A 72,089-nucleotide genomic window follows, 5' to 3' on the forward strand; every position below is an offset into this window, starting at 1 on the left:
CGCTTTCATTAATATGGGGTGTATGGTGGACAAAGTGATCAGCTGGGGATCGACACACGACACTAACAAGAACACTAATCGCTTTAATTGACTTCATACATGTGAATCCGGGGTATGGCCCAAAAATTACACTGCTATCAAAGATCGATACTCTACTATTCCAAAAAGGAAATATGGGTCGAAAGAACAGGGTGCTGAGAAACATATACTGGAGCCCTACGCCACAGCAGCGAATACTTTACCCTTCTGCTGGTCAGGGCGGCATACCACGATGCGTTCGGCGACAGAAGTCATAGACGGCAGCAATTTGTTATTTACGGCACGCGCCCGAAAGATGCAAGTACTCAGTCTCGATTTCGCCTAATTCGAAACGCAGGTACTTCCCTATGAGCCTCTGAAAACCCAGTGGATTCAAGTGTGCATGGGGTCCAGTTTGCTGGTCTGACAAACCAATTTGACTCTATCCCACGACTGTACGTGACGGAATATGTCAAATGTTCAGACAGCCAACTCAAGACAAATAAGTACACCCACGCACCACTCAATATGTGCATGATGCTGGAAGGAGTACCTCTGACGGTTCAAAAGGTGACTGGTACAGGCTCTAAGTGGCACACTAGCAAAGGACACAACTCTCACCGTTTAGGTAGAGACCTGCAGTTCTTTACTAGCGAAGTGCCAGTGCAAGAGTGCCTACTTCTCCTTCTCTCCGTTCTCCTCGCCAGCTCAATGGAAAAAGCCCATTTACGTCTTAGACTATTCCCACTTCAGCACAAGCCAATCACGAGCTCGAGAGACGCATTCGAAGATGGGAGACTGCCCCTTGCTCTGCATACCGAGATTTGACCAATCAGAGACTTTAAAGTTAATTGGGAGAAAAGAAAAAAAAGATTCGGCTTCGCAACCTCTTTCCCACACGTTTGCGCCATGCCTTTTCCTAACAACATGCCCAGAATGGAACCACAGTCCACTATAAAAAGATCGTTATCCCCCCCTGTTGCGTCCATTTCAAAGTTTCCGAAGAAGGGCCATAAACTCGCTAAAAGCCTCGTGTCTTTACAAATATGTTTTGTAACAGAGTCTGGGCGTCTGGGCGCCAGTGACCTGTCCCACGAAAATTCGCAGAAAGCTCATTGTCGTCTCATCAAACTTCCTGCCTAACAAGGCCCCATCCTCTGCTTTATTGCCGGTCAACAATGCGCTGCCCATTGCAGCGGCGACTTCTCGGCGCTAGTCAGCCTACCTGGACGCGACCGACGACCGACCGGCGCCATCCAAACGTGTCTGCACAATGGGACTGCAGAACTCGGCTGTCCAGAAATGTTTTCCCCCAGGTTCCGCAAAAAAAAAAAAAACGCACTCCCCTCGGCCCACCATCGACATATGCTTTTACTGCAGTCGTTAAAATGGGCACCCTATTCCTTTGAATGCAGGTATAATTTACTGCTATTGCTTCACTAGCGCACAGAAGCATGAGCATTAACTACTGACCACCATTTCATCATGATGTATGTAGTCAGATCATAATAAAGATCATCTTCCCTAAGAAAATTAAGCGGCATGACACTGAATCAGAAGTGAGAGTGCCCTCCAATCTCTCAACTTCACGCCCGTGCTGCTTCAAGTGGAGGTGTATAGCTATCTATTGACTATGAAAATCGACTAAATCGACCTCGTGATTAGATTCTATGAATCTATCAGTAATTCGTCACAGTAATAGATTCGACATGGATTGTGCTAATAGGTAATTTATCCACAGATGGTACCGATTCGTAAATTTTTGGGATTTATTGTCTAAAACTTGATTCCTTGAGATACCTACCAGTCGTCCTGTTGAATCCTTCTGAGTAAAGTCCATTGTCTGCTCTGTCGTTTTTATATCTGATTCAAATGTGGTAATGTTTGCACATAACTCAAACCATTCTACTATTGGTTTTATATACGCATTTAAATCGTCAATATGGTATGATCCAGAGGATATTTCTACAACTTTACCACCCCCTAGATGTAGTTTATTGTTCACTTTAGTGACATTAGGAATGCTGTTGCATGTTTCAAGACCAGTTAATGCCATACTCCATTTTCCCTTACTTAATTGGAGGGAAGTAATTTGCTCTTATAATTGAGGATCGTTGTTTTAAGGTTAAGGTGTATAACATCACCTCTAAACCTCAACTGACACACTGATGTAAACGTTGCTTGCTTTTAAGCAGTCATCAAGAGAAATATGATGCACAGAGATATGAATCAAAGCCTTTGTAGCGCTGAAAATTGTAGAATACATGGTTGGTCTAAGTAAATAACATCACATTCTTCTACTGGGAGTAATCGCCATATGAGTGGAAGTAGTACACAATACTCCTGTTTTTCTTAACATATGCAACCCAGTGAGTCCCAAACCATCGTGGAACATCTAGATACACAATGCTGCCTTCTTAACACTTTCACATTGTCTTTAGGAGTGTATCTCTCATAAACACTCCACATAATCTTGGACTGCGGAATTTTTTGAGAAATTTAAGCAGATCTGTATTTGTAGGCGGTGTATCAGGTAGTACAGCTATGAGCTTATTTTTCCTCCTAAACAGTCCAAGCCCTTTTCTGTATGGCTTTAAATAAAGTTCTTTTCCAATAGTGACAGATTCCGTAAGTCTTTGCCCCCTGAAGCTTCTGTTCTGCACTTTGTGCATTCTACATGGTCTGCACTGTGGCTGCAGTGCCTCTGTCCTAAGACCCGAAAGTTAAAAATGGGGTAATTCCGCATGATGCATTGTATATTGATAGAACCCTGTCTGTTTTAACCCGTCTTCCTTTTCTTACTTCTTTCTACTTTTAACCACCAAATATAATGACTGGATACAATTTTTAATCATCCTACAGGTTTCTTCTTCTGGTTCTTAAATTGGCGACAAGCAGCATTCATATCTACCTGAAATTTACCCCAGTACTAAATATAAGTTTGGCAATTATTGCTGTATCAACTGAAAAAGCCACAATTCATTGCACTATGCCGACAGTTCTTCTTCCACATATTTGCTTGGCTTTATCAGCTGAAATTCGATCTGCAATGTGACAGTCTAATACCTTTATTTCCAGTATGTGCTGAATCATGTTCCTTACACTTCAGCTAGGAAAGTACTATGCATCAGTTGCTCTTGCAGCTTTGTTCCAGGTCCACAATAATTGTATCCAGGGATGTGTAATTCAACAGCTAAGCTGCCAAGGATACTGTTTTTATCTTGTATGACGCACATACCAATACATGCGTTTTATACTGCATGCTTGTAGGGTTTCTGCACATTATTAATGGCCACGTTTTTAGAGTCCACCCAGCTGGTTTGAGAGGATCGAAATTCAAGGCATTTAACTAAAGTCTTGCTCCCTCAATGTCTTATGACATGCTCTATGAGAAATTCGTCAGGTTTAAAGTTTCTTCTATGTAGAATTCTTCTGTGTAGAAACAACCAGGAATTTCTTCACATTTATTGTTCTTTAAGATGCAAGTTATTTGGTTTGTTATTTTGGAAATTGTTAATATCTGTGTGGACCAGTTAACAGGTGAGATTTGCTATGGTGCGTGGTGACGTTTGGACAAGGTGAAGCAGTTACAAAGGAGTGTCTTTTCTAAGAGAATTTTTGAAGCAATTTACACATTCAACTGTTTACACTTCTTTAATCTTAAACTCTAAGTTAGTGTAGACAAACTATCAAACAACTAAGAGGCAGAGCTGAAATAGCGTTCCAGCGGAAAATACAGGCTGTCTCATATAAATTTCTGTAACATAATGAATGAAAATTAGTTTTTTGTCTCATTGTCTTTCTTTTACTTGAATAATAATTTAGTTCTTCTATATTTCCATTTGAATTCTTAGATTGTACACTGATAAAACTCTTCCTCATTTTCAGGTAAATTTAGTTTCATGAGCTTCTTTATTTGTACACAGTATACACAGTTTCGAGAGTCCTTGTTGTCCTTGGAAGTTACTGCATTCGCGGTTGCGATGTTCGGGAAAACAGTGTCTGGCACTTGCACTTGTTATGGGGATTGCTAACACAAGGTCACAGGGTATAAAAAGTTTAGTGCATGCGGAGGATACAAACCAGTACTGAGGAAGAGGAGAGAGATTTGAGTTTAATGTCCAATCAACAACAAGGTCATTAGAGATGGTGCAGAAGCTCGGATTTTGGAAGGATGGGGTAGGAAACTGGCCATGCTTTTTTCAAAGGAAACATCCCAGCATTTGCCTGGAGCTATAGTATCCCCTTTTCTTATTGGAAATGACCATTCAGCGTATGTATTAGGATTTGTTAATTGTGATAATTACGAGTATTGGGTGACAGTAGTCGACCAACGATTGCATACCTATTGTAAATCTTTAAGACTCCCTGTGCACATGGAATACCCCATGAATGTTGAGCCGGATTGTGTACATATATGAAGTGCGGTCGATACCGAACTGTGAGGAGAAAGAGTGACAAAAATGATAGTAATCATCACGAGATGGCTAGTGAGTCTCCAATTCAAAGATATCATCTACTCATTTTATTCATCATGGAGTCAGTTTTTACGTGCTACTGATTCTATAGGAAGTTGGATGCTGCGGACGCGCCTGCAGCATGGTCGACGCTGTTTCACACCTGGCTACCAGAGCTGTCCAGCTTCGCTGCTTGGGCCCGTATTGCACATTCCGGAGTTCCTCCGATCATAAATCAGTCTTCATTTACAGATTCTACTGATGCACCTAGAGATTCTGTAGACCAATATAAACTGAATTAAAAACTAAATCTAATATTCATGACAACAGGCAACATAATAAGAGATAATTCAGAGTGATTTAGAAAAATCATGGAAAACTTAAATCTGAATGGCCAGATGTGTATTTGAACCGTTGTCCTCCAGAATGTGAGTCCAGTGTGCTAACCACTGTGTCACCTTGTAAGTAGGCTGTTTAGGTTTTCTTATTGGTAACGCCACGTAGCGCTCTGTATGAAAAATCACTGCCTGTGCTGTGTGCAGTCTGTGGCTAGTTTGCATTGTTGTCTGCCATTGTAGTGTTGGGCAGCTGGATGTTAACAGCGCATAGCGTTGCGCAGTTGGAGGTGAGCCGCCAGCAGTGGTGGATGTGGGGAGAGAGATGGCGGAGTTTTGAAATTTGTAAGACTGGATGTCATGAACTGCTATGTATATTATGACTTTTCAACACTATTAAGGTCCAGTAAATAACCATTTTATAATCTACTTCAAAAAAACGAGGGAGCACAAAAAGATATTTCCCTTCACAGGAATTGCATACATAATTTTTGTCAATGACTGGGTAACTTATTTAGTAGTGTAAGTTAAGGTGATGCATCACCCTAGTGTTAAGATGTGACATAGGTATTAAACATGGCCATTTTTACTGTAATATTTCTTCTGCTTGAGCTTTGTATGTTTAGATATAAGTTATTGCATTTGCTGCTGCTTGCTTTTCCAATTTCCATTTTTTTTTTTTTTTTGTCATTGCTGTTTGTGTTAATTGATCTGTGCTGCTGCATTGCCTCGTCCCTTAGTTTAGCATCTGAGCTCAGTAGATTTAAGTTAGCTTAAGAGGGGGTAGACTATATAAGAGAATGAGTTGCGATGAATTGGAAGAAATGCATTGAGAAGTTATACGAAAAAAGTACAGAAAGCAGGCATAGGTAGGATTTTTTTGGAAATAAATGATGAGGTAAGATAATGGAAAATAAATGATGAGGTAAGAAATATGTGAACATATAATACAGAGAGCATGCTTGGATAGGATTTTTTTGGTGGAAACAAATGTTGAAATAAGACGAAAGATCTATGGAATGAAGTTTTGTGTTGGACTGCAGTACCAAACGTTACATTGAAAACAAACCCTGTCCAGTATTTTTGTGTTATTACACTATGTGAATTTGTGTTTTTCCTGTCTTTGTGTGTTTAGCTGATGTTGTTATGTTGTAGAATTTTTCTAATACTATGTTATTTACTTTGTAAAGATGTTTAAACATTATTTGTTCTGTTTTGTTTTAATGCTCATGTGTGAAGTTGATGTTTCGAAAGTTATTCTGATCTTTTATGTATGTACTCATGTCATAATTCCTGTAACACTGTTGTATATGTTATTTCGATTCTTTTGTAAAGCCTGTATTACTACAAATGTTATCTGTACTATTATGTTTTAATGATGTATTTTGTACCTTTGTAATTGTATTTTCATGTTATAAAATTGTAATTGACACCAGTTCATCATATTATTAGCTTGTAAGTTCCATTTCACTGCACACGTTTCTGTTGGTCATAGTATATGGACAATATGTGAGAAGTAGGGACTGTTAGTGTTTGCACGTGTGTTAATAATTCAGCAAGGGACTGGATAACAGCATTGCTGGTTCTAAGGACAATTCCAAAAACTTTGTGAGTGCACAAGTGGCGGTTATGGACTTGCTATATTATCCTCAAGACTCTTCAATGGTGATTGTGCACCTGCACGGTCACAACAGATGGCTGCTGGCCATCTCTACAAGGACTACAGTGGGTCTGCATCTTTGATGACCCACCAATACCATTATATACCATTATTTCTATAAGGACTGCAGTGGGTCTACACCTCTGGTGGCCCACCAATACCATTATTTCTACAAGGACTGCAGTGGGTCTGCACCTCTGGTGGTCCACCAATACCACAATCTCTACCAGGACTACAGTGGGTCTGCACCTCTGGTGACCCACCAATACCATAATCTCTACCAGGACTACAGTGGGTCTACTCTGTGATGACCTGCCTACCAATATTCTTCAAAACTTCGAATGACTCTGCTGTAGGTTTGCTCTGTTGTGACCCATTACTTGTCTGCATGTCGAGAGTCAGCACTGTCTTTCCGTTGGAAGGACAACACTACTTCTTCAAGACTGCATGGAAATCCACTACTTCTGTGCACATTGTCTTTTACTGCTCAGCCTTTGAGAAAAAAACTTCAATTTTACTGTGATGAATGATCAGAACTATCTTTATGGACTGTGAGAAATTTTTAGCTGTTGACCAACATTGCATCAATAAGTGTGTGCATTTGATATCTTTGTTATTGTAATTATGAAAAATTTTATCAAATCATTATTGGCCACTGCCCAAAACAATTTGTAAAATTTTTTGTGGGGAGCATGGGGGCTATGTAAGTAGGCTGTTTAGGTTTTCTTATTGGTAACGCCACGTAGCGCTCTGTATGAAAAATCACTGGCTGTGCTGTGTGTAGTCTGTGGCTAGTTTGCATTGTTGTCTGCCATTGTAGTGTTGGGCAGCTGGATGTTAACAGCACGTAGCATTGCGCAGTTGGAGCTGAGCCGCCAGCAGTGGTGGATGTGGGGAGAGAGATGGCGGAGTTTTGAAATTTGTAAGACTGGATGTCAATTATGACTATTAAGGTAAATACATTGTTTGTTCTCTATCAAAATCTTTCATTTGCTAACTATGCCTATCAGTAGTTAGTGCCTTCCGTAGTTTGAATCTTTTATTTAGCTGGCAGTAGTGGCGCTCGCTGTATTGCAGTAGTTCGAGTAACGAAGATTTTTGTGAGGTAAGTGATTTGTGAAAGGTATAGGTTAATGTTAGTCAGAGCCATTCCTTTTGTAGAGATTTTTGAAAGTCAGATTGCGTTGCGCTAAAAAAAAAAATATTGTGTGTCAGTTTAAGCAGAGTCATGTATAATTGTTCAAAAGGGGACGTTTCAACCTCGATCAGTCAAAACAGTACTAATCAAGGAACGGAAGAAACTGCTGCGCTTCCATAGAAAAGTATTTCTCCATCGATTATGACACAGTTAATTCGCTTCTGAGGCGACCAAAATCAAAATATTGGCCACAGCTCCCTTTTAGCGAGTTAAAAGAGCCCTCAGAAAAATTTCTTTTATTTTGCTCTGCAATGCATAATAATCGTAGAAACTTGAGTTTTTCAACCTCTGCAAACCGTACCTCCTACTGCTGATTTATAACGTCTTAAATTTTGTAGTATAGACGTCGATAGTAGGTTCTGAAGTCGGGGTCTTCATAACAACGTTGGGCCATTCACAGATTTCTCTACAACTGGGCCAAACTGTATCAAATACCATTTCTTTTCTGGTGAATGTACAATTTAGTTTCTGCTGTCTTAGCCACACAGACTTTACATCCAGGATTTTAGTTTGCAGAATGTCAAGAACAGTATCGGTCATCCCAAATATCCGCAGTACGAACTGAAACTGGAATGCTGAAAATATTACTGAAACCTCGAGCTTCGTGGAATGTATCACTGTACCTTCCGACAGGATTGTCAAAAATGTTGTCAGACAGTTTTAAAAGATCGTAAATATATCCTTTTATTGTTTTGACTAGCCTTACTTCATAGTTGCAGCGCGTGGAGCACAGTTTTAGATTTTATTTTATTTTTTATTTATTTATTTATTTATTTGGCAACCGTGTTCAGCGGAGCAGTTTCCTTTCTGGAATTAGAGAAAAAGGTTGCAAAACTAGTTACTCCCATGAAAAATGTGTTGCATTCCTTTGTAGAGGATATGGATTGGGGAAGCACTAGGTTTAACCTGTGAGCAAGACAGTGTATGAAAATTGCATCAGGATATTTGTCCTTTACTCTCTTACGGATGCCATTCAATTCTCCAGGTAATGCAGCAACACAGTCGTAGTTTGTGCCACTAGTTTTGAACCACATTCACACTTTTCCTGTATAAGGCACACATGATTTTCCAGAACAGTTGGCTATGGTTTGCACTTACATCAACAAAACCAATAAATCTTTTTCGAACTTCACCCTAAGAGACACGTACTTCAGTAACGTAAAGAGCTGAGAGTGCTTCGATATTTCACTGATTTCATCACAACGATTGCAGTGAAGGGTGCACTGTTTATCTCTTTCTTGATTTGTTTCAGCAGAATTATAGCAGCAGAATCTATTAGGTCATTGTCAATGTGACTGGACAGTTCAGAGAATACTGTTGCCATGTGTTGATGGTGGCCCAACGTTTCGTCGTATTTCCTTAGGATCAATTCGAATTCAACATATTTTCCCTGATTTGTGGAATGTTCATTTTCGGCATGAACCCGAAACGGAACTTCTTGCTTATCGAGAAAGATCTCTACATCAATCAAACACTGCATAATTTTTCTGTTTTGTTTTACAGTTTCATTGTGTTTAAGGAAATTTAATACTCGCTGTTGATCCAATTGGGAATCAATTCTTAATGTACCAAAAGCAGCGAAGAAAAAATTTCAGCCCATACGTAGACACTCGAATAATTTTAATAGTATTTGTCATATTAAAATGATTATTTGCAAGACTACTGTGATATAAAATGGTATTGTATACTTAAAACCGTGATACAAAGTAAGAGGGGGCCTGATGACCCTAATCAGATCAGGTTAAATAAATAAATAAAATATATGCGACTGTGCTTGCACATGATGACTTGCAGCTTTTAGTAGATTATTCATGTCATCAGATCCTGAGGAATATTATAAACAGTTTTCATTTTAAAAAAAAGTAAGCATGGATCACAACATAATTTCTATGTCTTTTTACATCTAGATAACCACTTTACTTTATTGTACTGTTTGGTACTGAAATGTCGAGCATACCCTTCTGTCATTGTTTTTGTACTAGGCGATGTAGGAGTGGATCTTCCACGTGCCAGTGTTTTTTCTTCTCTTCAAATGACCGTTTTCCAAAAGCCTCTGTCTGAAGACTACCCAGTATGCACCCACACTTCTTCATGCTCTCTCTGCTCTCTCTACTTGCAGCCATCACCTTCTTTTTTCACAAAGATAATCATTTTCAGTTGCAGACTGAGTCTTGAGCGGTCATTCTCTCACCACTTCTGAGCACCTAAGACTAAATGGAATGAAAGAATTTGCAAATGAGACGTGAATTTCAGGTTTAAATACACATTTATATTGACAGCTAGACTCATGTATTATATACTTACAGGAAATTACGCAATGTTCTTTGGTAATGACAACACACATAAGTAAAAATTATCCACACAGCTACCGATAACTGCGAATGTTGGAACACTCTAGAAAACTTGTTCCCTAACTCGAATACCACTGTGCCCATCTGAGGTGCTGCAGAACAACAAGGCGGCAATACTAATAATACAATAACAAAGTTCTTGAACTAGACTATCAGACTACAGCCGAAATGCTGTGTGTTTTACAAAGTGATTTTTGATATATTGTTACTGCTGTTTGTTTATAATGGTAAGAACAGTTTCAAATGCACTTCAACCATTACACCGTTAACCCTTAGTTAGTTGTGTGGGCTACTAACGTAGCTTCTGTGAAGACTAATGACTACCTTCCCACTCTAGACAGGAACAGACATGTCTCAGATCTAGCAGCTTCCTGTAGAGGGGTGAAATTTAAGCCAGTGTAGGTCTGATCTTCAGTGAGCTCTTTGAAAATGAAATTGCTACAGTCATAATCCACAGATCTAATTGTGTTCCTCTTTGGAATGCACCTGCAGAAGGTTAAAGCACTCAATGGCAAAACAGTATTGCATATAAAACTGTTCTAAAACAAATTTAAAAGTTTCCCTGGGGGCTTAAGTGACATAATTGTTTCTGAGTAAAATTTAAGGGAATGACTCATTCCCTTCATACCATGGAATACCTGCCACTGATGATTTCTCAGTTGCTGTATTTTGAAATACACACCAAATTTTCTACGTTAAATTTCTGCTTGTGTGGATCCAGCATTTTAATGTGATTGTATACTGCGATTAGAAGCTCATTATCATGAATATCAGAATGTTTAATTTTGATAATGTGATGTCAAGAGCAGTTACATTGTGCAATTATTTGTGGAAGAATATCAAGCCAGTGGTATGATCCCCAAAGATTAAACTGAATCCACATATAGTTTGTTATGGTTATTTTCAAATGTTCCACAACATTTGCTTTCAGTGGAAGAATGTCGAGTAGTGGTGTATTCTGTAGTGATCCATTATTATTCTGAAATACTTATTGACAGTTAGGGGCCAGAGAAATACGAAATACAAATCCGTAACCATTAGAATATATTGCAAACTTTTATTAATTCATGAACATTACTTCATATCTATTAGATCTACCTACAATTAATCATCCAAACCATATATAATAACATGCCTAGGTGGGACTGTTTTTTACAATGGTTTATGTTCTCAGACTGGTGTCTCCAAATATAGTCAATAATGCATTTTTATCGAAGCTTCAAAATGACTGATATGATTTCCCTCATGTGAGTGCTACTCCCTGTGGTGGACAATGCTGTGAGCCGCAACTTTTCTATGATTTTGTTAGGGTTGTCATAGTATATGTACTCCAGAGATCGATTGTTCATTATTTTAAGCTGAATGTCAATTCCTTCACTCCTACTATTTACAGGTTCTAATGTGGGCCTAATAATATTGCGTTTATTTAAACTTATGGCTTGACTTTTTCGGGTTCTTACATATTTTACTTTTATCTGTTGTTACTTTTATGTTGTAATTTCATGTACTGACACGTTCCATGACCTCGGAAATTTGCTCCTAAATTTGATACTACGGAGCTTGGTGTGTAAATAAATAAATAATAAATTGGGAACGAGTGGTCGATTCTTCTTCTTCTTCTTCTGGGTTTGAGTGTCATTGCTGAACCAGTCACTTACTACAAAGTCCGTGTGATGAGCTATTTTATCCACAGAGCCATAGTGATGACAACGGAATGTTACAGAAAGAAAGCAACACATATGGTCCTTACAGAAGTGATAGTTGGAATATACACTCCTGGAAATGGAAAAAAGAACACATTGACACCGGTGTGTCAGACCCACCATACTTGCTCCGGACACTGCGAGAGGGCTGTACAAGCAATGATCACACGCATGGCACAGCGGACACACCAGGAACCGCTGTGTTGGCCGTCGAATGGCGCTAGCTGCGCAGCATTTGTGCACCGCCGCCGTCAGTGTCAGCCAGTTTGCCGTGGCATACGGAGCTCCATCGCAGTCTTTAACACTGGTGGCATGCCGCGACAGCGTGGACGTGAACCGTATGTGCAGTTGACGGACTTTGAGCGAGGGCGTATAGTGGGCATGCGGGAGGCCGGGTGGACGTACCGCCGAATTGCTCAACACGTGGGGCGTGAGGTCTCCACAGTACATCGATGTTGTCGCCAGTGGTCGGCGGAAGGTGCACGTGCCCGTCGACCTGGGACCGGACCGCAGCGACGCACGGATGCACGCCAAGACCGTAGGATCCTACGCAGTGCCGTAGGGGACCGCACCGCCACTTCCCAGCAAATTAGGGACACTGTTGCTCATGGGGTATCGGCGAGGACCATTCGCAACCGTCTCCATGAAGCTGGGCTACGGTCCCGCACACCGTTAGGCCGTCTTCCGCTCACGCCCCAACATCGTGCAGCCCGCCTCCAGTGGTGTCGCGACAGGCGTGAATGGAGGGACGAATGGAGACGTGTCGTCTTCAGCGATGAGAGTCGCTTCTGCCTTGGTGCCAATGATGGTCGTATGCGTGTTTGGCGCCGTGCAGGTGAGCGCCACAATCAGGACTGCATACGACCGAGGCACACAGGGCCAACACCTGGCATCATGGTGTGGGGAGCGATCTCCTACACTGGCCGTACACCACTGGTGATCGTCGAGGGGACACTGAATAGTGCACGGTACATCCAAACCGTCATCGAACCCATCGTTCTACCATTCCTAGACCGGCAAGGGAACTTGCTGTTCCAACAGGACAATGCACGTCCGGATGTATCCCGTGCCACCCAACGTGCTCTAGAAGGTGTAAGTCAACTACCCTGGCCAGCAAGATCTCCGGATCTGTCGCCCATTGAGCATGTTTGGGACTGGATGAAGCGTCGTCTCACGCGGTCTGCACGTCCAGCACGAACGCTGGTCCAACTGAGGCGCCAGGTGGAAATGGCATGGCAAGCCGTTCCACAGGGCTACATCCAGCATCTCTACGATCGTCTCCATGGGAGAATAGCAGCCTGCATTGCTGCGAAAGGCGGATATACACTGTACTAGTGCCGACATTGTGCATGCTCTGTTGCCTGTGTCTATGTGCCTGTGGTTCTGTCAGTGTGATCATGTGATGTATCTGACCCCAGGAATGTGTTAATAAAGTTTCCCCTTCCTGGGACAATGAATTCACGGTGTTCTTATTTCAATTTCCAGGAGTGTATTAAAGAGTCATCTCCTCTCGACATACAGCACATTTTGTTTCCCTGATTTCGAAATGACGATTGTTTATTGTCACCATTACTCCTATTTTTTAAATTGTTACATCACAATCTGTTAATTGTCCAACATTATACCCATGGTGGAGGGTATTTGATGCCTCATAACTCTGCCCCCATCATGATATCTTAGTGACTACACCATCAAGCAAATTTAAGAATTGCAGAGAAATACTGTGTAATGATGACCACTTTGCTACGCTGGAGCACTGACTATTCTTCCTGTTAGTACTTGTTAGCGAATAAATGTCGAATAACCAGGTAAAATCGTTTTATTCATAGCAAGAAACAAACCAATGCTTTCCATCACATTAAAGATGTAATGAACTGTATTTTGCTGCACTGACAGCAGCTACAAATTGCAAATATTTGCCAAATTATACACTAAAATGTGCACGATGAACACTACGAGGGATATGCTGTAATTCCAGTTACTACAATAGTGGTTGCATTGTTAATAGGTGTCTGGATACTTTTGATCAGAATATAGGTTGCCCATCGATAAAAATGGGGCAAATCCGCTTGAATAACTGTCAGTCGGCAGGATGAGGAATGATGATTATGTCCCCACTGCAGGCAGAGATTGAAGGCATGACCCATGATTGCTTAATCTTCTGACAACAACATCAGTTAGTGGTGGCAGGAGGTGCACTGTCCAGCCAATGTGTGAGGTGATAGAACAAGTTGCCTACAATGGTGGTCCCCAGCCTAAACAGTGGCTTCTGTTGGTGTTTGATCAGTGGAGCCAATTGAGCTCGACTGGTATTTTGTTTTAGATAGATAAAACATGCCTTTCCTAGTAGCAGCATGGGTGTGGGATATCAGTATAATTTAGTGATGTACATACCTGTCTCTAAAAACGCTCGTACTTGGATTACTTAGCGGTTTCTACAAGTACACTATACTCTTGTATTGGTCTCCTCTAAGACATCCTGAAGGTGATATCATAGTGTGCTTTTTAACACACATAGCTACCAGGTTAGTATATATGTGACTGATGTTAAGTATTAGTTCTATTAGTTCCCAAGGCCATAGTAAGCTGTCAATTGTTTATAAATTGTGAAACTGTAGATATCAATGGAAGAAAATGGTCATATGTTGTAGAAATACCATTTAGATGCTGCAAATGGCAAAAAACGAAATTCCATAATGGGTTAAGGCACATTTTAAGTGTGCATATAGACAGAATGCAAATGAGGAGGGACAGGTGGGGGGAAAATTCATATTATTGGGTAATAAATCGTTATAATTAGGTTATAAATGATGGAGATAAAAGCGACAAAGCATTCATAATGGTGATAAAAGTGATATATATTTAATTACACTAACTGGAGAATTAATTATGACAGATAACTAATTAATCAATAAATAATGGTGACAAAAGTTACAGATAATAAATAATTATAACTGAAATATTTTTACATAAGATAAAGATGCTAGGCCAAGTGGCTACTTCGGGAGAACAATGGACTCCTGCTCTTAGAGAGGGTGTAAGTAGGCTGTTTATGTTTTCACATTTCTAGTATGCTTTGCCAGACTTAGAATCTGTTAACATGCAACAATGTTTGAAGTTAAATATCCAGTCAAGAACCAAGAGAACTTATTTAAACAGAAATTACGAATGCATTGTCATAGTGAACAGACGACACAGTGTTGTATTTGTACATTCTTGCTTGTTAGTTGCACGATTACGTAACGACTATCAGGCTTACATACTTAAGACACATACTGGTACTGCTAATGAGATTTTAATGCAACATTTTGGTTTACTTGAAAATACATTCTGGGTTTAATGTACTTTCTGTGAGATACCAGACGACACAGTGGTTTGTTTAAGTGACAACTACACGGTTTTATCATGACGCTTCTAATGAGTGACAATTTACAATGTTGCTTTTGCAGTGTATCTGTTTTATATCTGCACAGTTTTCTGAATTCTTCTGGGAAGAAAAACATGTTTTAGTAGTAACTTTTGTGGTATAGCAACAATGAGACAGCCTTTTTCGTGGCATAACAATACGTTACAGCACAGTACTTTCTTCATCACGCCAATAAGCATAATAACTACGATATCTATACGCAAAGCATTTCACTTTTGTTTATCATGAGGTAAGTACATTGGCTTCTGCAGAACTTAGCTTTCAGAGGAAAATAACTACGACACTTCCACAGAGATTATCTTACAACAAGATGCACATTTAGCGTTACAGGACACGCATTTCAGTGATTAATTTTGTACTTAAACCATTTATTTTTCAAGATCTTTGAATTACAAAGAAAGTTTTCCATGATACATTTCATTCCATTGCTGTAATCTATAACACCTGAGGGTATAATTACATTAATCCTCAGGGGGGTGCACGCTTACTTTGTGTACCATGTGTGTGGCAACCACAAGGAACCCTAGCTAATATGGTATTTACTTATACAATTTTACACATCAGTACCATATTTCTCTAACACACAAATTACCCAGCTATCTGATCATTTAACTGAGAGATAAACATTTTTTTACTACATCAGTGTCACATGTTTACGCAATACACAGTTGGGTAACTTCACACTTATGAAACTGTATTTTGTCTGTACTTTGTAAACTGTTCATATTTTTTCGGAATCATTGTGATACTATGAGAGCTTTGAATGACGTATTTGGTATGGATTCATGATTTTTAAAGTACGTTTGTGGCAGATGACACTTTTGACATGAGCAGAGAATTTTTTTAATTATTGGAGGAAGCTACTACGATTTTGAGATTTGACTGAGGTGTTATGATGTTATTTTTACGACGACGATGTGCATTATGCTGCTGAGGTATGTTTATGATTGATAGGCTGAGGCTATATGAGTTATTTGATTATGCTTCATATTTATAATGACGAAATATTGACGAGTGTCGATGGATACGTATATGTGTAATAAGGTAAGGAGTAATGAATAGTGATTAGGGACTCTGACTTATGGAAAAAGATGTTGGAAACCAAGAATCATACTTTAGAATTATGAAATGTGTGTACATGTGTGAATCATGTGTGAATGTATCACAATGCCACTGAAATTTTTTTGGACACTGTTATATTCATAGGATTTTGTTTCTACACATTTGCAAAGTAAATTCTCGACCTGTGAAATTTTGTATATATGACTGTCACTGTAGCGGAAACTGCTGTCGTAAATATTTCCGTAAGAAAGTTAAGTGACCACCTGCACGTAATGCGTCACGGGCACCCACCTGGGCGACAGCCGCCCGAAAAAAAGCCATTAGCCATTCAGCGGCACAGGTAAAAAAATAAAAAAACAAAAAGGGGGGGCCATTATACTCGCTATTGACATTTCCTTGTCGAAAGCATACTGTGGAGCTCGTAATTTATGATATTTACTGAAATGCTTATGAATTGATGGGAAATATTCTTACATCTGCAAACCTGATAATGACAAGTGTCTTTCTATGAGAGTTGAGAGCTACTGACTTACGAAATGCCACATAGCTATTAATGATGTTTTTATGCTTTGGTTTGCGTAATTGCTTATTTCATTTGACATCTGTTTTCCAGCTGTGTTGCAGCATTGGTTTCATAAAATAAAATTAAATGCATTTGCTAATGTGAACACTTTCTGTCAACAGATCTATTAAATAATTATTTTATGATCCATATTCTTTAAAAAAGGAGCACTTGGAAAGGAAAGAACAATAAGAAGGAACTAGTAACAGTAACACATAATTTTCTTTTCAAGTACATGGTAATATTTTTTTTACAATAAGTTGTTGTGGTGCACCACTTTAATTACTTAGACATTAAGATGTGATTATACATTTCCCTTATCTGCATTGTTATCTTTACTGTAATATTTTTTCTGCTTGAGCTATGTCATGTTTAGATATAAGCTGCTGTTTGCCAGGCGTAGTGCTACTGAACTTTAATTTATGTTACTCTGCTAAGCCAGATTTATTTTTTTTGTTTGCTGCGCATTGCCTCATATTAGTTGTAATGTTGAATTGCTTGGTAATTTAGATTTACTGTAGCTTGCTTTGCGATTTTCCATTTTTTTATTGCTGTTTATATTTATTGTTTTATGTGCTGCTGCATTGCCTCGTCCCTTAGTTTAGCATCTGAGCTCAGTAGATTTAAGTTAGCTTAAGAGGGGGTAGACTATATAAGAAACTAACTATTATAAATTTATAAGAAATAGGATACTGTACAGTGGAGAAAAACTATTATTGACAGAGGATCTGAACAAAATACAGAAGGCAGGCTTAGATAGGACTTTTTGGGAATAATGATGAACAAAGGGAGATCTCCATGCAAAATACTGCAGTAAAACAAACCCTGTCCTTTCCCTTTTGTGTTATCCCACTATGTGTTTGTGTACCCTTGTGTATTTGTTTTCTTCCTGTCTCTGTGTAGTTTCATAGAATTTTTTCTTCTTTTAATATTAAGCTACATTCACTATGATGAGGAATACTGTTATCCTCGAATATAATTGGCATTAATAATATATTATTTACTTTGTAAAGATGTTAGACATTATTAATTCCGTTCTGTTTAATGCTCATGTGTGAAGTTGATGTTTCAAAAGTTATTGTGATCTTTTATGTATGTACTCATGTCATAATTCCACTGATGTATATGTTAGTTCGATTCTTTTGTAAAGCCTGTACTACAAATGTTATCTGTATTATTATGTTCTTTAATGATGTATTTTGTACCTTTGTTATTGTATTTTTATGTTACCAAATTGTAATTGTTACCAGTTCTTCAAATTAAGTAACATTTCACTGCACACGTTTCTGTTGGTCATAGTACATGGACAATATGTGAGAAGTAGGGACTGATAGTGTTTGCACGTGTGTTAATAATTCAGCAAGGGACTGGATAACAGCATTGCTGGTTCTAAGGACAATTCCAAAAACTTTGTGAGTGCACAAGTGGTGGTTTATGGACTTGCTACATTCTCCGCAAGACTCTTCGATGGTGATTGTGCACCTGCACATTTGCAACAGATGGCTGCTGGCCGTCTCTACCAGGACTACAGTGGGTCTGCATCTTTGATGGCCCACCAATTGCTACAAGGACTGCAGTGGGTCTGCACCTCTGGTGGCCCACCAATACCGTAATCTCTACCAGGACTACAGTGGGTCTGCTCTGTGATGACCTACCTACCACTATTCTTCAAAACGTCGAATGACTCTGCTGTGGGTTTGCTATGTTGTGGCCCATTACCTGTATGCATGTCAAGAGTCAGCACTGTCTTTCTGATGGAAGGACACTACTTCTTCAAGACTGCATGGAAATCCACTACTTCTGTGTGCATTCTCTTTTACTGTTCAGACTTTGAAAAAAAAGAAAAACACTGTAATTTTACTGTGATGAATCAGGACTGTCTTTATAGAGCGTGAGAAAATTTTAGCTTTTGACCAACATTGTATCAATAAGTGTATGCATTTGATTTCTTTGTTATTATAATTACGATTATGAAAAATTTTAACAAAAAATGTATTGGCCACCGCCCAAAAAAAATTTGTAAAATTTTTTGTGGGGAGCATGGGGGCTATGTAAGTAGGCTGTTTATGTTTTCTCTATGTAAGTAGACTGTTTATGTTTTCTTATTGGCAACCTTACGTAGCGCTCCATATGAAAATCACTGGCTGTGCTGTGTGCAGTCTGTGGCTGCTTTGCATTGTTGTAATACTCGCCATTGTAGTGTTAGGCAGCTGGCTGTTAATAGCGCGTAGCGTTGCGCAGTTGGAGGTGAGCCGCCAGCAGTGGTGGATGTGGGGACAGAGATGGCAGAGTTTTGAAATTTGTCATGAACTGCTATATTTATATATGATGATATCAAGGTAAATACATTGTTTGTTCTCTATTAATATCTTTGATTTGCTAACTATCCCTATCAGTAGTTAGTGCCTTCCATAGTTTGAATCTTTTATTTAGCTGGCAGTAGTGGCGCTCGCTGTATTGCAGTAGCTTGAGCAGCGAAGATTTTTGTGAGGTAAGTGATTTGTGAAAGGTATAGTTTAATGTTAGTCAGGGCCATTCTTTTGTAGGGAATTTTGAAAGTCAGATTGCGTTGCGCCAACACAATATTGTGCGTCAGTTTAAGCACAGGCATGTAGAATTGTTCAAAGGGGACGTTTCAAGGGCTTTGACTTGCAACTTTGAAAGAGACAGTTACCTCAGGACACTAGTCCCTACACTTGAATTTTCACCTTGCTGTTAAGGAGAACAATGCGCCGTTTGCTTTGAAACTTACTTTGCCTCACTACTCATGTGATCTTCTAAGTACTTTGGCATCTCCAACAGAATCGCAAGTCACTGGCGAAACCTACAGTTTTTATGTCTTCTCCTTGAGCTTTACCTAACTTTCCTTATTTATCTCTATTTTCCGTTATTGCCTTCAATACACTGAGTGAAGAAGCTGGGAGAAAAGGCTACAACAACCCCGTCTCATTTCCTTCTTAGCTACTTTCATGCCCTTCGAATCTTATACCTGCACTCCCATTACTCTGCAACTTGTGGCCAATTTTAAGTGCCGTTTATTTTATCCCCGCTATCTTCAGTATTTCGAAGACTGAATTGCAGTTAAATTTATCAAAAGCTTCCTATAAATCAACAAATACTATAAATTTACGTTTGCTGTCCTCTTTCTATCGTATAAGACAAGGGTGTCAAACTCGTGAGCTGCAAGCTGCACGCAGCACTTAAACTTATTTGTGTGGCCTGTGCCACCAGTATAACGGTATGTAAATATCACATCATCTTAAACGCGCAGATGCACAAGACCCGATCAGCAGTGAATATTTTGGTGGGCGATTCTTATACGTCAGCCTCAAAGAGTATAAGAGGAGCTTCCACTTGGGTGTTTTGCAGACACCTCTCTTCAGAATGCACTGTTGTCGGGTCCTTGGAACAATAGGGTTTGTTTTGAAATCCGAAGGGTGCACTGCTGTGGATTCAAGCACAAATAATTGACCGATTTCGGACAATGTCTTTGTCGGTGAAACTGTGTCGCTTTGCTCCCTATAAGGTCTGTTCGACACATACCGATATATGTTGGTAGCCTTTTGTCTAATGACGTTGTGATCTTTCCCACTGATGCCAACAGCGGCGTTCAAACAGTTGTGGTACTGTAGCTGTATGGTGAACTGGTGTTCATTATTAATTAATAAAGTAATTAGCGGCGAGACTATTCTCACCCATGAGGCCCCTATTCCTTACTTGTGCTTTTTGCTATACTAGCTGACAAAGCCCGGGTATCTATTTCGCCAACCACCTATTAGACAAAATAACAAAAAATGAAATGTGTCTGTAGAGAAGTATCGAAAAAATTGCATTTCCATGTATTCTTGAAAACCCTTTTGAAATTATGAATCAGTCATGCAAAGAAATACGCATAATGTATAAATGTATAAGTGCAGTATCCAAATTACGGTACATGACCCCGGACAGTTCCTCTCCGCTGGGCACAGCTGCTGCGCGTGTTAGCAACGCGATTTTGTAAACGTCTCTATTGCAATGCCTCCACATTACTCTATAAACAGCTTTCAGTTTCGCCTACAACCGTTTGCGCTTCGTAGTCGAAAGCTGTCAAAAGCGATGCCAAGTGTCGGGGATTTCTTGAAGTTGATTCGATTGTAGGAATGTCTTAGTAGTAAAGAAAAAATTTATTAAAACTTCATGCATGATGCGGTATATTTTTGCTTATCTCAGTACTTATGACGTCATATCTCCTGAACTATGTATGGTACCTTGATAAGTGGATACTGCCTCAGAAATTTATTGCAGTTAGCAGCATTAAAATAATACACTTAAACGTCATATATGATGCGGCAATTTTTCACGTGTCTCTTTTTTTATGGCTTTATATCTCCTGAAATACGGTGAATAGGTAGATCTTAAAAACACAGCCATTGTTGCCTGACAGTAAGGAATACATGTACCTTGTTTGGTTGAAATCGGCCCAGTAGATTATGAGAAGTGAAACATATATACACACACACACACACACACACACACACACACATACATACATACATCCAGAACTCCTGAAGATAGACGTTGACAGTGAATATTGTATCACAGACACAGTCCCTTTGTTCACAGATGTCGCTAAACCCGCCTAAGGATGTAAACAACCATGCATGAGCAGCGCCTATTAGACGGAAGGAGTCCGAGGGCCGATCAGTTCCTGTCGTTCCACCAGGAAGGAGGTACATGGTTCGTGTTGTCTGTAGTTCAACCTGTGCACAATAGCCTGCATGATGCGCAACTTCAGTCTCAACGTCCATGGCAATCACGACACCATGCAGCGCGGTACAGATGGGCCCAACGACATTCCGAACGGACCGCTCAGGATTGGCATCATGTTCTCTTCACCGATGAGTGTCGCATATGCCTTCAACCAGACAAATGTCGGAGACGTGTTTGGAGGCAACCCGGTCAGGCTGAACACTTTAGACACACTGTCCAGCGAGTGCAGCAAGATGGAGGTTCCCTGGTGCTTTGGGGTGGCATTATGTGGGGCCGACGTACGCCGCTGGTGGTCATGGAAAACGCCGTAACGGCTGTATGATACGTGAATGCCATCCTCCATATTGGCAGCATATTGGCGAGGCATTCGTCTTCATGGACGACAACTTGCTTCCCCCTCGTGCACATCTTGTGAATGGCTTCCTTCATGGTAACGACATTGCTCGACTAGAGTGACCAGCATGTTTTCCAGACATGAACCCTATCGAACACGCCTGGGCTGGATTGAAAAAGGCTGTTTATCGATTTACGCAGAATCGCCGTTGAGAAGTGGGACAATCTGGATCAACAGTGCCTTGATGAACTTGTGGATAGTATACCACGACGAAAGCAGGCAAGCATCAATGTAAGAGGACTTGCTACTGGGTATTAGAGGTTCCGGTGTGTACAGCAGTCTGGACCACCACCTCTAAAGGTCTCGCTGTATCGTGGTACAACATCCAACGTGTGGTTTTCATGAGCAATAAAAAGGGTGGAAATGATGTTTATGTTGATCTCTATTACAATTTTCTGTACAGGTACCGGAACTATCGGAACCGAGATGATGCGAAACTTTTTTTGATGTGTGTGTGTTTGCATTTTTCTGAATAAATTTATATTGCTATTAAAAATGAATTTGAAGTGTTTTGGTAGTTTGACAGTGTTCAGACCTGCTTTTCTCTACTGACTGCGTATTGCTACAGCACTGCGACAGCTACCTCCTTTAGGTACTAACTGTCTCTTACTTTGGAAAACTGCAGACAAGTGAAGATATGTTAAAAGGCTATAAGCACAACACGCATTCATGTTAGGAAGCCACTGTAACTGTAATTTATTTCGGTATGTAGCTGTAACGATATTGTTCCGTGGGATCTTGACGTACTTGTACAGACATAAAGGAGTATTTCGGTCGTTCCTAAATGCCCGACACGTAGCAATAAAGCACTGCTTTTCGTTCTCGTATGATAAAAACAAACTTCCCTCAACACAGTTCCCATAAAATTTCGATTCAGAGTGGCGCTTCTTAAAATAAAGTGTGTTTTCCTTGTTTTATAAACAGTATGGACGCAGCAAAATACACAACGTCCAAAGGGCCGTAGTCGAGCTCCGCTGTCCATGAATTCTCTGCTTAGACTATGTTGCCGCTCGTCAGAGCGGGCAGGGGACCGCTAATAATGTAAGACAATCATTAACAACAAAGTAACAAAACGGAAAACCAAAAGGCGATCTTTCCCAAAACATGTTTACGTTCAGGTGAACAATATTTTCAGGTACTATCGCGAAATCTATTTGTGAAATCCAGCTAATTTCTTCGTAAGAAGGTGATACCATGAACTCTCTTGTAGTTGACGTACAATAGCTGATGAACTCGTAAGAAATATCATCCTTCACCGGAGTAAAACTCTTCAAATATAGCTATATCGACACTGTCATTATAACAATAAGGTCTGTTACCGTACTGTGAACATTAAGATGTCATTGATACCGACATGTTGTCGAAGCTGTTTATCTTCCAGCCGGCCGCGGTGGCCGAGCGGTTCTAGGCCTTCAGTCCGGAACCACGCGGCTGCTACGGCCGCAGATTCGAATCCTGCCCCGGGAATGGATGTGAGTGATGTCCTTAGGTTAGTTAGGTTTAAGTAGTTCTAAGTCTAGGGGACTGATGATCTCAGACGTTAAGTCCCATAGTGCTTAGAGCCAATTTGTTTACCTTCCGTTTAGGTATTGCAATACGGTGGAAATACAGATTAAAGAATGCCAGCATATTTGAAATATTGCACATTACATATGATCTACGAGCTGTTCGCATTAACAATTGCTTGTAGTGACTACGTCAGAAGTGCAGAAAGAGGATATGTCTCGTTATCTAAGAAATGAACGTGAAACGCATTTCTGTGCCCAAAATACTTCCCTGTCATTTACTCGCAATTCATTGGCAAGCGTTATCCCACCTTCTCGGTGAAATATTCAGCCTCAGGCTGACAACAGAGAGCCCCTTGTAAAAAAAATAAATAAAGAAAGAAAGAACTTGTGTGTCATTTTAATACTACAGGTAAGACAAGGAACAAAGTCCTACGTCTTGCAGCTAATGTCGAATTCATTGAGCTATCTGAGATTTTCTCGGGTGAGGTATTGGAACGAACTTCTCTCCAGTGGGGAAGGATTGTTACTAATATGCTATGTTGATCATACTCATTTACCAGCGGTCTGTGAGTGGAAAAAAAGACCTTATGGGAGTGCTCTACCAGCTGATAAAATGGATAGTCCTGGGTCTATTCCGGAAGAGCAGGATGAAATATCGACCCGGGGGAGCGATTTATTTTAAATACACGGAAGCCGCTAGATGCATAAACACCCACGACAGTGCGTGGAAGTGCAAATAGAAGTTTGAAGTAGCAATTCGTAAACCAGTTTACAGAAATTCGTTAGCATAGTGGGGATATTATCATGTGGCTGTCGACCTCTAGTATAAACAAACGAGTATGTTTACCGGCCGGGAGTAGGTTGTAGTGGTGAGGAGGGTGCGGGGGGGGGGGGGGGGGTTGGAGGGGGGGGGGTGAAGGAGCGGTGCGTGGCGACTAGCCCTGCCTCCCTCTTCTCGCAGGGCTGGTAGTCTGCCTACACCTGTCTTTCGCGCACCAGCGAAAGCAGAGATGGCACAGTAGTCATTGAGAATCGCCGATCTCTTCTGTTGTCATAGGGTGGATCTCGATAGCCATGATGGACCTTACTCCTTTCAAAATTAGAAAGGAAAACAGCGCAAAGCAAAACAAAGCATTTTATAGTGGCAACCGCAGAATTACTTGTTGAGGTTGGCAGTGTCGTAAATGTAGTAGCTGAGGTCCGATCTCTACTAATATCTTAGGCAAGCATAGATAAATACTCCCTCCTCCCCCCCCCCCCTCCTACACATATACGCACAACTAAAACTGCCACATTAAAGTGTCAGCATAAGAGAACGGTCACAGTCAAAACAAATAACACCCAGGAATGTAGTTCAGTTGGAGCAGAGATCGCTGCGCGTAGTGCAGTCCACAGATACTTTGAGTCAGCAGCGTAATGGGCGCTGAACACTAAAACCGAACTGGTATGACACCAGCGGCAGTTTTCTAACGACTGCATGACATCACGCTGGCTGTTTCCAGCGTTACGTTTCACTTTTTCCTTTTTTCGTAGTAACGTACGAGGAAAGAAACCTAGCTTTATACACAGCGAGTGCACGATACACCTATTCGCAATATACAGGATGTTTGGCTGTTGTAGGGACACTGTAACAAGCAAATAATCCTCATAAACAGAGCTCGGGAAAAGCAATGATTTCCCCGATACCATGTGTGCGCAAGTGCAGTCTTGTCAATGTTACGACACTATCCATATCTAAGGCTACGTTTATTTTGAGGCACCGCAAGCGAGGCGTAAATTACAAAGTATTACATCGCTCTCGTTAACCTTTATCAGCATTCTAGATACTTAAGTAGTGGTGAAAAGCGTTTGGACAAAAATGATATCGATCGTGACTCACACTACCATGGCCCCCACGTCTCACCATCTGAACTCATTGGATTTATTTTTATTTTATTTCTTGTCGGGATATTCAAAAGCTTTGGTGAATTGTATAGAGTCGATGAACTCCGAGAGCGTAGTGTGGATGTTTGTCAGTTCATTCAGAATACGCCTGGAATTTTTGAATGTATATGGACATCGACGATGAAACGCGCTCAGGTCTGCCCACACATGAACGGTCATGTAGAGCACTTGGCGTAATGTACATGTATTTGTCGTCAAGTGCATATCTGTAGTTTGGATCCTCAGGGACTATATTATAAGGTATTCATGTACTCAGTCACAACACATCGTATCGGGATAGCCAGTGGTTTCCAGACCTATGTTTATTGGGATTGTGTTCGTCTGTCATTGTCCTTTTCTCGCACCTTTGTTTTGTACCTATAATAGTCGAAAACCTTGTACATTTATGTATCGATGTCTAAAACTCGTAGTTGAAGGTAGATTTAGCTGATAACTTAAGTCAGAGTTTATTAACATAACCATTCTTCTAAAAAGCGGAGTGAAATGTTCATCGTAAACTGGGTTATTCCACTGTTAGCAATTTTCAAATGTTCGAACAGATATCTCATTCGTATTCAGTAGCACATTTTGAGCTTCAAACAATGTGTATCGTAGTGATGTCTTACTACAGAAACAGTAGGACCTTCCAAGTTAAGAATAATGAGGAAAAGTAGAGAATGAAGAGAGGAAACGCAAGAATTCACCCTCGATCATCATGAAGCTTCACCAAGAAATTCAAGTTCGTCTGTTGGTTCGGCAACAAGCGCTTCTTTTTTCAGATGGGTACGTGGTTTATAGAAAAAGAAAACAGTATTATTCTACTTACGTATTTATCGTATGGTGACAGGAGAAAATAACAGAGAAATACACTACTGGCCATTAAAATTGCTACACCAAGAAGAAATGCAGATGATAAATGGGTATTCATTGGACAAATATATTATACCAGAACTGACATGTGATTACATTTTCACGCAGTTTGGGTGCATAGATCCTGAGAAATCAGTACCCAGAACAACCACCTCTGGCCGTAATAACGGCCTTGATACGCCTGGGCATTGAGTCAAACAGAGTTTGGATGGCGTGTACAGGTACAGCTGCCCATGCAGCTTCAACATGATACTACAGTTCATCAAGAGTAGTGACTGGCGTATCGTGACGAGCCAGTTGCTCGGCAACCCTTGACCAGACGTTTGCAATTGGTGAGAGCTCTGGAGAATGTGCTGGCCAGGCAGCAGTCGAACATTTTCTGTATCCAGAAAGACCCGTACAGGACCTGCAACATGCGGTCCTGCATTATCCTGCTGAAATGTAGGATTTCGCAGGGATCGAATGAAGGGTAGAGCCACGGGTCGTAACACATCTTAAATGTAACGTCCACTGTTCAAAGTGCCGTCAACGCGAATAAGAGGTGACCGAGACGTGTAACCAATGGCACCCCATACCATTACGCCGGGTGATACGCCAGTATGGCGATGACAAATACACGGTTCCAATGTGTGTTCACCGCGATATAGCCAAACACGGGTGTGACCGTCATGATACTGTAAACAGAACCTCGATTCATCCGAAAAAATGACGTTTTGCCATTCGTGCACCCAGGTTCGTCGTAGAGTACACCATCGCAGGCGCTCCTGTCTGTGATGCAGCGTCAAGGGTAACCGCAGCAATGGTCTCCGAGCTGATAGTCCATGCTGCTGCAAACGTCGCCGAACTGTTCGTGCAGATGGTTGTTGTCTTGTAAACGTCCCCATCTGTTGACTCAGGGATCGAGACGTGGCTGCACGATCCGTTACAGCCATGCGGATAAGTTGCTGTCATCTCGACTGCTAGTGATACGAGGCCGTTGGGATCCAGCACGGCGTTCCGTATTACCCTCCTGGACTCACCGATTCCATATTCTGCTAACAGTCATTGGATCTCGACCAGCGCGAGCAGCAATGTCGCGATACGATAAACCGCCATCGCGATAGGCTACAATCCGACCTAGAAATCAGTTGGAAAGTTTCCTCATGTCAGCACGTTGTAGGTGTCGCCACCGGCGCCAACCTTGTGTTAATGCTCTGAAAAGCTAATCATTTGCATATCACAGCATCTTCTTCCTGTCGGTTAAATTTCTCGTCTGTAGCACGTCATCTTCGTGGTTTAGCAATTTTAATGGCCAGTAGTGTATTTACCGTAATTATATGTATTTCTACACAGATACACACATCTCAAGTTCGTAGAGGGTTTATAACTCTAAGTGCATGTTACGAAATCCAGTCAGAAGCTTCTGCAGACAAAAAGTGAACGTCTTCCACTACCCCTTTGAATGCTCTGGGGACATATTGAAATGTTACTGATGTACTGTCTGCTGCTCTTCGCCGCAGTCACACTGAGTGGAGTACTTCGGTCTCCATCAGTGCAGCAGTGCTCCACATCTGTCCCGGTCGGCTCCGATCCGATTTAGCGTGCACCAGTGTCGTGAGAGTAGATGAAAACCTGCTGGTCGCTCCCAGGGACTTTTAATCAGCTGGTAATGGTTCATGGAAGTTTGCTGCTGCGACTGACCGTTCAAGACATCTTACATGTTGAAATGACTGTTATGCAAGCTGATAGCTGTGTGCCGTGATGGTTTTCTATATCTCGGTCGCTGGGGTTCTGATAATGAAATTTATGAATGAATTGGTTTTTATTCTTGACCATACGTTCAGCAATGACTGTGGTCTCCTTACTGATATTGCTGGAACATTATTAAGAATCGGTAGTCAACGCGTGTTTGTGGGACGAATACTACCTGCTATGAGGCGCATTGATTTACTGAGCTGTATGTCAGTTATTTTAGTGTGAGCACTGTTTAACCAGGTGGAGCAGTACTATTCTGCTATTGTGCAAATTAGTATGAGAGAGCTAAAGCTGGTGATGTGAGGACTGTTGCAACTGCGCCTCAGGCATTTCCTGTTAACTTCTGGAGTAGGTCGATATTGTTCCGTGTTTTCATTTTAGTTGCCACACTCCGGAGATGAATTTTGTACACTAAAGACATGTTTAGTGTCACATTTAAGTATTTTGCAATGTTGCAAACTGTCTATTTAGATAACATCGAGCTGTCTTAAACGCCCTTCCGGACAGACTACGGAGAAAAGATAACCGAAGAGGTCATTCTCAGGACCCTTCCGTTCGTAAGATAGGACATTCAGTACCATCTGAACATAGAAGGGATAAGCGGAGCAAACAGCACATTAGCTATACAGTGGATAAAGACCGCCGCTGTGACTTCAGCATCCAGAGCCACTTGCTACGAGAGGAGAGGCTAGACAACAGATTACACCATACGCACGCAAACAGACAAGCTCTGTGTCACTGCGGTCGAACGCTGTCTAGACGTGTGCAATACTCTGTCACGGATATGACACTTCACATTATCCTGTTTCACACATGCACTACAAAGTGCTCATAATTTGCATCAGTATTCTGAATCGCACGGAGCGAAGCGAGAGCGAATTACGGTTTTTTTTTTTTTTTTTTTAAGGCAACATCGTTAACTTGCGTTGGTAGATCAACAGCCCACAAGGTAAAACTCCCCCCCCCCACGTCGCCCCCCCACCCCCACCCTCCCGGTTTCACTCGGGATCCCGCGGTTTCCTCGAGCACCCATGTACAAGACAGCTTCAACCGTCAAACAGTGGATGAGTATCGTCTGGGTACTTTGCACTCTCTTTTAAGAAAAGCTACGTCTTCATGCATGTGAATGTTAATAACGTCATATCACCTGTACCAGATGTCTTATAATAACAGAATTGGACAAATACATTATGTGAAGGGGGCGACTTGTTCGATGACGTGTTGTAAGAAGAAACGGGAGTCGACACGGGGGAGAGGTAGGGGATCCAGTACTAGAATCAGGATTTAAAAGAGCTTTGGAAGACTTAATCACAAATAAGGGAGAAGGGATGGATAATATCCCATTGAAATGTCTGAACACATTGAGAGAAGTGACAATAGAGCGACTATTCACGTTGGTGTGTAGAATGTATGGGACTGGCGATATACGACCTGACTTTCGGAAAAACTATCATCCACACAATTCCCAAGATTGCAAGAGCCGACAAGATCCAGAATTATCGAACACTTTGCTTAAAATTTCTTGTATCCAATTGCTGACATGAATAATACACAAAAGAATGGAAAAGAAAACTGCGGATTAGTTACATGACGATCAGTTTGGCTTTAGGGAAGGTAAATGCACCAGTGAGGCAGTTCTGACGTTGCCGTTAATAATGGAAACAAGACTGGAGATAAATCAAGACACGTCCACAGGATTTTAGATCTGGAAAAAGCGTTAGAAAGTGTCAAATGGTGCAAATGATCAATATTGTGAGGAAAATAGGAGTAAGGTAAAGGGAAAGACGGGTAATATACAGCGTCTACAATAACCAAGAGGGAACAATAAGACAGGAAGACCAAGAACAAAGTGCTCGGATTAAAAGGGGTGGAAGACAGGGATGTAAGCTTTCGCTCTCCTGTTCAATCAGAACATCGAAAAAGCAATGATGGCTATAAAAGAAAGGTTCGGGAGTGGAATTAAAACTCAAGGTGAAACGATATCAATGATGCGATTCGTTGATGACATTTCTATCCTCAGTGAACGTGTGAAGAAGGATTACAGGATGTGTTGAATCGAATGGACATAGTAATGAGTACACAACATGGTCTAGGGGTAAATCGAAGAAAGCCGAAAGTAATGGGTGCAAGCTTGCTACTTTCTTTTGTAATGAAGACTTTAAGAAAAATGGCGAAGGTAATGCTAATCGGAACATAGGGAGGGGTTGTGATCTAAATAACAATATCTATTCATTCTTAACATAACAAGACAAAAAAATGGCTAAAGAAACGTCACACAAACATTTTTATTGACAAACACTTTGAGCAATATGGGGCCTATGGTGGACAAAGTGATCAGCTAGGGATCGACACACGACACTAACCAGAACACTAATAGCGTTATCTGACTTCATACACGTGAATCCTGGGTATGGCACAAAAACTACCCCACAATCAGGCATCTTATACTCTACTATTCCAAAAAGAAAAATATGGTTCAAAAGAGCAGGATGATGAGAAACATATACTGGAGCCCTACGTCGTATCAGCGAATACTTTAACCTTCTGCCGGTCATGGCGGCACGCCACGAGACGTGGACGACAGTAATCTGTTATTAATGTCGCGCGCCCGAAAATTGCAAGTACACAGTCTCGATTTCGGCTAATTCGAAACGCAGGTACTTCCCTATGAGCCTCTGAAACCCTGGTGGATTCAAGTTTGCAGGAAGACCCTTTTGCTGGTCTGCTAACCAATTTCACTCTCTCCCACGACTATGCGTGACGGAATATGTCAAATGTTTAGACAGCCAACTCAAGGCAAGTAAGTACACCCATGCATCACTCATTGGGTGCATAATGCTGGAAGCAGTACCTCTGACGGTTCAGAAGGCGACTGGCACAGGATATAAGTGGCACAATAGCAAAGAACACAAGTCTCACCATTTAGGTAGAGACCTGCAGTTCTTCACTAGTGAAGCGCCAGTACAAAAACTGGGTACATGCCTACTTCTCTTTCTCTCCACTTTCCTCGCCAGCTCGGTGGAAAAAGCCCATTTACATCTTAGACTACTCCCACTTTATCACAAGCCAATCACGAGCTGGAGCGCCGCATTCGAAGATGGGAGACTGCCCCTTGCTCTGCTGTATTACCGGTCTTCAATGAGTTGCCCTTTGCAGCGGCGACTTCCCGGCGTTAGTCAGCCTACCTGGATGCGGATGCCGGCCGACCGGCGCCATCCAACCTGTCTGCACAATGAGACCGTGGAACTCGGTAGTCCGGCCCATCCTCTGCGTTATTGCTGGTCTTCAATGCTTTACCCATTGTAGCGGCGTCTCCTCGGCGCTAGTCAGCCTACTTGGGAGCGGCCCCCAACCAACCAGCGCCATCCTATGTGTCTGCACTATGAGGCTGTGGAACTCAGTAGTCTGCAAACATTCTCACCCAAGTTCCGCAGAAGAAAACGCTCCCCTCTGCCCTCAGTCATCATACTCTTTTACGCAGTCGTTTAAAACGGCACCCTGTTCCTTTGAAAGCAGGTAAAGCTTACTGCTATCCCTTCACTAGAGCACACAAGCAAGAGTGTTAACTACTGCAGACCATTTCATCATGATGTATGAAGTCGTAATGAAGATCACCAAATCAGAAGTGAGAGTGCCCTGCAATCTCTCATGGGAAGTAGCAGAAATGAGAACAGCGAGAAACTTAATATCAGAATCGGTGGTCATGAAGTAGATGAAGTTAAGGAATTCTGATACCTAGGCAGCAAAATGACCCATGACGAATGAAGCAAGGAGTGCGTAAAAAGCAGGCTATCACTGGCAAGAAGGTCATTCGAAGGCCAAGATAAATCTACTAGTTTCAAATATAGACCTTAATCTGAGGAAGAAACTTCTGAGAATGGATTGTGGGAAAACCGGAACGGAAGAAAATAGAAGAATTTGAGATACACTGCTACAGTAGACTGTTGAAAGTTAAGTGGACTGATAAGTAATAAATGAGGAGGTTCTCCAGAAAATCGACACGCAAGGGAATGTATGGAAAACACTGACAAGAATGAGGGACAGTATGATGGGACATGTGTTAAGTAATCGGGGGATAACTCCCATGACACTAGAGAGAGGTGTAAAGGGTAAAAACTGTAGGGGAAGGCAGAGATTGGAATACGACATCCAGCAAGTAATTGAGTGTAGGTTGCGATTGCTACTCTGAGATGAAAAGTTTGGCATATGAGAGGAATTAAAGACGGGCCACTTCAACAAACTGGAAGACTAATGACTGAAAGAAGATGAATTCTGTCTGCTAAATTTGTTGCGAATAGAGCATGAACAACAAAAACGTAGTAATCAATAAACTTTTCTCCTTCCATTATTTTTGCGGGGGAGGGGGGGGGGGGGGTGAAGGGGACATTCAACGAGAAAAAGTTTCTTGGAAATGGTTTGAAGTTATGTGTAATGTTTGCTGATAATTGCTAAGTGTTTTCATTTTCAAACAATGGATGAATACACTCTGGGTAATTTGCGTGTCTTGAGTTATGCTGCCTCAAAATACATACACGATTCCTAAATTAAATACGTTACTTATTATGTAAAAACTTGAACTCAAGGTCATACTTCTCGATGAGTAGATTATGACATCATTTTAATCCTTTATTTGGTAGTGTTAAGATGAAGTAGTATGATAAATGTGATGTGTTTTTTCCATTAAACTTATTATTCCATTAAATACTTTGAATCACTCTAGCTCAGACAATGTCCTAGCACAAATCGAGCATGTCTCGTATTCAGACACTTCTCCAGCACCATCTTCACATTCTTCAATCTTTTAAAAGCAAACTGCTTTGGATGGGCATAGAATCACAAATATGTTTGGCTTTAGCCGCCTATGTCTACAATCAAAGTAAATGTGTAATCTTTTTCGTCAAACCAGACAGAAACTCGATACTACATCAATGTCAGCACCTTTTCAGTGCAGAGATTTGTTAACACTTTTCAGTTTTATTAATGCGTTAGACTACGTCTATAAGGAACACACAAAATTACAAAACCAAAATAAATGAACAAACAGAGAACAAATTCTATAGTGAATACAGTAGATTAGTAGTTGGATAGCTGGTTAAGTGTTTAATATAGTTTCGTAGTAGTAGAAGTAGTTTAGTTTATTTATATACATAAGTATCAGAAATAAATAACTGATACATAATATATTACTATCCAAGGACATTGTTGTGTATGGCCTCAGATAATAGGCTGCTGTAATTATAAAGAGTAAATAAATAAAAGTAAATAATCAGTTTCTTTGAGGAGGATCAGAGCACCAGATGCTGTCCAGTGGACCATTTCTCGTAAAACTTTGTGTACAGATGCTACGTTCTTCTGAAGAGCCGTCACAGCTTGACGAGCAGGAAACCATCTAGTATCGCAGTTGCCTTTAGACTTATTTTATGACAGCAGTGTACCGTTAGTCGTGGGCCAGCGAAGCGTTCCTAGTGACTGGAAGAAAGCGCAAGTCATTCTGATTTTCAGAATGGGTCGTCGAATAGGAGCACAAAACTGTAGGCCCACATCTCTGATTTCGGTCTCTTGTAGAATTTTGAGACATATTTTATGCTCGCGTATTGTGATACTTCTGGAGACCAAAATTCACCTCTGTAGTAACCTAAATGGGTTCCTAAAAGCCGGCCGGAGTGGCCGTGCGCTTCTAGGCGCTACAGTCTGGAACCGAGCGACCGCTACGGTCGCAGGTTCGAATCCTGCCTCGGGCTTGGATGTGTGTGATGTTCTTAGGTTGGTTAGGTTTAAGTAGTTCTAAGTTCTGGGGGACTGATGACCTGAGATGTTAAGTCCCATAGTGCTCAGAGCCATTTTTTTGGTTCCTAAAACAACGATACTGTGAAACTCAGCCCTCTTTGTTCCTCCACGAGACCCAGAAAGTGACAGATACCGGCGCTGAATTGATGCCGTGCTATTTGATTTCTGGACGGTGTTCTGTAGATTTCCTTACTGCTGCCAATTGAATAAAATAGGATCGTGCGCAATATCAGACCAGCTGTGTGACTGGATTGAAGAGTTTCTAACAAACAGATCACAGCTCGTCATTCTCAACGGGAGGAATTCTTCATAGGTAAAAGTAACTTCAGGTGTGTCCCAAGCGAGTGTTATAGGGTCATTTCTTCCCGTAATATGTAAATGGCCTAGCAGATAACACTCAGACTTTCAGGAGGCTTTTCCGGGATGGTGCTGCTGTATACAAAGGAGTCGCAACGCTACAAATTTGCACCGAAATGCAAGAAGAAGACCTGCAGAAGCTCGATACTTAGTGCAGGGATTGATACGTGGCCCTCAGCATAAAAAATGAAACGTATTGAGTAAAAATAGGCAGAAATACCCATTACTGTATGACGACACGATTGCATAACAGCCACTGGAATCAGTCGAGCAATTTGAAACGGAAAGACCACTTAAACTAATCGCAGTTAAGTCAGGTGCCAGTATGAGATCACTGAAAGAAATATCAGGAAGTGTAGTCCACCCACAGAGCAGGTAACTTACTAAACCCTCGTTCGACCAATACCTGAATCAAATGGAACTCTGTGGTTTCAGAAACCTTTTGAAGTGCCAAACTGCAATGATGTATGCATGCTGACTGAAGACACAAATGAAAATTTGTAACAAGGCAGGGATTCGAAGCTGGGTCTTCTGCTTACTAGTCAGATGATGACGTTTGGTTCGTGGGGGAGATGCGCTGACCACTACACCACCTTTGCACAGTAGCTTTGTACAACTGCACGGACTGCCCTGGCACTGAGGCGTGAATAGACTTTAAACTGAGGAGGGAGGCGTCCTGGGATAGTCCATGCAGTCATGCAGACCAAGGTGCCAGGGTGGCGTAGTGGATGGTGCATCTGCGTAGTGAGCAGGAGACCCGGCTTCGAAACCTGGCCTTGGCAAATTTTCATTCGTCGCTTCAATCTGCATATATACGCAATGAATGTTGGTCGTGAGTATAGGACTCGCAACAGTTAGGACTGAAAGAGGAAATAGAGAACATCCAAAGGAGAACAGCGCGTTTGTTGAAGTTCCGTGCAGCAGGCACGAAAAGCGTCACGGAGACGATCACCCAACTACAGATGTTGCAAGAGAGGCGTTGTGTATCACAGTGCGGTTTACCGTTAAAATTCCGAGAGAGTACGTTCCTGCAAGAGTCAACCAATATGTTGCTTCCTTCTGCTTATACGTCCAGAAAAGACCATGAACGCAAAATCTGAGAGATTCGAGCTTACCAAGAATCTCTCGCGAACCATCTGTGACTGGAACAGGAAAGGGGGCAAGTGACAGAGGTACATAAAGTACCCTCCACCTCACACTGTAAGGTGGCTTGCGGAGTGTAGATGTAGATTTAGATGTAGATGTAGGACTAGTAAGGTCCCCCTTCTCAAAACAGACCAGCTGAAGTAGTTGAAAAACTGCAATACTTTTCCAAAACACCTGGTCATTAGAACTGACATTTCCGCAGCATGCCATCGATATTTAAACTGTGTACTGTACAAGGCAGAAATTTAGCAAAGTCTTTTCTTTTCCTATATGTACTTGAACGCCTTCATATTTTCCAGCCAAGTTCGAGCTACTGTCGAAGCCTTGACCATGAAAATTGTGAATACCTACTTTATCAGTGATGTTCTGTAATATTTCTAGTCTTCCAATCGCTTGCGATGAAGTCTTACTACTCCAGATGCTTGGGCAATGCAGCTGTCAAATAGAATCCCATTTAGATGAATGATGTATCTCTGACTACAGGCACAGTGTTTAACAATTCCTGTATTATTATTAATCAGTGGCAAAAGGTTTGCACTAGAACTTCATTTTTTATACACAACAGATCACAGGTCTGCACACGGCTCGCCGGCCGCGGTGGTCTAGCGGTTCTGGCGCTGCAGTCTGGAACCGCGGGACTGCTACGGTCGCAGATTCGAATCCTGCCTCGGGCATGGGTGTGTGTGATGTCCTTAGGTTAGTTAGGTTTAAGTAGTTCTAAGTTCTAGGGGGCTTATGACCTAAGATGTTGAGTCCCATAGTGCTCAGAGCCAGAGCCTGCACACGGCTCCAGTTCCGCTTATGTGTGGACAATGGGTCTGTGGTCAGGTGTGTGGTCCGGCTACATGGGCTCCGGGGCTACATGGGCTCCATAAGTGGAGTGCTACCTGCTCACCGAGACCTCTACCTGCAATGCCATACTCCTTTAGCATGGTAGCACGCGACTGGGTGTACGGCAGGCAAAGGCCACCAGACGGTCACCAGTGGCCACACACAGATGGACCAGTCCAGTGGACTGGTCCGTCTGTCGACGGAGGACCTTTCAAAAAATTACTCTGGCCCCCATATTGTTGGCTCGTATGTCTATGCCTGGTCAAAACTTTCTGTTACTCAAGTAGCGTTCACACCTTTCTCGAGAGCAACTGCAGTACTTGACCTTAGGACTTGTCTTCTTTATAAGTGTGTCGTTCCATTGCACTACTCAATAGTATGACTTCTACAGATCTGTTAACCACATAGGATGTCATTCAGGTACACCCTGACGTCTCGTGAAGAGAAGCGCCATTATCCAGAATGAATTTTCACTCTGAAGAGAAATGTGCAGAGATTTGAAACTTATTGGCAAATTAAGACTGTGTGCCAGACCAAAACTCGAACCTAGGACCTTTGCCTTTGGCGGGCAAGTCCTGTACCGTCTGAGCTATTCAAGCACAGCTCACGACACGCACTCGTAACTTCACTCTCGCCCCTACCTCTTTTTCTGTCTTCCAAGCTTGCTTCAAATATCCTTTCTTCTAGTAGTGATAATCCCGTAGGGTATCCAGCAGAACTTCTGAAATCTTCAATGTAGGAGAGTGGGTAGTGGTAGAAATGAAGCTGTGAGGGTGGGTCGTGAGTCGTGGTTAAATAGCTCATAAGTTAGAGGACTTGCCTTCAAAGGGAATGGTCCCAGGTTCTAGTTCCGAGCTGGAACACAATTTTAATCTGCCAGGTAGTTTCAGAACACCATGATGTTGTAGTAACCTCGTCTTCATATAGCTCTCAACAGAATGTCGTTCTTTCAAGCATATTGCGACACACTTGGACACTTATGCCACTTTGAAATATGGGTGGACGCATGGAACCTCATGGCTATACCACACATGACATCTCAACTGATTCACTTAATTATCCAAATAAAAGAGTGGCGTTACAGGAACTTAATATATACAATCGCAGTGACTTACAGTAACATCCATTTTAAGTACTCCGTCAGATAAGGTTACTTTCCTCAGCCAGCCTAGAGAGGCGCACCTAAAACCATTTGCAGTACTCAGCCTACGTTAGGCACAGTCCTCCGTGCTGTTGGATTATGCTATCCAGTATTCATCGGATAATGCCACTCTCTTGGACAGAACGCATTGCACGGACGTGTGCTAGCATCGCCATACAACAGCGCTGGCAGCTGGACATGTAACAGTTGTGGGAAATGAGAGTCCTGCTTCTGCACGCCATAAACAGTACCATCAACTTCAAATCATCACCAATACAGACAGTTTGATAGGTTACTGTGCCGTGCGCTCGCGTTTAATTTCGAGTAATTCCTGCGGATTTGGAATCCCTCTGGCCGCAAGAGATCATGGAGCTTTGCTGTCGTCGGTAGAGGGCAGGTCAGAGGAGAAGGTAGTTAAGGGCTGCGGCGACATGAAGGAGTGTGACGTGTGACACGGGCGGCGAGGAGCGCAAGCGAGGCGGCGTGTTGTTATGGCCAAGCATCTGCCGTGACCGTTGGCAAGAGTAACACAACTGTTGTGCCTTTGCTCACTGCGCGTCCGACGGGGCCGAGTGTTGGTGGCAGTCGTGAACATTGCTCGTAAGGGCTGCTTCGACAGGACGCACAGTATTCGGAGTGTCCTCTGCTACTGAAGTTGCAAGCAGTTTGTGTCCATTGTGAAGCCGGGTTGGAGTCCAGTCTGACCTCTGCAAGTACTGGACGCGGAGGCGTCTGCTGGATGATACCCTTGGGTTTCCGACTACGAGTAATCTTCTTTACATCCTTCTCCCGGCGCTCTCTAAGCAAGCGTTTGTCAATGGGAACTGGATTTTACGAGAAATCACGGTGATCATCCGATTAGTCTGCACGTCACTTGGTGTCGTGTGGCGGCTATTTTGACTCCGTATCCTCGTTTCCCGTTGTTATATATATATAAATGTGTTATTTATGAAGGTTTTACCTGATACTACTTGAGTTCAGTTCTGTCAATGTATATGAGCTTGTGGCAGTCACTAATCCAAACTGATTTTGGAATCTAAGTGTAAAGAATGCAGATGGAATTTTTCTGATTTACGAACCGCACATTTTAGTCAGTGAAAATTGTTTAATCTATCTATCTTATTTCTGAGGCATGTCTATAGTTACCTATTGGCTCGTGTCACGAGCTCGAGCTGTTTACTAAATCGTTTGCATTTTCCAAAAAAAGAAAAACTAAAGGAAAATTTTATGCCTCAGTAGCCAAAGTTTCCTGCATAACGTTCGTATTTTTCTGCATTTGTAGTATGTTTAATTTTTATTAAATAATTAACGAGTTGTCTCTGTGTTACAAGATAGGTGATTGTACACTACTGGCCATTAAAACTGCTACACCACGAATATGACGTGGTACAGACGCGAAATTTAACCGACAGGAAGAAGATGCTGTAATATGCAAATGATTAGCTTTTCAGAGCATTCACACAAGGTTGGCGCCGGTGGCGACACCTACAACGTGCTCACATGAGGAAAGTTTCCAACCGATTTCTCATACACAAACAGCAGTTGACCGGCGTTGCCTGGTGAAACGTTGTTGTGATGCATCGTGTAAGGAAGAGAGATGAGTACCATCACGTTTTCGGCTTTGATAAAGGTCGGATTGTAGCCTATCGCGATTGTGGTTTATCGTATCGCGACATTGCTGCTCGCGTTGGTAGAGAGCCAATGATTGTAAGCAGAATATGGAATCGGTGGGTTCAGGAGGGTAATACGGAACGCCGTGCTGGATCCAAACGGCCTCGTATCACTAGCAGTCGAGATGACTGGCATCTTATCCGTATGGCTGTAACGGATCGTGCAGCCACGTCTCGATCCCTGAGTCATCAGACGGGGACGTTTGCAAGACAACAACCATCTGCACGAAAAGTTCGACGACGTTTGCAGCAGCATGGACTATCGGCTCGGAGATCATGGCTGCGGTTACCCTTGACGCTGCATTGCAGTCGGGAGCGCCCGCGGTGGTGTGCTCAACGACGAATCTGGGTGCACGAATGGCAAAACGTCATTTTTTCGGATGAATCCAGGTTCTGTTTACAGCATCATGATGGTCGCATCCGTGTTTGGCGACATCGCGGTGAACGCACATTGGAAGCGTGTATTCGTCATCGCCATACTGGCGTATCACCCAGCTTGATGGTATGGGGTGCCATTGGTGTACACGACTCGGTCACCTCTTGTTCGCATTGAGGGCACTTTGAACACTGGACGTTACATTTCAGATGTGTTACGACCCGTGGCTCTACCCTTCATTCGATCCCTGCGAAACCCTACATTTCAGCAGGATAATGCACGACCGCATGTTGCAGGTCCTGTACGGGCCTTTCTGGATACAGAAAATGTTCGACTGCTGCCCTGGCCAGCATATTCTCCAGATCTCTCACCAATTGAAAACGTCTGGTCAATGGCGGCCGAGCAACTGACTCGTCACAATACGCCAGTCACTACCCATGATGAACTGTGGTATCGTGTTGAAGCTGGATGGGCAGCTGTAGCTGTACACACCAGCTAAGCTCTGTTTGACTCAATGCCCAGGCGTATCAAGGCCGTTATTTCGGCCAGAGGTGGTTGTTCTGGGTACTGATTTCTCAGGATCTATGCACCCAAATTGCGTGAAAACGTAATCACATGTCAGTTTCTGTATAATACATTTGTCCAATAAATACCCGTTTATCATCTGCATTTCTTCTTGGTGTAGCAATTTTAATGGCCAGTAGTGTATCTATTGTTAATTGTGATCTAGTTAATGATGCCTGTGTACCATGACTGAAATTTTTAATGAAGATTTCCAGTACTTTGGTAGCGCCAACCGCCGTCCTACGTTAGTAGAGGCGGAAGAATTATTGCTACTGCCGTTGCCTCTGCCACCGCCTCTATCATCATACATTTGAACCACATTTGTCAGTCATTTTGGCTACTTAGAAGGCAATGGCGTTTTGATAATTACTGGCAATAGCCGATGGTTGATATTTGTGACATATTGATTTGATAATATGTTTTGCTGTTTGCAATGTAAATGTATTTTTACTTCATTTGATATTGTCTACTAAAAGGAAGTGATTTTATACTGTGGACGTTTTGAGGTGTTTTCTATCATTTCTGTGATTGGAATTTAGTCTTTTCAGTTCTAGAAGCAATTTGTTAATGTTATTCTTGGACTTCTACTTTTCAAAAGTAAATTCATTAGTGTTTTAGAAACATTAATAAATTCATTATGGCTGAGTATCTTTCCACTCAACACCAGCTCCCTACCGCATTTCAGTTACAGACGAATATGCAATCTTCTTAATGTTACATTCTTCTGGAACCACATCACTACAGTCTTGTGTCGGTCAACCACAAACTGTCATTGTAGCTATGTTTGGCGAACTGTCTTCTGCTTGGAGCTTGTATGCAATTACTCTGGCATTCGCCATCGGATGTGAAAGTATTATACTACATCACGAGGAATGGTAACAGCATTTCATTTTTTTCCAAAGGAATTTAATATCAAATAATGAATACACATCCTTTTAGTTCCCTCCTAGAACCAAACTTGTCATTCTCGATGATCAGACTGAGTAATTTGTCGCCTAGCAATGTTTTCACTAACTACCGCCGTGCGTAAGCCATACTCAGACGTCTCTGAAAATACCAATTGTTCTTCGGGTTTCGCAACCACCGTCAAAAAATATGGGTATCCTTCGTTTCAGTGTTGCACCAAACTAAGCCGAGGTTAAAATTGCACTTTACGTAACTGTTTGTTTGCAGTGTGCTTCAAATGACAGTTTTCGACAGCTGCTTGTTTTGGAGTGACTCCAAAACAAACGAAATTCGTATATTCCGAGACTTCAGAGAAAAGGACGTGACAGTTCTTAGAAGTCACGCACGACGAGTCTGGCAGATCCAGTTTGCAGAATATCGGTATGTGGGTACTGGCGGTTTGGAAAATTTGTGGGGCAAGAACCTATAAAGGAAAAGCAAATGAAAACGAGACAGATGGAAAAAAGTAAGTAAGCTGTTTATTATTTCAAAAGCGATCGCCGTAATTATTAATATATTCATCCCACTCTGAGACACGACGCTCAATGCCTTCGCGATAAAAGTTCCCCGCTGCCTGCGGAACTATGGTAGTACAAGGCGTACATCTCTTCGTCCGAAGGGAATCAAGAGACTGTAATATTTCTGGCTTATTCAGCCATCATATTAGGCTCCAGGAAGCTATTCCCGGGGCAGTGGAGATGCAAGAAGCATAGAGATGACGCAATGTGGGATGAGGTACCGGTGACAGATGTTAGATTCGGCACCATTCCCGTGAGAAAGACCGCCTGCACGGTGCTGCTGCTCTGTGATTGGCTGCTGTGTTCGGCGGTGGGGCGCCCAAACGTTAAACTTTAGTTGTTATTATTAATTAAACCTGTCATCCAAATTACTTCATTTTTTAAATAAACATCTCTCAACAGCCAGCTATCAATCAGTTATTTCAAAATTATTAAAATCAAAGTATTACTAAAACAAAAGACTGACGATATTACTGCCGATGCACTTCGGTGGCGTTCGGGTCGCACCTTGCTGGCTTGGCGCGCGAAGTGTCTCGGGCAGTCCGGCTCTCCAGTTCTGACCGTTCCAGTAGACAGACATGTAGTCTGTTATAGCAGTATTTGTTTCATGCAATTTTATTTACTACAGTTCCGACCGCCGCTAGGTACAGACATGTTGTCTGTAATAGTAGTATTTGATTCATGTAATTTTATTCTCCAGTTCTGACGGTTCCAGTAGACAGACATGTTGTCTGTGGCAGGATGTATTTCATGTTATTTTAGCCAGATATAATGACTGTGGAAAGATATGTTCAGTACGTTGTGATCAAGAATAGTTTCTCGTGTCTGTATCAATAAAAACGCGAGTGGCATCCCAAATGAGTTATAGTTTATTCGTAGCAGCAGTTCCTTGCGAAGTTAATTTCAGCCTCAAGAAAAAGAATTCACGACCTGCGTGCTTTTTTCTGCACTGGGGACATCATCATCATGAAGACAGCAGGTTAGTGAAGTGTAAAAGAACTTATGTATTCCACACAGGGCAGTGGAAACAACTAAGCACCTCACGTGCACTGCATGCACAGTACAAATGTGCTCAGTGACACGTCATCTGCAGTAATGCAGAGGAGGTAAAGAAGGATGAAAATATTAACACTATCTCACTTTTACTCCTTTTTTCTTGCAGTAAGACACGAATGTCTTTCTTCGTAGGTCCAAATTTGTGGAAATCGCATATGGCGATATCGGGAGTCGAGACTGTACAGAGGATGTGTAAATGCTTCATAGCGAAACTTCCGCGACTTAGTCGAAATGACCTAGGCAACAAGATGGCGGACCTCTGAAGAAAAGATATTCGTAGCCGTCCATTTGCTTCGAACGAAGAGGTGCGAGCCCTGGTACAACGCCTGGATACATGTAGGCACTGAGGGTCTTGTCTTACAGTGGGATAAATGTATGAACAGTGATGTCGACTACTTTTGAAATAATGAACAGGTTAATTACTTTTTATGGTTCCGTGCCTCAATTTGTAAAAACAGAACCGTTATAGGATCACTTGGTTGTCTGTCTGCCTGTCTGTCTGTCCGACTGTTAAGAGCTAGGTTCAATTTTATGTCACATATTAAGGTCTATGGTTCATTGGCAGCGTAATAATTTTAAGCTACTTAGTCAATTCAACCAAAAAATTCGACCATTTATGTCACATGTTTTGAAACTCGCAAAAAAACTCATCAAAAGCTGTTGGGTACCTCCAGCTGACTTAGAATCATGAAATCTGGCAAGAAGAAAGGTTTAACAGTACAAATAAAGTAAAAAATCTGAAAATTGTTAAAATGTAATTATATCAATACTGACCCTACGACTTATCTTAGAAGATAGATTAATAAAAGGCAAACCTACGTTTCTAGCATTTGTAGACTTAGAGAAGGCTTTTGAGCTCATTCAAGATCATCCTGCAGACACTTATATATATATATATATATATATATATATATATATATATATATATATATTCACTTATGCAATTTATTATTAACAAAACGAATGAATTCAGAAGTAATAGCAGTGTACATGGCTACAACACCAGGAGAAAGGATAATCTTCACTACTCAAGATTGAATCTAACTTTGGCTCAGAAGGGAGTAAATTATGCTGCCACAAAAGTCTTTGGTCACTTACCTAATAACATCAAAAGTCTGACACATAGCCATATAGCATTTAAAAGAAAATTAAAAGAATTTCTTAATGGCAACTCCTTCTACTCATTAGCTGAATTTTTGGATATAATAAGTGGGTATTTTTCCCTAACTCCCACAAAAAGAATTAAAAATATTAAGTGTCATGTAATATTTTGTGTAATGTAATCTTGTATAGACACCTTTTATTAACCTGACACGTTCCACATCGTTACGAAGTGTCGTATTTATGATCTATGGAACAAGTACTAATCTAATCTAATCAATGTTGACTGGAATACTCTCTTTCAAGTCCTGAAGGTGACAGAGGTCAAACACAGGGAGTGAAAGGCTGTACGATTTGTACAGAAACCAGATGGCAGTTATAAGAGTCAAGGGGAATGAAAGGGAAGCAGTAGCCTATCTCCGATTTAACTCATCTGTATATTGAGCAAGTAGTAAAGGAAACAAAAGAAAGATTTGTGGTAGGAATTCAAATCCAGGGAGAAGAAATAAAAACTTTGAGTTTTGCCGAATGACATTGTAATTCTGTCAGAAACAGCAAAGGACCTGGAAGAGCAATTGAACGGAATGGGCAGTGTCTTAAAAGGAGGATGTAAGATGAACATCAACAAAAGCAAAACGAGGATAATGGAACATAATCTAATTAAATCAGGTGATGCTGAGGGAATTAGATCAGGAAATGAGACAGTAGATGACTTTTGCTATTTGGGGAGCAAAATAACTGATGATCGTCGAAGCAGAGAGGATATAAAATGCAGACTGTGAATGGCAAGGCAAGCGTTTTTGAAGAAGAGAAATTTGTTAACATCGAGTGTAGATTTAAGTGTCTGGATGTCTATTCTTAAAGTATTTGTATGGAGTGTAGCCATATATAGAACTGAAACATGGGCGATAACTAGTGCATACAAGAAGAGAATAGAAGCTTTCGAAATGTGGTACTACAGAAGAATGCTGAAGATTATATGGGTAGATCACGTAACTGATGAGGAAGTACTGATTAGAATAGGGGAGAAGAGTAATTTGTGGCGCAACTTGACTAGAAGAAAGGATCGGTTGGTAGGACATGTGCTGAGGCATCAAGGGATCATCAATTTAGTACTGGAGGGAATCGTGGAGGATAAAAATCGTAGAGGGAGACCAAGAGATGAATCCACTAAGCAGATTCAGAAGGATGTAGATAGAAATAGTTACTTGGAGATGAAGAAGCTTGCGCAGGGTTGAGTAGCATGGAGAGCCGTATCTAACCAGTCTCTGGACTGAAGACCACAACAACAACATCATGTAAGAAATATATTTTTGCCATTACATTGCATTCATCATCTGACAAAAGCATAACAGGCGAACGTTACTGCATGCAAACATGCTTGTAAAACGTAATTTGTAGTTAGTAAGAAACTAAAAAATATGTTATTAAATCTTCTATATCAACATGTACAAACTGAAGTCTCTTGGTCGCCTCTTCTTGTATGTCCGGGCTAGTTTGAGGACCTTTACAAAGATTTTGATACGGTCGTGAAATTCCAGGTCCGATATCTTTCCAGAATCTATTTCGAAAACAGGCAATAAAATCGTCGAGTTTCAGGATTCCCAGGATGGATGAACTATAAACGTAAACATAACTAAGTTTCACAGACCCCGCGAATGAATGAGTCCTACACGCACTCGACCAATTTTTTCCATCTGTCTCTTTTTCGTTTGACTGCCCCTTATAAAAATCGTGACATGAAAAAAGATGAAAGGAAGGGAGCTTTCAGTCATTACATAAGTATTGCCTTACAGTATATGATGACAAAGTTGAGAAATGTCGGTATAGTGGTACAACTGTACTCAGAAGTACTGTTCATCGAAAGTACGAACTTAGGCAGGCAATAAAAAATTTCCAATACGTTCAGCACACGAGACTCAGCAAGGTATTTAAGCATTAATGATTACTTCTCAATATGCATAATCAACACACTTAGGCTATACGGGAGTGGGAATTTTCCTCGTCGCCCAGCCTCAGCCATTTTGCGGTCATTTTGATTGAACGAAAGCACAATCGAAATATCACTATCGGTAGCAAATGGCTATGTGATATGTGAGCACGAGAGGCAACAGAAACCGTTTTTGGAGGATGTAACCACAACGTCAGTCAGGTACTCCTGCGCTAGTACAGTCAGGATGATAAGGAAATCGTGGAATCGCCGGCCTTTGGTAGCTACAGGTCCTCCGAAAACAGCGGTGTGGCAGTAAAAAAACAATAATGGTAGCGGCGCGTGTGAGCATTTTCAAAATTTAAACGTCGGGCATGTTCCGAGGCGCTCCTTTAGTTCATCGGCTGGCCACAACCTCCGGGTACTTTCGTATTTCTTGGTTAACGCATCGGCGTGTTTAGAAACTCATTTCGGAACTTTCGAGTACTCGAATATTTTTGAAATGAAGGTGCATTATATTTGATATTATCAGCAATATCTTCAATTTCGGACATTTTTTCGTCCCACGTCAGGCTTACAGGTCATGCATAATACGATAAAATTTCGTGACATCCCTCGGAAATCGGAAAATCTGGCGATACTTCACAAGACGCAAATGTATTCCGGCTATAAGCGTTCCATATCTAAAGAGGCCCAAGTTGCTGGTTAAAACGGAAATTCGTTAAACATTATAGTGCTGGCAATGTTTTACGACTTGAGTGGGCGTGAGTTTGCCAATAGAGATGGGAAAACGATACTCGCATTCGAACGGGCTCGAAATTCTCGATACGCAGCAGAGATCGATATGGTACAGAGCCTGTTCCGACAACCACGTGGCATGTGACTCCCACGTAGCGAGTACAAGCAATGCACGAGAAAGTAAGGACTAGCCACAAGGAGAAGCTACATCTCTGCTTAAAAATTAACAGTTTTGAGAAAAGAAAACCAGGAGGAAAGAGCAGTAAACCCTATCACCATACAAACTCGTATTGTATTTGAACAGTTTTGGAATAAGAGTTCTCATTCAGTATTTATGTACATAAAGTATTTACTTGTATAAAACGTTTACGATGATTTTTAAGTATAATTAATATTCAAAGACGAAAATGTTGCCATTAAAAATATTACTTACGTCTCAACTCAGAACAATATTTTATTTGGTTATTTGAGACTATAATGATTTACCAGGTGAGCTGCAAATGACTCAAATGACTATTTCAGTACTTGTTCAGATATTAAAATGATGTGTAAAAATCTACTATCTTTTAAGCAGTATGGAAACAAGAGGGCGCCTTTCCGAAACAAGTAAGAAAACTGACAAAGAATTAATTGCCTAATAAACGAAGTAAATCATATTAAACTGATCGTAATTGCAGTTGTGAGAATATGAGTAAATTACAGCGACAAGACTCGTCATGGACACACTAACAGATGCTACCAGATCGAGAGACCCGAAAGCTCGGGGATTGAACTGAACGTTTGTAGCGATATGTTTTTGCATATGACCTGCACCCTAGAAAATAATACCCTTATTGTTCTCGCTTATTTTTATTATTAAAATCACATTAATAACACCAAGACATGTTGTGATATAGTTTCTACAGAAATCACTACACCCCGAGTTTTCTCGAATTGTGGGGTAAACTACTCAACCGTTTTAATCGTGCTCAGGCACAGCACTGCTAACAGTCCATGTAAGTGGATCAGAAGGTCGCGTCGCGAGTGGAGGGAGTCGGAATTTCGATAAACATCGTTATTTTGAATAGCAGTGAATTTCAAAAGTGAAACAAAGATAAAAAAAGTGTAGGCAGTGTAAATGGATGAGATGAAGAACATTAATTCAGTCAGGGTAGTCCATTGATAGAGATCGGGCCAAATATCTCACGAAATAAGCATCAAGCGAAAAAACTACAAAGAACGAAACTCGTCTAGCTTGAAGGGGGAAACCAGATGGCGCTATTTATGGCCCGCTAGATGGCGCTACCATAAGTCAAATGGATATCAACTGCGTTTTTAAAAATAGAAACCACCATTTTTTATTACATTGAGAGGTGGCAGGAGCCCCCTCTCATATTTCTATCTTACTCTGAGTAATTCGATTTTCCTCTCTAATTGCATACGGTGAAAAGTTGTTATTCCTTCACACGCGGAGTTCCTACGCAGCGTCTCTCGTCACCCGGGTGGTCCGGTAACAGGCGAGTTCTGCTGAGCTTGAAAGGGTTAAGCTGACGGGTGTGAGGGAGTCATAAGAGCGGCGGCGACACGCCCACAGGGGCCTGAAGGAGCGGCTGGGCTACAGATTCCGTTACTTTGCAGAAACTTAGTGAAAACACTTTCTCGCAGGCTACCAGTGAGGCGTGGGAATGACTTGTGTTCCCAGGCAGTCTTGGCGGGCAAATTCCCGCGTTTTTCTGCAAAATCGTAACTGTGATTAACCACGGCCACTGTCGTGGGGGCGGGAATGTTCTGTGTTCGGTTTGTACGAGTGCTCTTCAGGAGTCGTCTCTCGCCTTTCGGTCGGGGTAGGTTACAAGACTGAGCTCTCGCTGCTCTAGAGAGCCTGCCTTCCGTTGGCAGTCTAATATACTTTCATTTAATCGTAACTGTTTGACGAAGTTGCTGAAGTTTCGACTTCAACGTAACTTTCCGAGTACAGTTGGCAATTGAGCGTTCTGCATACAAGCGGCCTATGTTGTCCGTCTTGAGCAGTTTTGGCTAAAGTTGACTGTATCAGAGTTACTGTGTGACTTCGCTTGTTAAAACCAATCACTGTACCGTCAGTGATTGTGTGGCGAGGCTTCTTCGTCTCCCTCAGAGGCGCATTTGTATTGATAGGAAGCCTTTCGTTTGGAACAATCAGACCAGGATAATTTGTTTCGGGCTATACTCGCGACATTATCATCACCACGATGGGACATCGAAGCAGCCAGCCATCGCTACCAGTACGCCAGATTGTGTCCTTGCAGTTAAGAAGACAGCTTGGTAACGAATGTCTGCAGCACCGGCAGATTAGAGAATTTGCTCTGTGATAATCAGAGCTCAGCAGAGCGCGCCTGTTCCCGTCTTTTCTTAAGTGCTTCTGTCTTGGATGTTCATTGCCTGAGTTCTCACTACTGTAGCAGCAATTAATGTTGGGTTGGCTGGGTGTTTCTCTTAAGATTTGAGTTGCAAGGAATTGGCTCCACATACCACTTGGTCATAAATGTCACAAGCTAGTTTATGGACAACTTCACCTTCACAGCATTTATTTGAGTATCCAATTTGACGTATTGTAAATTTTTCATGTGTTTTGTTTATTATTTTGAGTTTAGTCATAATAAATCAAATTGTTATTTTGGACAGAACTTTCATTCTGTGGATCGGTAAAGCAACCCTTTCATTTCTCACTACGTTAATGAAACTTTCCTTTATCAAATTAAATTATTGCAGGTGCCAAACTCTTTTCTACTCCACTTGCAGGGCCGATTACAGTCAGTTCGCGTTTCTTCTTAATCCATGTGCAACAGCAAAAGTCGTAGTTATAAAAGGGGGGGCTTAGAGCATCATTTCCACATGAAGATTCTAGAAGAATTTAGTGTTAAATACACTGCTAGCCCCGACACCTCGCAACATATTCGTGTAGTACGTAAAGAAGTATGAATGTTTTAGTTGGACCAGTTTTTTCGCTTTGTGGTAGATGGCGCTGTAATAATCACAAACGTATAAGTACGTGGTACTACGTAACATTCCTCCAGTGTGGACGGTATTTGCTTCGTGATACATTGCCCGTGTTAAAATGGATCGTTTACCAATTGCGGAAAAGGTCGATATCATGTTGATGTATGGCTATTGTGATCAAAATGACAAACGGGAGTGTGCTATGTATGCTGCTCTTTATCCTGGACGACATCATCCATGTGTCTGGACCGTTCACCGGATAGTTACGTTATTTAAGGAAACAGGAAGTGTTCAGCCACATGTGAAACGTCAGCCACGACCTGCAACCAATGATGATTCCCAAGTAGGTGATTTAGCTGCTGTCGCGGCTTATCCGCACATCAGTAGCAGGCAAATTTCGCGGTGTTGAAAAGGCTACATCAACATCGATTGCACCCGTACCATATTTCTATGCACCAGGAATTGCATGGCGTGTACAGTTCTGCCACTGGGCACAAGAGAAATTACGGGGACGATGACAGATTTTTTGCACGCGTTCTATTTAGCGACAAAGCGTCACTATCCAACAACGGTAACGTAAATCGGCGTAATATGCACTATTGGGCAACAGAATATCACGATGGCTGCGACAAGTGGAACATCAGCGACCTTTGCGGGTTAATGTATGGTGGGGCATTATGGGAGGAAGGATAATTGGCCCCTATTTTATCGATGGCAATCTAAATGGTGCAATGTTCTACCGATGTTACTACAAGATGTTTCACTGCATGACAGAATGCCGATGTACTTCCAACATGATGGATGTCCGGCACATAGCTCGCGTGCGGTTGAAACGGTATTAAATAGCATATTTCATGACAAGGGGATTGGTCGTCGAAGCACCATACCAAGGCCCGCACGTTCACCGGGTCTGACGTCCCCGGATTTCCTTGTGTGTGGAAAGTTGAAGGATATTTGCTATCGTGATCCATCGACAACGCCTGATAACATGCGTCAGCGCATTGTCAATGCATGTGCGAACATTACGTAAGGCGAACTACTCGCTGTTGAGAGGAATGTTGTTACACGTATTGCCAAATGCATTGATGTTGACGGACGTCATTTTGAGCCTTTATTGCATTAATGTGGTATTTACAGGTAATCACGCTTTAACAGGATGCGTTCACGGAAATGATAAGTTCAAAAAGGTACATGTATCACATTGGAACAACTGAAATAAAATGTTCAAACGTACCTACGTTCTGTATTTCAATTTAAAAAACCCACCTGTTACTAAATGTTCGTCTAAAATCGAGAGCCATATGTTTGTGACTATTACTGCGCCATCTATCACAAAGCGAAAAAAGTGGTCCAACTAAAACATTCATATTTCTTTACGTACAACACGAATATGTAATAAAGAATGGGGGTTCCTATTTTTAAAAAAAACGCAGTTGATATCCGTTTGACCTATGGCAGCGCCATCTAGCGGGCCAACCATAGCGCCGTCTGGTTTCCACCTTCAAGCTAGACAAGTTACGCTCTGTGTGTGTGTGTGTGTGTGTGTGTGTGTGTGTGTGTGTGTGTGTGTGTGTGTGTTCAACATCTCCTCCTAGACCACTATACCACTTTCAACCAAACTTGGTACACATAACTCTTACCGTCAGGTAACAATATCTGTGGAGGTAAGAACCACCCACCTATCATAATTCAGGAGATACCAGGTCATAAACATCGAGATGCGTCAAAATCAGCCGCATCATGCATGACGTTTTTATGTATTACTTCTTCGCTATCAAATTTATTAGCAACACATTTTGCAGACAGTATTCACACATTCTGCTGAACGTACCTATACGAATATATCATTTTACGTCATATGGTTCAAATGATATGACGTCATAGACAGTGGGATGCGTGCAAAAAATGCTGCATCATGCATGAAGTTGTAACGCATTTTCTTTACTTCGTAAGACTCTCTTATGTTCGATTCAATTTAAGGAAATACCTGACTAACGGCAGCGCTTTTGACAGCTACCAACTGCAAAGTGCAAACGGCTTAGACGAAAACGATAGCCGTCTATTGAGGAGCTATGAAGAGGCGTTGCCTTAGAGACGTGTACAAAATAGCACTGTAGACATGCGAAGCAGCAGCGCCCAACGTACAAAAAATGTCCGGGATCATCTAAACCCGAACCAACTGCACAGGTACATAGAAGGTAAGAATAAACGAATGGAAGATGTTCTCCTTGGTCACAGGTCAAACACGTTTCTCTATGGTAGATATGCTGTATTTCTACACTAACAAGCCGCGCGGAGAAGCCGCGCAGTTTGACGTCCCATGTCACAGAGGCGCGGCGTCCCCCGCCGGAACTTCGAGTCCTCCCTCGCGCATGGGTATGTGTGTTGTTCGTAGCATACGTTAGTTTAAGTAGTGTGTAAATCTAGGGACCGATGACCTCAGCAGTTTGCTCCCTTAGGGTTTCACACACATTTGAACATTTTATACTAATAATTGACGTTTACATGTTAACATGCGAAGGTAAAGGTGACCTTCGTGGATTTCGATTTCACACAAACTGTATTGCAGAGGTACTCGAATGAGCTCAACAGTTAAAGCAATTGCTGCACGGATTAAAAACGTGGACGAAAAAAAAAATCGTATCTCGCAGCAGTCCAAAGCAAAGTTACTACAGCATTTCCCTATGTTTTGCAGCTTGATGTTTTGTATACGAACTGCAGCTACAGTAAAAGTTCAATTACAACATCTACAGGAACTGCGGTACTCCTAGCAGCAAATAATCGTAAACCTTCCTCAACTGGAAGCCGCCTCACAACGTACAGCTCCCCGCGTCTACCAAATAGCTACGTAAATACGTCTTGAAATATCGAGAGGCCATGGAATTGCAATATTTTCGGTATTACACTACAAACCTGGTTAGTTTTTTTGTTTCCGTTTCCAATAGAAAATTAGCAGAACGAATACCAGGGCCATGCCGGGTTTGTTAGCTTGTTAGAGATAATTGGGAGGGACAGATGGTTGGTTGATTTGGGGGAGAGGACCAGACAGCGAGGTCGTCGGTCACATCGGATTAGGGAAGGATGGGGAAGTAAGTCGGCCGTGCCCTTTCAGTGGAGCCATCCCGGAACTTGACTGAAGCGATTTAGGGAAATCAAGGAAAACCTAAATCAGGATGGTTGGACTCGGGTTTTTCCCGTTGTCCTCCCGAATGTAAGTCCAGTAAGAGATGGCAATAAGGACTTACTAAGAAAGTGTCATTCGGATTTAAAGTGGCTCAAGTGTTAAAGTTAACAATCATGTGTGAATGAAAAGAAATAGCAATTGTCCTTTATGATGTTTCAACTATACTGTAGTAATTTTCACACGGAAATTTTCGTAATGGTGCTGAACAGATTGAAAATATTGCAGAAGTAGTGACGTGGGCAAGTGTGAAGTGAAGCTCGTTAGGGTTGCAATTTTGCTTCTAATAAACAGTGACTAAAATTACTTATGTCACTAGTGTGCGTTTACGGAATATAAATAACGTGCCCACTGCCAATTATTAAGGTAAAATGAACAACAATCAAACCATATTTTAGAAAACTGAAACAGGGACGTGGCTTGCTGACACCGCTCTTAAACTCACCTTGTTTTAATAAATAAACGAATACCGTCTGGATCACATCGTTTTATTTAACGACAACCGGTTTCTATCCGCGCTCATGTGATCTTCACGTCTGGATTGGAAAAACCTTGTTTTCCAATAAGTGAGTTCTTCACGGTCGACTAAATAATTTCCGGTTTCCTGAAACTAAGGTGGCTGCCGCAACTAACCAATGAAAGCAATGTCACTAAACTGCTACATCACTCACCCAACTAACAGCTATCTAACAGCTTCCATAGGCAACAAAAATGTGACCATCAGCATTTCATATAATTATTGACCGAATTTGAAAATTTATAATTCTGTGATAAGCTACTCTTTAAAAGACACGAGGGTTGAATGAAAAGTAATGCCTCCACCTTCGTTAATTGGGCTTGGGTGAGTACTTTAATAAATCAAGCAAAGAAGTAATCTTTAGAATGTGATCTTTGATTACCAATATTTACTTTTCCATATAATCGGCAGCCAATTAGGTACATTTCAGCCAGCGATGAAAAAATTTTCTGAAGCCGTCACGGAAGAAAATGGTTCAAATGGCTCTGAGCACTATGGGACTTAACATCTGAGGTCATCAGTCCCCTAGACTTAGAACTACTTAAACCTAACTAACCTAAGGACACCACACAAATCCATGCCCTAGGCAGGATTCGAACCGGCGACCGTAGCAGCAGCGCGGTTCCGGACTGAAGTGCCTAGAACCGCTCGGCCACAACGGCCGGCGTCACAGAAGAAGTCGACACTCTGTTTTCGCAACCACAGCTCACAATTCTCTCAACGTCTTCATCAGAAGCATGATGATGTCCCCACAGATCGTCTTCCATTGTCGGCAACAGATGGAAGTCAGACGGTGCTAAATCGGGACTTCGTGGAGAATGCCGTACGGTGGTGAGATTTAGACTCTAAAGTTCTGCTGTGGTGGCAGGTGAAGTGTGTGATTTGGCACTGTCATGATGCAGGAAAACATTTCCCTTTTCCTTTCGGACCCTTGTTAGCCGTCGTTTCAGAGTTCGCAGCGTTGTCATGTAACGATTTGAATTTATTGTTGATCCACGATCGAGGAAATCAACACTTTCCTTATGAAACTCGGTGGTTGCTGTCACAGGACGTCCAACTCTTTGTTTGTCACGCAGGTCAGATGTTCCCGCTTCAACATCTTTAAACTTACTCGCCCAACGACGCACAGTGCTCACACCAACACAATCACCATAAACTGCTTTCATTCTCTGATGAATCTCGTTTGGGGTGACATCTTCTGCTGTCAACAATTCAATGAATGAACGTTGCTTAAACCGCATTGACCGACCGTCTGAGCAGGGTTCCATACTTTACACTGTAACAACGCAACCGTTCAATGGTAAGGCTTCCCGCCAACTGGAGCTGTAGAGAAGAGGCTACGGAACAAGCCAATACCTGCAGCATACCAATGCTGCCAACTGTTGAAGAGTTACGAAGGTGGAGGCATTACTTTTCAGTCAGTCCTCGTATAATCTTACGTTAAATGGTTAACACGACAAGTCAAGTATTAGAGATAGAAACCCTACATATGTTGGGGCAGCGCATCTCACGGAGCGCAGATTACACAATGTTCATCCACTTGCTGAGAATGAGAACACTAAGCGACTTGCAACAAGCTTTACACATAACTTCAAGCCTTTCATATACGTTTTCTCACTGATCTTCTTGAGTATCTAGATATCAACTCCACAGGACATAGGCCTCTTCCAAACATTTCCATTTCCATCTTTGCTGGACGGTCTGGATCCAGTATTTTCTCCATTTCGCTGGAGGACGTCCGGTACTTCTCTTTGAATCCTTCGGCTGTGAGTGCATCGGTGTTTGGGTCAATCTGAATTTTCATTGGCCCAGCACCACTTCAGTATCACTATTAGCTCGACAACGTCATAGACCTCCGTTCTTACCCGTTCCCGACCTTTTGTTTCAATGTCATTCCAAACGATGCTCTTTCTATTGCCTTTTGACAGAACCGGAGCAGATTCGGGTTACTTGTGTCATTGTTTAGAGCCTGTATGTTGTTTCTGACAGGATGCATGTGTCGTAAACTATCCTTTTTGAATTTATAATGATAGTCGATTTACGGAGAATTAAGCTTACGTTTGTCGCGTGCCATCCAGGTAAGGCCAATTCGCCGAGTGATCTGTGCTGTCTGGTCGTCTTTCCCAAGATGAATTTCATGTCGGAGATAAATGTGTTCATTAACTGCATCCACAGTATGGGTTTCGATGGAGACCGTGATACTGACAGAGCTCATGACTTTGAGATTTTGGAGATTCATTTTGAGCCCTACAGATCGGGAAGCATCTTTGAGTTCTCAGATCATTGTTGACAGTTATTTTTTGTCGCTGAATGATCTCATCTGTAAAGAGAAGTTGGATGAGACGTTTTCCATTTATGATGATACCTTTCTGTCCCCAGGACAGAGATCTGAAAACATCTTCCAGAGCCAAGGTGAATGACTTTGGCGAGATTGTCTCTCCTGGTCTGACGCTTCTTCTCACGAGCATCTTTCCGGTGATCCACTCTTTCTCTATTTTCACATGTAGAGTGGAATTCTCGAAAATGTAGCGGATTAAATTAGTATATCTGGCCATCGCCCTCAGTACCAACCAGGTTTCGATCGCGTCGAATGCCTTCTGGTAGTCTGTAAAGATCATTTGAAGTGGTGTGTTATACTCCATTCGTTTCTCTATAAGAGAGCGGACTTCTTGAACATGATCAATCGTACTGAAACCTTTTCATCCCACCTGTTCGACTTGCTGCTAAAAGTCAAATTTCTGACTCAAGCGGTTCGGAAGGATATATATTATTATTATTATTATTATTATTATTGACGTTAATTTCCCGTTAAGGAGGGGGCTAAAACACAATCAATTTTCATGGCAGATTTTTCTGTCTCTTTCTTTTTTCTTCCCCAAAACCTCTGATATATACACTGTTTTTTTCCACTCTTCTGTCCACTTCTTTCATGTTTTCTTTTCTTTGGGCGTTTGTTGAAATTTCTGTTCTCTGATTTTTTTCTCTGTATTTTTCCCTGTCTGTCATGTCTTCTGTGGAGATGTTCAGTTTCTTGACGTCTTCCATGGTTTACTTTACCCAGTTAGTTTTCACTGTATTAGTTGTCAATATGTTAAAAATATTTTGGTCAACCTATTTCCGTTCATCCTATGTGTGTGTCCGTAGAACTTTGCCCTTCTTTCTCTGATGTTGTTAGTAATCGCCTCTGTCTGTTCGTACAGTTCTTTTGTCGGTCTCTTTATTCAGATCCCCTTTTTCTGAACTGGCCCGTAGTTCTTTCTCAGCTTTTTCCTCTCTTGTTTTTCCATCTTCTTAATTTTTGTTCTTCCCTTGATTACTGTTGTTTCTGAGGCATACAAGGCCTCTGGCAAGACTACTGTACAGTAGTGTCTTAATTTGGCGTTGATGGAAATACGTCTTTAGTCGTAATGGTGCCATGTAAGCTCGTATGCTTTTTGCAATCTTGTGATCCTTTCTTCATTGGATGTTGCGTTCAGTCCTCTTTTACGTACAGTCTCTCCCAAGAATTTGAAACTATCTACTTGTGTTATCTTTCCATACTTTCTTATCAGTAAGTGTCCGTCTGTTGATTTTGTATCCATGTATTGCATCTTTTCTTATGAGATTTGTAGTCCTGTTTTGGTATGTAGTGTCTCTAGTGCTTCCTTGGCTTCTCTGTTATTTGTTATGATGGCCATATCATCGGCAAAGGCCAGACATTTTATGTTGACGGTTCTATCCTTTTGTCTCTCCTCATCTTTATCCCATTTACTCTTTTGTCCCGTGTCCTGATTATATATATATATATATATATACGTCAGCGACAGTTATGACGTTTTAGTTTTTACTTATTTACTACCAGTTCTATTTGCAACACATTTTCACTCACATATGTAACTGAATAAATCTGTGAAATTATATCACTATACGACATATATAGAAGTATAAATAAGGGAGTTAGATTCTTTAAACCATCGCTGTTGAGGGGGAATGGGGGGGGGGGAGGGATTAGTGGGATAACAAGAAATGCATGGAAGATTACTGGAGATGGTTCCTTTCACATTCCATAGCTGATTAGGTACTCGTTCTTCGCCACTGAGCTGCTGTTCAATTTGTAATGACGTCACTGCCGACGAGACGCTAGACCTATAAACAATTTTTTGCACCACAGAAATTCCTACGGACGACTTCTGACAACGAAAGCAGATCGATCCAAGTTACCTACACGGCTAGATAAGGGGCGGAAGTGAGTGGTAAGCAGCCCGCGCGGCTGGCCTCCGCTGGTGCTAAGGTATGCTGAGTGCGTTTTAGCGACTCCCTTTGGAAGTATAGCGTGGCGGTAGACACACTACCAATGCGGAGGCTACTCCAGACGGCGGGAGCTGCATACCGATTCCGTTTGCAGTCGGCTGCGGCCGTCCTCGGAGATCGAAGAACCGTGTTTGTGTACGTGTGTCACGCGAGAAGTGCGCTTCCGGTCCGCACTCACTAAACAAGGAAACAGATATTCAATATTAACACGTTTGTATTTTAAGTTTCTGGAGTGATTTGATGTTCCCAGAATGAAATCTTCACTCTGCAGCGGAGACTGCGCTGATAGGAAACCTCCTGGTGGATTAACATTGTGCACCGGACCGAGACTCGAACTGGGGACCTTTGCCTTTCGCGGGAGAGTGCTCTACTATAACATCAATCTTTGATTTGATATTATCCTCCATCTTTTGCAATCTTGCGCTCATCTTTTCTTCTCTCCTTAACTGCTGGACCTATTATTTCCTGTACTCTGCATCTTTGCCTGCCCTTACTATTTTCCCTCTTATGTTGTTGTGGTCTTCAGTCCAAAGACTGTTTGCTGCAACTCTCCATGCTACTCTATCCTGTGCAAGCCTCTCCCTCTCCGAGTAACAACTGCAACTTACATCCTTCGGAACCTGCATAGTGTAGCCATCTCTTGGCCTCCCTCTACGAATTTTACCCTCCACGCTTCACTCCAATACTAAATTCGCGATCCCTTGATGCCTCAGAACGTGTCCTACCAACCGATCCCTTCTTCTAGTGAAGTTGTGCCACAAATTCCTCTTCTCCCCAATTCTACTCAGTACCTTCTCACTAGTTACGTGATCTATTCATCTAATCTTCACCATTCTTCTGTAGTACCACATTTCTTCTTGTCTAAACTGTTTATCATCCATGTTTTACTTCCACACATGGCTAAACTCCATACAAATGCTTTCAGAAAAGACTTCCTGACACTTAAAGCTATACTGGGTATTAACAAATTTCTTTTCTTGAGAAAAGCTTTCCTTCCCAACGCCAATGTACATTTTATATCCTCTCTACCTCGACCAGCCTCAGTTATTTTGCCGCCCAAACAGCAAAACTCATCTACTACTTTAAGTATCGCATTTCCTAATCTAATACCCTCAGCATCACCTGATTTAATTCGACTACCTTCCATTATCCTTGTTTTGCTTTTGTTTATGTTCACCTTATATCCTTTCAAGACACTGTCCATTCCGTCCAACTGTTCTTCCAAGTCCTTTGCTGTCTTTGACAGAATTACGATGTCATTGGCAATCTTCAAGGCTTTTACTTCTTCTCCCTAGATTTTAATTCCTACTCCAAATTTTTCTTTTGTTTCCTTTACTGCTTCCTCAATATACAGAAGGAATAACATCTGGGATAGGCTACAACCCTGTCTCACTCCCTTCTCAACCACTGCTTCCCTTTCGTGCCTCTCGAGTCTTATAACTGCAATCTCGTTTCTGTAAAATTGTAAATAACTTTTCGCTTCCTCTATTTTATTCCTGCCACCTTCAGAATTTGAAAGAGAGTATTCTTGTAAACATTGTCAAAAGTTTTCTCTAAGTCTACAAATGCTATAATCGTAGGTTTGCCTTTCCTCAGCCTGCCTTCTAATATAAATCGTAGGGACAGTATCGCCTCGCGTGTTCCTATATATCTACGGAATCCAAACTGATCTTCCCCGAGGTCGGCTTCTACCAGTTTTTCCATTCTCCTGTGACGAATTCGTGTTAGTATTAACTCATTAAACTGGTAGTTCGATAATTTTCACACATGTCAGCACCTTCTTTCTTTGGAATTACAATTACTATATTCTATTTGAAGTATGAGGGAATTTCGCCTGTCTCATACATCTTGCTCATCAGATGGAAGAGTTTGTGATGGCCGGCTTTCCCAAGGCCATCAGTAGTTCTAACGGAATGTTTTCTACTCCTGGGACCTTGTTTCGACTTAGGTCTTTCAGTGCTCTGTCGAATTCTTCACGCAGTATCATTTCTCCCATCACGTCTTCATCTACGTCCTCTGCCATTTCCATAATATTGCCCTGAGGTAAATCGCCCTTGTATAGACCCTCTATATACTCCTTCTACCCTTCCGCTTTCCTTTTTTTGGTTAGGACTGGTTTTCCACCTGAGCTCATGGTATTCATATAGGTGGTTTTCTTTTTTACAAAGGTCTCTTTAATTTTCCTATAGGCGGCATCTATCTTAAACCTAGTGATATGTGCATCTACATCCTTACATTTGTCCTTTAGCAATTCCTGTTCAGCCATTTTGCACTTCCAGTCGATCTCATTTTTGAGACATTTGTATTCCTTTTCGCCTGTTTCAAAAATGGTTCAAATGGCTCTGAGCACTATGGGACTTAACATCTATGGTCATCAGTCCCCTAGAAGTTAGAACTACTTAAACCTAACTAACCTAAGGACATCACACAACACCCAGTCATCACGAGGCAGAGAAAATCCCTGACCCCGCCGGGAATCGAACCCGGGAACCCGGGCGCGGGAAGCGAGAACGCTACCGCACGACCACGAGCTGCGGACGCCTGTTTCATTTAGTGTATTTTTATACTTTCTCCTTTCATCAATTAAATTCAACATCTCTTGTGCTAACCAAGGATTTCCACTAGCACTCGTATTTTTACATACTTGATCCTCTGCTTCCTTCACTACTTCATCCCTCAGAGCTACCTATTCTTCTTCTACTGCATTCCTTCCCCCTCTTCTTGTCAGTCGTTCCATAATGCTCCCTCTGAAACTCTCTACAACCTCTGGTTCTTTCAGTTTATCCAGGTCCCATCCATTAGAATCCCCTTTTGCGGTTTCTTCAGTTTAATCTTCAGTTCATAACCGATAAATTGTAGTCAGAATCTACATCTACCCCTGGAAATTTCTTACAATTTAAAATCTTATTTTAAATCCCTGTCTTCCCATTATATAGTCAATCTGAAACCTTCCGATGTCTCCAGGTCTCCTTCACGTATACAGCCGTCTTTCATGATTCTTAAACCAAGTGTTAGCTATGATTAAGTTATAATCTGTACTGAATTCTACCAGGCGGCTTCCTCTTTCATTCCTTACCCCCAGTCCATATTCACCTACTACTCTTCCTTTTCCTACCACCGAATTCCAGTACCCTATGACTGTAAACTTTTCGTCTCCCTTAACTATCTGAATAATTTGTTTTATCTCATCATACATTTCTTAAATCTCTTGATCATCTGCAGAGCTAGTTGGCATATAAACTTGGACTACTGCGGTAGGCGTGTGCCTTGAATCTAACTTGGCTACAATAATGTTTTCACTGTGCTGTTGGTAGTAGCTTCTTCATTCATTATGAATCCTACGCCTGCATTACCCCTACACTACTGGCCATTAAAATTGCTACACCAAAAAGAAATGCAGGTGATAAACGGGTATTCATTGGACAAATATATTATACTAGAACTGACGTGTGATTACATTTTCAAACAATTTGGGTGGATAGATACTGAGAAATCAGTACCCAGAACACCCACCTCTGGCCGTAATAACGGCCTTAACATGCCTGGGCATTGAGTCAAACAGAACTTGGATGGCGTGTACAAGTACAACTGCCCATGCAGCTTCAACACGATTCCACAGTTCATCAAGAGTAGTGACTGACGTACTGAGACGAGCCAGTTGCTCGACCACCATTGACCACACGTTTTCAATTGGTGAGAGATCTGGAGAATGTGCTGGCCAGGGCAGCAGTCGAACATTTTCTGTATCCAGAACGGCCCGTACAGGACCTGCAACATGCGGTCGTTCATTGTCCTGCTGAAATGTAGGGTTTGACAGGGAACGAACGAAGAGTAGAGCCACGGGTCGTAACACATCTTAAATGTAACGTCCACTGTTCAAAGTGCCGTCAGTGCGAACAAGAGGTGACCGAGACGTGTAACCAATGGCACCCCATACCATCACGCCGGGAGATACGTCAGTACGGCGATGACGAATACACGCTGCCAATGTACGTTCACCGAGATGTCGCCAAACATCGACGCTGTAAACAGAACCTGAATTCATGCGAAAAAATGACGTTTTGCCATTCGTGCACTCAAGTTCGTCGTTGAGTACACCATCGCAGGCGCTCCTGTCTCTGATGCAGCGTCAAGGGAAACCGCAGTCATGGTCTCCGAGCCGATAGTTTATGCTGCTGCAAACATCGTCGAACTATTCGTGCAGATGGTTGTTGTCTTGCAAACGTCCCCCTGTTGACTCAGGGATCGAGACGTGGCTGCACGCTCCGTTACAGCCGTACGGATAAGATGCCTGTCATCTCGACTGCTACTCAACCGCTAGTGATACAAGGCCGTTGGGATCCAGCACGGCGTTCCGTATTACCCTCCTGAACCCACCGATTCCATATTCTGCTAACAGTCATTGGATCTCGACCGACGCGAGCAGCAATGTCGCGCTATGATAAACCGCAATCGCGATAGGCTACAATCCAACCTGTATCAAAGCCGGAAACGTGATGGTACGCGTTTCTCCTCCTTACACGAGGCATCACAACAACGTTTCACCGGGCAACGCCGGTCAACTACTGTTTGTGTATGAAAAATCGGTTGGAAACTTTCCTCATGTCAGCTGGCTTTGTGGCCGAGCGGTTCTAGGCGCTACAGTCCGGAACCGTGCGACCACTGCGGTCGCAGGTTCGAATCCTGCCTCGGGCATGGATGTGTGTGATGTCCGTAGGTTAGTTAGGTTTAAGTAGTTCTAAGTTCTAGGGGACTGATGACCTCAGAAACTAAGTCACATAGTGCTTTGAGCCATTTGATTTTTTCTTCATGTCAGCACGTTGTAGGTGTCGCCACCGGCGCCAGCCTTGTGTGAATGCTCTGAAAAGCTGATCGTTTGCATATCACAGTATATTCTTCCTGTCGGTTAAATTTCGCGTCTGTGGCACGTAATCCTCGTGGTGTAGCAATTTTAATGGTCAGTAGTGTATTTGATTTTTTTCTTTCTAATGACACGAATTATTTACGGAAGAATGGAAAACAACGGGTAGAAGCCGACCTCGAGGAAAATCAATTTCGGTTCCGACTACATGTAGGAACACACGTGACACTACTGAACCTATGACTTACCTTAGAATGTAGGCTAAAGAAAAGAAACCCTATGTTTATAGCTTGGGTAGATTTAGAGAAAACGTTTGATGATGTTGACTGTAATTCACTCTTTGAAGTTCTTAAGGTAGGATTGAAAAGTACAGAGCGCGCAGGGTTATTTAAACTTGTATAGAAACGACACTGTAATTATAACAGTCGAAGGATATGAAAGGGAAACAATGATTGAGAGGAAGCGAGAAAGATTGTGGCCTATCGCCGATATTATTCAGTTATAAAGTGGGAGGCAGTACAGGAAGCCAAGGAGAAATTTTGAAAGGGAACTGAAGTTCAGGGGAAAGAAATAGAAATTTTGCGGTTTGTCGATGACATTGTTATTGTGTCAGAGACGACAAAGGACTCGCAGGAGAAACTGAACGGAAAATCAACAACAGCACAACTAGGACAATGGAATGTCCCCCACGGGGTAGCCGCACGGTCTAGGGGGACTTGTCACAGTTCGCGCGGCACACCCCGCAGGAGGTTCGAGTCCTCCTTCGGGCATGGGTGTGTGTGTTGTCCTTAGCGTAAGTTGGTTTAAGTTAGATTAAGTAGTGTGTAAGCCTAGGGGCCGATGACGGCAGCAGTTTGGTCCCATAGGAACTTACCACCCCCACCCCCACCACCACAATAGAGTGTAGTAGCATTAAATGGAGCAATGCTGACGGTATTAGATTAGGAAATGAGACACTAAAAATAGATGAGTTATGCTGTTTGGGCAGCAAAATGATTAAGCGATGATTGAAACAGAGAGCATATAAAATACAGATAGGCAACAACAAGAAAAGTATTTCTGAAAAAGAACAATTTATTATCATCTAATACAAAATTTAAATATTAGCGAGTCTTTTCTGAAAGTAGTGTAACCTTCTGGAAAGGGTCTTCCACAGAATTTCCTTTTCAGTATTTCTTCATTTCGCTCTTTATTTGTTCACACCGCGTTTAAAATGTCTCTGCTTTCTTCTTCATCGGATTTCTTTCACTTTCGTACAGCGTTGTGCACACGTACACTAAAATGGACTTTTTTCTTCATTCCATACCAGTATTACAAATCATTAGATCCTTTTCATTAAAGAAATTTTTCTTCACTAAGTCAGCTTCATATTAACCTTGCTTCATTCAGCCTGTGTCATCTTCCTTCCTGGACAGTCACGGCATTAAATTCCGACCACCTAAGGAAATTAAAGAGACACTGCGACCAGCAATAGATAGCCATTTTTCCGTTGTTCCTGGAATTTATATAATACGTTGTGGACGAGCTCACAGCTACGTTGCTCAGACAATGCGAGCGATTTCAGAACGCTGCACACAGACGGATGCCACGTTTAAATTCACGATTTCGACAAATCTGCTGTTGCCGAACACAACCTCATGAACAAATATACGATTATGTTTGACAAAACGGAAATATTATTCCATATATCTCCCTACTGGGATTCTGTCATCAAAGAAGCCGTTGAGATCTAAATATGTAACAACTTAAACCGGAAAAGTGGCTACACTCTTCGTGGTACGTAGAAACGGGAGACTGATGCTGAAAGGCAACACAGAAAAAAGGCTACCAATGTTCTTCGGTCATAGTCGTCAATACAATCTTTGGTCGCAAGTGGAAGTTTAGTTACTTCTTGACGTCTCCATCAGATAATTCAGCCATCTGAACAAAGTATCTAGCGGCCTCCTGACGATAACGACGGAGGAAGTCGTCGAAAGCTTAAGGTTAAATTCAAATCTGAAGAGGCAAGAACTACGTGAAGTCGTACGAGTCCTCTTCACCTACGTGATTCATTTGTTTGCCATTAAGGCAAATTCTGTGCTGAGTACACCGTTCATTCCACTCGACAGTCTTCACTCCTCAGTCTTATATACATACGACTGGAGTGGATACGTCATCGGCAAGCCTTAACACTGATACATTTTCCCCTTCCACTTTTCTTCTTGCACCGAAGTTTTCTTCCTCTTGCTGTACTGCCTCATCTGAATATGCGTTAAACAACCGTAGTGGCATGCTGAAACAACGTCTTACATACTTCTTAAATATGACTTAATTCAAACAAACGACTACTTATGATCTCTGCCCCGGCAGCATCTACACTATTTGATCAAAAGTATCCGGACATCTGGCTGAAAATGACTTACAAGTTCGTGGCGCCCTCCATCGGTGATGCTGGAATGCAGTATGGTGTTGGCCCACCATTAGCCTTGATGACAGCTTCCACTGTCGCAGGCATACGTTCAATCAGGTGCTGGAAGGTTTCATGGAGAATGGCAGCCCATTCTACACGGAGTGCTGCACTGAGGAGAAGTAGCGATGTCTGTCGGTGAGGCCTGGCACGAAGTCGGCCTTCCAAAACATCCCAAAGGTGTTCTATAGGCTTAGATCAGGACTCTGTGCAGGCCAGTCGATTGCAGGAATGTTATTGTCGTGTAACCACTCCGCCACAGGCCGTGCATTATGAACAGTTGCTCGATCGTGTTGAAAGAAGCAGTCGCCATCCCCGAATTGCTCTTCAACGGTGGGAAGCAAGAAGATGCTTAAAACATCAATGTAGGCCTGTGCTGTGATAGTGCCACGCAAAACAACAACGGGTGCAAGCCCCCTCCATGAAAAACACGACCACGCCGTAACACCACCGCCTCCGAATTTTACTGTTGGCACTACACACGCTGGCAAATGACGTTCACCGGGCATTCGCCATACCCACACCCACCCATCGGATCGCCACAATGTGCACCGTGATTCGTCACTCCACACAACGTTATTCCACTGTTCAATCGTCCAATGTTTGCGTTCCGCCGGCCGTGGTGGCCAAGCGGTTCTAGGCGCTTCGGTCCGGAACCGCGCGACTGCTACGGTCGCAGGTTCGAATCCTGCCTCGGGTATGGATGTGTGTGATGTCGTTAGGTTAGTTAGGTTTAAGTAGTTCTAAGTTCTAGGGGACTGATGACCTCAGATGTTAAGTCCCATAGTGCTCACAGCCATTTGAACCACCTGCATGATATGTGGCTTATCGGCAGCCGCTCGACCATGAAATCCAAGTTTTCTCACCTCCCGCCTAACTGTCATAGTACTTGCAGTGGATCCTGACGTAGTTTGGAGTTCCTGTGTCATGCATGGTCTGGATAGATGTCTGCGTATTACACATTACGACCTTCTTCAATTGTCGGCGGTCTCTGTCAGTCAACAGACGAGATCGGCCTGTAAGCTTTTGTGCTGCACGTGTCCCTTCACGCCTCCACTTCACTATCACATCGGAAACAGAGAATGTAGGGATGATTAGGGGTTGGAAATCTCACTTACAGCCGTATGACACAAGTGGCACCCAGTCGCCTGACCACGTTTGAAGTCCGTGAGTTCCACGAAGCGCCCCATTCTGCTTTCTCACGATGTCTAATGACTACTGATATGGAGCACCTAACAGTAGGTGGCAGCACAATGCACCTAATACGAAAAACGTATGTTTTTGGGGGTGTCCGGATACTTTTGATCACATAGTGTATGTGTGTCAGTGGTCCAGTATGGAAATTCACAATTTACTTCTAAATAAATTTCAAAATATGTGAAGACAGCTCACGTATTTGCGTACTGATGCCGATGTAATTTGTTACTATGTACATTGTTCGGAATTTCATCACTTGAAAATGGCCACAGAGGCCGAAATTAGGTGACTGCTCAAAACGTTTGGATTTTTCGCTGATAATTACAGATACATGAAGAAAAAAAAAGGTAATGTAATAATTTTGTTGTTTTTCTCTAAGAAGCTAGGTAGAAAAAGTTTCAGTTTTCCTGCTGGCAGCCGAGACGCTAGACTGTACTTGGTATTGGTTTGTATACCATGTAAGGAGACCGTATTTCCAGAAATCTTCAATGTCACGTCTCATTTTATTAATGGACAAATAATTAAGACTTTTGTACTGCTATGAATATTTAAATTCACGCTGACTGACCAGCGATTTCTTGTAGCAAATTGATGATAAAAAGCAGCATTAAGGAAAGGAAACTGTTTGGAAGAACATTGTACTCGTCGGCAAATAACGTTGGAAAGCATAGCGTGGGACGCAGGGCGATAACAGGTGGAGTGCATGCTCAGGTAGCTTCGCGACACAAGAGAATGGCGAGTAGAGCGGCCTCAGATGGATGTAAAAGCGAACGACGGCGAAGGATATTAAAGTGCTGTAGAAATATTAATTGACAACTTCCGAAAGAATACTGAAGACACAACAGAGGAGTGACTATCACATAAGCAAAATAATTTGAAAGTTTTTATTCGACAAAGTGTTGAACATCGTCACACAATGTGGTGCAGTCGGTGCTAATTACGCACACTAACAATAGATGTTGTAAACCAAAGTATAAATAATAAGTTATAACTTAAACGCAATAATTGTAGATCGCTTATTTCAGTCAATCATTTGCCTACGAATCAGCGTCAAAAAAAGATCGATATACTCAAGCAAAGCTCACCATCACCTTGAAGATACGGCAGAAAATTTCTCGAGAAAAAATTCGGGAATTTCAATGATCAACGTTAAAGTCTGGATGTCTCAGATCCTCTCACTAACACTTCATAGCAGTCATGTTACATCACATAAAAGGATGTAAATTCCGTCTGGCAAATAAATATTTAAAATGACATTTAAAAGCTCAAAAGCAGTAAAATTCAGTGGCTAATTACAAGAACTCCCAATCAACCAATACAAGCTTTTTTGAAAGAATATTTAGTTGTTTTTGAAACACACTCTGATCAGCTCGTAGACATGTAACAAATTCGAGTGGGTTGTCCTTAGGATCACCACAAAGAACACAGCCGACAACTTTAAAATCGAAGGTAACGCATCTAAAACCCGGCTTTGATTAGCCGATACTGCTTTTATGTAGTAATTCTTCAAGCTATTTTTCAGTACTCTTGTCATGAACGAGAGTCATTCCGATAGAAATGCACAATGTTTTTTCTTTTTAAATACACAATACCTTTCACATTTTTACAGTATGTTGATATATCCCTGCGAGACAAAATGTCGTTTCTCTACATAATCTCCATTCTTTTCTTACGGCGTCATGGTATTAAAGCCTGTATACCTGCACGTTAGAAGTCAAGCACAGCACATTTGAGTCACTGTTTATGAGCCTTCAAAAGGGAGTCATCATATTCAACTCTCGTTTTGTAACGGGATTCCTCAAGTTCAGCGAAGGGGTGGTTATAACACGGCGCCAGATCAGGGCTGTAGAATGGGTTTTTCAGTGTTCTCCACCCAAGCTTTGTAATCTTGGCTGTGATTTTCTCACTGACGTGTGGCCGTGTGTTATCATGCAACAGCAAAACACTGAGCTTTTTGCCGATGTTGTCGAGTGCGATACATTCTAGCATGAAGTTGTTTAAGTCTTACCACAAACTGGTTCGAATTTATAATGGTTGCGTGTGGCATGATGTTCACAAGCAACAGTCCTTCTGAATAGAAAATGTAGTCATCACTTCCGATTGTGTGCAGTTCTGAATTTTTTCTCCTTTGGCGAGTTTGCATGAAACCATTCCATCGATTGGAATTCCGTCTCCGGGTCAAAGTTTGGCCCAAAAATTGTTTCATCTGCCGACAGAATTCTAGCAAGGAAGTCATCTCCAGAATTCTCGAACTATTCCAAACGTTCTTCCGTTTTTCTTTGTGGGCGTCCGTCGGCATTCTCGGAACTCACCTGACGGAAACTATTTTTAAACGTCAGTGTCTCAATATTCTATAAACATTCGCTTCTCCTGCTTCCACTCGGATTCACAATTCATTCACTACTATGCGTTTGTCATCCAAACTCAGACTGTGAATTCGCTACACATTGTCAGGAATCAGAACAGTGATGGGTCTGCCTCTGCACGGAGTTCCGGAGTATTGGCGTGCCCACTGTCACCAGATAATTAATCTAACTGTACTGCGATAAAAAGCGTCTTCCCCATACACTTGTGAATATTTACCATGCCTCGTTCTCCTCCCAGTCATCAATGCCACCCAATCATTTCATTTCATTTCAACGTTAATCATGGCAACACATGCTGCAAACTGACTCATTCCAAACCACTGCGATAAAAGAATCGTTCAGGTGATTTATGGAACATGAAAATAACTAATTAATTATTACGACAGTCAGGTGTTATCCTGCCTATGCTGTTAGCGTCGCACATCAAGACTCGAAAAATAAAGCAAGATACCGCTACGAGGCTATACTTTGTTTCCTGTAGCCCACACTTTCCACGACCAGTAGATGGCTATTTTCAAAGAATGCCACCAAAACACGGAAAGGCGCAACCTCCTCCAGCACTCAGCGCCGCACTGCACACCGACCAGACACCAGTCTGTGCAGTAGTGCAGGTAGCTTGCTGCCCCAGGGGTCGAGCGTTCCGCCCTCCTTTCTAAGAATTCACAACCCGGAATAGCCGGTCCTTGCTCCCAGCCAGTCCCATTTGGCCGTCACATTCCCTGCTCGCCGTTTCAAGTCCAACGAGCTGTCGATTTTCAAGTGCACCAGAAACTTCCACAACCCACTCAGCCCATCACCGTGTTAATAAAGTAAAGAAACGACAGTTACTTAGAGCACCGTACTCTCAGTCACACATCAATAAACGTTGTCATATGGGTACACTCTGTTGTCAGCCTCTAAATTACAAAGTCTCACTCAGTTTTGATGAAAAGGGCATGTAGAACTGGCAGCTACGTGATAACTCACCATTCAACAGTGGCCGGCAAGTAACACAGACCTGTCGGAGCTCGGTTAAAGGAGGGCACAGCTCGATACATGATGTAGCACAGGTGCTCATTAGGACTAATAATACACACATCAAAAAAAGTTTTGCATCACCTCGGTTCCGAGAGTTCCGGAACCTGTACAGAAAATTGGAATAGAGGTCAACATAAACATCATTCCCGTCCTTTTTATAGCACATGGAAACCACACATTGCATGTTGTACCACCGCACAGCGAGACCTTCAGAGGTGGTGGTCCAGATTGCCGTACACACCGGTACCTCTAATACACAGTAGCAAGTCCTCTTGCATTGATGCATGCCTGTATTCGTCGTGGCATACTATCCACAAGTTCCTAAAGGCACTGTTGCTCCAGAATGTCCAACTCCTCAACGGAGATCGGCGTCGATCCCTCAGAGATTTTAGTGAGTCTCGTCGTCCACAAACAGCCCTTTTCAATCCATCCCAGGCATGTTCGATAGGGTTCAGGTCTGGAGAACTTGCTGGCCACTCTAGTCGAGCGATGTCGTTATCCTGAAGGAAGTCATTCACATGATGTGTACGATGGGGACGCGAATTGTCGTCCATGAAGACGAATGCCTTGCCAATATGCTGCCGATATGGTTGCACTATCGGTCGGAGTATGGCGTTCACATATCGTCAGCCGTAAACGGCGCCTTGCAGGACCACCAGCGGCGTACTTCGGCCCCATATAGTTCCACCCCAAAACGGCAGGGAACCTCCACCTTGCTGCAGCCGGCCGGTGTGGCCGTGCGGTTCTAGGCGCTTCAGTCTGGAACCGCGTGACCGCTACGGTCGCAGGTTCGAATCCTGCCTCGGGCATGGATGTGTGTGATGTCCTTAGGTTAGTTAGGTTTAAGTAGTTCTAAGTTCTAGGGGACTGATGACCATAGATGTTAAGTCCCATAGTGCTCAGAGCCATTTGAACCATTTACGGGTTTAGTGACATCTCTGAATAGTCAAAGGGACTGTTTGTGTGATACAATACCCACAGTCAATGTCTGTCCTCAGCAGTTCTGGGAACCGGGGTGATACAAAAATTTTTTATGTGTGTATTTGACGTGGTGGTAGAGACAACAGCAAGTGATCGCAGTATTGCTCGGAAACGCGAGCCACAAAAGGAACATCATGTACATAACTCTCAAGATAATAAATGTTTTTACTCGATTTGTGTATCCCGTGGCTCACATGAATAACTACTTCTAATTCAACTTCTTTTACCAATATTTTTTTCATTAGATCGGTGTGCTGGAGATGAGAATCTAGATCCTTCTTTCGAAACATATCTCTGTTCAGGATTTCATATTCTTCAGCCTTCCTCTGTTTTAGGTCATATGTGTCGTAGCATTTTTCTTCCTTTGTTTCTCATGTTTTTCGTGTCAAAAACAAGCTTTCGGCTGTGTATAAACATTCTTGTTGTATGACTGCAGCATAGTGCTGTAAGTTTGCTTCAGAAGAGATAGAACTGTTATTGTAGGGAAAAAGAATAGCACTCTGGATTACTTCAGACTTACGCCTCTAGTCCTTTATGAGATACTTGACTGAAACACCGTCCAGGAAACCTCATGTGTTTTTACTCGCACTATACTCAGGATACTACACTCTGTCCAAGGCATCTTTAGTCAGCGGAAAGACCAGTGCAACTTCTTGCACTGACTTTACTAACCTTCATTTCATAGTCGTATATCTTTATTATACGAACAAAATATTTAAATTTAGTGGCTCCATTTTTAAGCGATATGTTTCACTTTTCAAGTACTGGAGTCTTTCTCTGCAATTACAGAAATACTCCAAAAAAGTAACGATTATCCAAATGTGGAACAAAGTTCCAAGGTACATGTTCATGTACCTAGGAACAAATATTCTGTTGAAATTTAAAATTTTTGCAATCGAGAAAACTTTATCAATATAGTAGTAGTCTGTGGGTTACATTATTGCTCAGTTACACAACTATAATTAGTAAGTGCAATCTGTTAAGCAGAAATATTACCAAAAACCAGTTACAAGTTAAATACGTATTGAAAAAGAGGCTATTGGAAACTAAGGCATATTTCCATTTTCAAGGCAGGTAAAATCGCTAAGACGTTAGTGAAGTAGAGAAACTCAATTCATTTGTAGATATCACAGGTTTCATGGCAGAAGACCTGTGTTTCAAGATATAAGATATAAGCATACGTACATGATTTAACGAGTTCTAAAAACATAAAGAATTTTACTCATCATAAAATTCTTTAACTGAAGGATTAACAAAAACTGCCAAATAGCTTAGGTATATTATACAGCACTTAAATGTGCACATCCCAAAAAATTACAGCTGCTCAACAAAACACACCATGTCTCACAACAACAGAAACAGTACAAAATACCGCAGACTGCTCATGCCGATCTCAAACGTGCAGTCCTTTATGAGATACTTGACTGAAACACCGTCCAGGAAACCTCATGTGTTTTTACTCGCACTATACTCAGGATACTACACTCTGTCCAAGGCATCTTTAGTCAGCGGAAAGACCAGTGCAACTTCTTGCACTGACTTTACTAACCTTCATGTCATAGTCGTATATCTTTATTATACGAACAAAATATTTAAATTTAGTGGCTTTTTAAAATTTTCCCTTAATTTCAGTTCACAAAATTTGGAACATATTTCATAGTATTCACGTAGTGTGAGTAGGTAGACATGGAGAGAATGGGAACGAAGGATGTCACCCAGTGACGTCCTCATGAGTCGTCGAATGTCTCCTTCCCCCATCAATTTCCCTATGTTTTGTAAGTAGGCTGTTTAGGTATTTTATTGGTAACGCCACCTCTGTATGAAAATCTGTGCTGTGTGCAGTCTGTGGCTGCTTTGCATTGTTGTAATACTCGCCATTGTAGTGTTAGGCAGCTGGCTGTCAACAGCGCGTAGCGTTGCGCAGTTGGAGGTGAGCCGCCAGCAGTGGTGGATGTGGGGAGAGAGATGGCGGAGTTTTGAAATTTGTCATGAACTCCTATATTTATATATGATGATATCAAGGTAAATACATTGTTTGTTCTCTATTAATATCTTTCATTTGATAACTATCCCTATCATTAGTTAGTGCCTTCCATAGTTTGAATCTTTTATTTAGCTGGCAGTAGTGGCGCTTGCTGTATTGCAGTAGTGGGAGAAACGAAGA

The sequence above is a fragment of the Schistocerca americana genome, chromosome 2 (genome assembly GCF_021461395.2).
Source record: "Schistocerca americana isolate TAMUIC-IGC-003095 chromosome 2, iqSchAmer2.1, whole genome shotgun sequence".
In the NCBI taxonomy this organism is placed as follows: domain Eukaryota; kingdom Metazoa; phylum Arthropoda; class Insecta; order Orthoptera; family Acrididae; genus Schistocerca; species Schistocerca americana.